Below are 53,991 nucleotides of genomic sequence, written 5' to 3'. Positions count from 1 at the left end.
TGGAGCACTGGGTGTTATGAACAAACAATGAATCATGGAACACTGCACCAAAAACTAATGATGTAATATATGGTGATTAACATAACAATAAAAAATTAAAAAATTAAAAAAAAAAAGAGTGGATCATTCTGGAGGAAAGAAACAAGTGCAGTAGGAGTGAAATTCAGGGAGACAGACATGGCCCCGACCTCGGGAAGGGGGCGCACGGGGCAGCATCATGGGCTGCGTAACAGTTCCTAGTGGGGTTTTGGATCCTAGCATGTGATTGCCATTTCTCAATATCATGTCTTATATGTGGATCCTGCTTGGGGACCTATGCTGACATTTGATTACTTATATTTTACTCTCTGTAAATAGAAGTTTCTGATTTAAAATCTTTATAAAAAGGTAAACCGACTGGGTGGCTCAGTCAGTTAAACGTCCGACTCTTGATTTCAGCTCAGGTCATGACCTCAGGGTGGTGAGATCAGGCTCCGAGCTCAGCGGGGAGTCCACTTGGGATTCTCAATCTCTCCCTCTGCCCCTCACCCCACTCATGCTCTCTAAATAAATAAATACATACATGCATACATAAAATCTTTTTTAAAAATAAAATAAAATCTTTACAGGAACAATGACTCACAGATCCCAATGTATAGGCAAGTTAAATCTTTCACCTCAGCCAATTTCTAGGTTTTTATAGTAAACATCCAGATGGACCCAAACTCTGTTCACATCAGGATTCAGGAATTTATAAGCATCTTTGGTGCACTAGGGCACTACTGAGGGCTGTTAACATGAGATCCCAGGAAAACAAATTTGCTTCAGGGTTATTCTAACTGTCCAACCTTCTGCTCTTCTCCAGTCTGTCCACAATGACTTATTTCCAAGTCCTGGGGTAAGGGAGGCTGTATCAAAATCAAAGAATGACATGGAGAGGGTGAGGCCTTAGCAACGCATCTCTCCATGACAAGGACAAAGAACCTGTGATATGAGCGAAGCCCTCAGACCCTGGGACCTGGCCTTGCTTTGAAACAAGCCAGCACCGACAGCACTGGATAGCATCATCAGACATAACAGGCATAGCTGCACTCAGGGTGCCAGTGGCACAGGCAAATCTACCACCACTCGCTGGAGTTTTGCAGACTTTACATGATAGATATTCTGAGGGGGACCTAGCAGGGGAAAAAAAGGCACACTCAAAGTAGTTATTGAAGAGTTTAGTATATGCACTGCTGGCAAATATGAGAACAGAAGGTAGAAAAATATGCAAGTTTCTAAATCCAGACAACACATTGGGTCTATAACAGTGGGGATCCATCACTCTCTTAGGCCTGAAGAAACAAAGGGACAGACACTGCTGACTGTCTATATTGCCCTCTGTGTTAGTTGTCTAGGGCAAGGTAATAAACTACTGCAGAACTTGGCATCTTAAAATCACAATTATTTTATTATTAGTTGTAAATTGTTGTTAGTACAATTGTTTTCTCACATAATTTCTGAGCGTCAGAAATTTGAGAGTAGCTTTCCTGGGTCATTCTAGCTCAAAGTCTCTCAAAAGGATCCTGTGAGATGTTGACTGAGACTACAGTATCTGAAGGTTTTTTTTTTAATTTTTTTATTCTTATGTTAATCTACAGTATCTGAAGGTTTGACTGTGGCCGGGGTATCTGCTTCCAAGATAGCACATTCACATGGCCATAGGCTGGAGACTTAGCTCCTCACTGTCTGTTGGACAGAAAGCTCTTTTCTGTGCCATGTGAGCCTCCCTGTAGGGTTATATGAGTGTCTTCACAACATACCAGCTGCCTTTCCCCCTTCATGAGTGAGTCAAGAGACAGAAAGAGGAAGGTGGGAACAAAGATTTTCATGACCTACCCTTGAAAGTAACAGCTCCACTTATATATGCCTTATATTATTTGTTAGACATGAGTCATTAAGTCCAGCCACACCCAGGAAGAATGAAAATAAGGTCTACCTCTTGAAGAGAGGAATATTGAAGAATTTGTAGACATACTTTAAAATGATCACATTCCAAAATTTTTGAAAACTATATAGGTTGATTTGAAATTGTTCACCAATATAGATTTTTAAACACTAAGGTGAAGTTCACAATCAAAGCAAGACCTGGATATTTCCTTCTATTTGGAATTATTGAAAGCTTCTAGTTGAGTGTTGGCTGCCTTTATATTGTAATGACTGAATCTCAGGTAGGTTTTCATAAGAATCTTTGTATTGTGTAGTTTCAAGAAAAGTTCAAGTTGATGTAGATGGCAGTCAGTGCCTACCTCTGAAGGAGAAACTGAAGCTTAGCTATGAAACTTATTTGAGCTTCACAGAGAAACATGCTGGTTTTCTTGTCATGCAAATGTTAATCTCATGCTCTGATTTGGAAAGTCTGCCCCAAGTATCCAGAGTAGTTGAGATGCAGTGATGAGAGTAAGTTGCTGGATGATAAGCCAGCCATTTAAACCTAGAAAAAAAATAAGATCATTTCCCTAAATTCCTAAGCAAATTATATTGGCATTTTTTATTGGCTTTGGTAAACTGGTAGATGAATTACCATTTTCTTTTTTCATTGCTCACCACTCCCATAAATGTACATTTTTCCCTCCCTCCAGACAGTCTAGTTTTCTCTACCATGAATCTGTTTAAGATTCCATTCCTATACTTAGTTGCAGTCAACTACTTCTGATTTTGTCCCTAACTTGTAATGAACTTGTTGGCTAATGGGTCTTCTCTTCCTAGAGGCATCTACTTTGGGAAAAAAACCTCCCAGCAGGAGCATCTGACTTGTGGGAAAAATCTGGGAGTTATCTAGGAGAAAAGTCATGAATAATGGGTATATTACTTTTCCAAAGTGGTATTAGAGTTAAGAGTCATTAAGAGTTCTTTTGGAGGAAAAATCTGTAGGATTCTGTAAGTGATGGATTCCACAGGAGGGGTGAGTAAGAAATAGTCTAAAATCAACACTTAGAATTTAGTCTTAATGGTGCTAACCCTCAGACAGGATTGGAGCTTGACAAAGCAGCAATCCATATCTCAAATACAAACTAGCAATATTTCTGCTGACTTTGTTCATTCCTGATGTCTGTCCTTCAATCTGTGCAGCCTGCCTGAATGCTCATAGAGTTAGGGGGTCTGGGCAGATTGATAATAAACCAAAGTGAGTCAAGAGGAAAGCAAACAAACCAAACCCCCATCTGAAATGGCACTTCTTAGTATTTCATTCTTCACATTCTAAATGTATCTGACATTAACTAATCGAATTATACTAAGATATATCCATCTGGCATGGTCAAACCATGAAAGGAAAAATTTAAATTTTAATCAAGCAGCTCCAAATTGTATTCCTAGGAGAGAGGAAGTGACCAATTGCATACTGGTTGTTGACAAAACTTGATCTTTTTCTCGATACCAGCCACCTGTGACTCTCTCTCTCTATCTACACACACACACACACACACACTCACACACACACACACACACACACACACAAAGCCATCAGGGTCCTTCTGTTCTCTCCCTCCTTCAGCCTCCTCTCAGGAAGAAATCCAATGAATTACTTTATACTATAATGTAGATGACTGATAAGACTATATGTATGACCTTTCCCCAGAACATTTTCATTATAAAAAATGAACTAATATAAATCAAAAAAAGAAATTTCTCAATTGGAAATCAAGTCAGTAAGCAATTGGGTAAGATCATGGGGAAGGTCACCAGGGACTTAGATCCTGAGTGCTTCGCCCAAACACATTGGTCAAATCTATTAAGAGCAGATAAAGTGAGATATGTGTGTGGAGGGGGGAGGTCCATCCTCACCCATTAGATGCAGGTTGAACTATTAAGTTCATGAAAACACAGCACTTCCAACTGGAAGTCAGAGAATCTAAATGTGAGTCCTACACGTATCCTTTTCTATGATACTGACCAGATGCAAATCATGTTCTCATCCTTATTTTCCTCTCTGGAGGAAAATCAGCTTGAAAATCATACTCAGCTTGGAAATCAAAGGACATGAGGCTGAGGTGATATATCACCATTCTCATTATTATTATTATTCCTTAAGTCCTCAAAGTTCAGGACATTTAAAAAAATAAATAAAATATAGAAATTATCCTTAACTTCATCACCCAAAAGCCACCAAAGTTTTTCCAAATATACACTATCTGAAAAAAAGAAAACCCACTAAATAACTATCAGATGCCATTTACGGTTGTTGTTTGTGCTTATGGATATTCAGAAAACCTGATGCACTGTGGATATTAGTGATGTAGGGGAAGTTTCAAAGAGCATTTTTTTTTCTTTTAACTCCCACTATTATTCAGGGAGAGAAAATTATGATAAGTCCATTAGCTAATCATCACCAGATAGGAGGCATTGAACAATTTATAAAAGGGAAAAAAACAATAACAAACAAATCTAAGACATGCAGAAGAATGAAACTGGACCACTTTCTTACACCATACTCAAAAGTAAATTCAAAATGGATGAAAGACCTAAATGTGAGAGAGAAACCACCAAAATCCTCGAGGAGAACACGGACAGCAACCTCTTCGACCTCAGCCATAGCAACTTCCTATGAGACATGTTGCCAGAGGCAAGGGAAACAAAAACAAAATGAACAATTGGGATTTCATCAAGATGAAAAGCTTCTGCATCGTGAAGGAAACAATCAACAAAACTAAAAAGCAGCCTACAAAATAGGAGAAGATATTTGCATATGACGTATCTGATAAAGAGTTAGTATCCAAAATCTATAAAGAACTTATCAAGCTCAACACCTTCCAAAAAAATAATCCAGTCAAGAAATGGGCAGAAGACATAAATAGACATTTTTCCAAAGAAGACATATCCAGATGGCCAACAGACACAAGAAAAGCTGCTCAACATCACTCATCATCAGGGAAATACAAATCAAAACCATGATGAAATACCACCTCACACGTGTCAGAATGACTAAAATTAACAACACAAGAAACAACAGGTGTTGATGAGGATGTGGAGAAAGGGGAACCCTCTTGCACTATTGGTTGGAATGCAAACTGGTGTAGCCACTCTGGAGAACAGTATGGAGGTTCCTCAAAAATTTAAAAATAGAAGGGTCCAGCTATTGCATTACTAGGTATTTACCTAAAGGATATAAAAATACAGATTCAAAGGGGTACATGCCCCCTGATGTTTATAGCAGCATTATCAATAATAGCCAAACTATGGAAAGAGCCCAAATGTCCATTGACTGATGAATAGACAGAGAAGATGTGAGATACATATATATATATAAAATATACATATATATATACATATGTATGATTGAATATTACTCAGCCATCAAAAATAATGAAATCTTGCCATTTACAATGACATGGTTGGAGCTAGAGTGTATTATGCTAAGGGAAATAAATCATTCAGAGAAAGACAAATACCATATGACATCACCCATATGTGGAATTTAAGAAACAAAACAGGTGAGCATATGGGAGGGGAAAAAAGAGAGAGAGAGGGAAACAAACCATAGGAGACTCTTAATAGAGAACAAACTGGGGATTGATGGAGGGAGGTGGATGGGGGATGCGCTAGATGAGTGATGGATATTAAAGAGGGCACTTGTTGTGATGAGCACTGGGTATTGTATGTAAATGATGAATCACTGAGTCTTATTCCTGAAACCAATATTGCACTGTATGTTAACTAATGAGAATTTAAACAAAAATTTGAGGAAAAAATCATGAGAAGAACAAAACAAAACAAATCCAGGGTAACTGATCCTGATTATGGTTGTCTCCAGAAGCTTTCCTTTTACAGAGTTCCCATTGCAGATGGCCAGTGATGCCATGACAACCTATCCATTTTAGCGAACACTCCACCACTGGCATCATTGCAGGTTGTCTGGCACCTATGAGATTTAAATGGGGCTTTTAGCATTCATGTTCTTGAAACTTTGATAAAAGTTTCATTTCTATTCCATGTGAAGTTCAATGTAATGCACAGAATGAGTAACCTATGGCATCCAGCCTGTAAATGAATTCCTGCCTCAAATAAGAGAAAAACAAAGAGAAAGCCATACTTATCACATGCTTATATCTGTCCAGAAACTCAGATGCCTTTCTAGGGAGTAGAAGGTGATAAACCTGAAGCTGAGAAGTGTTTAGAATGCTAAAGTAATTGTAGCTGTGCTTCCCATGTTCACACAATCTGAGAATTGTGAGCATCTCTTCAGTCTGCTTACTTGGCATGCTGAAAAATCAGTTACTGAATAAAATAACAAGTTGTCATTTGTTTTGTTTAGAGGTGTGCTGAAAAACTAACTTTTTTCTGTGAATAAATGGGTCTATATCCAAGATACAATTGATTTCTAAAGTGTAGAAATCACCTGAACTCTTGACCATCTGCCAGTGATAACATCCTGCTATGTGTATATAACGCCTACACCTTCCTTGAGCACCAAAACCCACATCTCTCTGCTTGAATCTGGACTTGTCACTGCATTTTAGAGGTTATGGCATTAATATTCTTCTTACTTGGGGAATAGTGTTGGTGCAAAAAATGAAGGGTTCTAGACTCTCTCCTTATTCTGTGACTCCACTGTGCATTCATTTATTCATTCAGAAATATTTATTGAGGGTTCACTGTGTGCCAGACAGTATTCTTGGCCAAAGATACAAAAGTGAACAAGACAGACAATGAAATGAAAATGGAAAAAATGTGCATACGTGTGGTGCATGCATGCATGTGTGTATGAGAGAGAGAGAGAATGAATGAATGAATGAATGAATGAATAAAAAAAATCCAGAAATTTTAAATAGAGTCAAGTGGCTATGTTTGGGTAATGACTTTAAACAGCCTGTCTGATGACTTTATATTTATGCTAAGATCTGAATCATGTGAAGGAGACTGCTCTGCAAAAGTTGGGGGCAAGGACAGCCCTTAGCAAAGAAATAACTAGTATCAGGCTTAAAAGTATGCATGGCTTCGTGTTGGAAGCCGCTTAGGCTGAAACATGGTGAAAGGGCAACAGGAGGGTGGGCAAGGGCTAGATCAGGAGGATGGGCAAGAGTTAGATCAAGTAGAGTGAGTGAGCCTTGATAAGGTACTTGGATGCTTGGACTATATCCTAAGAAGTATGGGATGTTGCTGGAAAATCTAAAGTAGGAAAAAGTATCATAGTCTATGCTTTTAAAAAACAACCTTAGCTCTATGTGGAGAATGAAATGTCCAGGTCAAGACACCAAAAGCAGGAGACCAGTTAGGAGGCTGTAGCCTTGCCCAGGGCAGGACATTCTAAAAGCTTGAACAAGAGTACTGAGAATTCACAGAATTGACATATTTAGGATATCTGTAGCTGTAGACTAAGGAAGACTTACTGGTATGACCAAAGCAGAGAATTCGTTGCTAGAAATTTTGTCTTGAGCCAAGTGAATAAAGCTGAGACATTGTTGGCAGAGATGAACAAGACTAGGTAGGTTTGGGGAACATTTCTGGATTTTTGTTTGGGGCACTGTAGACATTTTCTCCATACACATACATGGTGAGTCAAGTATATGATCTAGGTCAGAGGGCAGATAAAGGTTTTGAAGACTGTGCATGTAGATGATTTGAAGCATAGGTCAGAATGTTGTCACTTAGAGCAGTTTTAGGTTCACAATAAAATTGATAGGGAAGTACAGAGAGTTCCCACATATCATCTGCAACTACACATGCACAACCTTCCCTTCTATCAACAATTGATAAACCTACATTAGCTTGATAACTTATTTCTTTTTAGTTCTAATTATTATTCCATTGTGTGGATATACCACCATTTATCCTTTCACCTACCAAAAGATATCTTGGTTTCTTTCAAGTTTTGGCAATTATGACTAAAGCTGCCATAAACATACATGTGTGGGTTTATGTGTTGACATAAGCTTTCAGTTCATTTATGTATATACCAAGAAGTGCAATTGGTATATCATATGATAATACTAGGTTTAGTTTTTATAAGAACTGACAAATGTTTTTTCAAGTTGGCTTGAAATTCTGAATTCCCATCAACAATGGATAAGTTTCTGTTTCTCCATAACCCCACCAGCATTTGGTATTGTCAGTATTTTGGGTCTTGGCCATTCTAATAGGTGTGTAGTGGCACCTGTTTATTTCCCTAATGCCATGTGACATTGAACTCTTCTCATATGCTTGTTCGTCATCTGCCATATCTTCTTTGATGAGGTGCTGTTCAGATCTCTTGCCCAATTTTTAAGCAGGTTGTTCAATTTCTTTATTGTGGATTTTTAAGAGTTCTTTGTATATTTTATATAACAGTCCTTTATCAGATGTGTTTTGCAAAATATTTTCTCCCAGTCTGTGTCTTGTCTTTCCATTTTATTAACAGTGTCTTTCAAAGAGAAGAAGTCTTTGATTTTAATGAAGTCCAGCTTATCAATGATTTCTTTGACGTTGCCTTTAGTGTTGTATCTAAAAAGTCATCACCATTCCCAAGATCACCTAGATTTTCTCCTGTTATTTCTAGGAATTTTATAGTTTTGTATTTTACATTTAGATCTATGATTTTGGAGTAATTTTTTTGAAGGATGTAAGGTCTGTGTCTCGATTAGATTTTTTTGTATGTGGATGTCCAATTGTTTCAGAATCATTTGTGGAAAAGACTATCTTTGCTCCATTGTGTTGCTTTTCCTCCTTTATCAAAGATTGGTTGACTTTATTTATGCAGGTCTATTTCTGGTCTCTCTTCTGGTCTATGGATCTATTTGTCTGTTCTTTCACCCAAACCACACTGTTTTGATTACTGTAGCTTTATAGTAAGTCTTGATTGAAGTCAGGTATTGTCAGTCCTCCAACTTTGTTTATCTTCAATATTGAGTTGGATATTCTGAGTCTTTTGCCTCTCTATATAAACTTTAGAATCAACAACCACAAAATAATTAACTTGGATTTTGATTGGGGTTGCATTGAATCTATAGATCAAGTTGGGAGGAACTGACATTTCAATAATATTGACTCTTCCTATTCATGAATATGGAATATCTCTCCAGTTGTTTAGTTCTTCTTTGATTCTTTTCATCAGCTTTATAGTTTTCTTCATATAGATCTAGTATATATTTTACTAGATTTATACCTAAGTATTTCATTTTTTGAATGCTAATGTAAATGGTAATGTGTTCCTTTTTTTTAAGTAAAGTTAGTTTATTTTACCTGCAGCTCTTCCAATATAAACTGAATGTAAATGCTGATACTGAGAAATATTAGGAAGAATTAAGGATAGACGTCAAGATGTCAAAACATCATGCCTTCCAATCCATCCTTCATGAACTTCTTATGAAGTGCCATAAATTTGGCCACAAATGCTTCCAAGTGATAAAAGGCTTTGCTACCGAGCTGTAGATGATGTTCATAGTAAGTGGCCATCTGGGTCACCTCCCCTTTCAGTTGTCCATCACAATTATGTAAAAGTTCTGAGAGAAGGCCCTTCATTATTATTTCAGGAGGAATACAATGAGTTAGAAGCTCATAAAGTCTTCCACGAACTTCAAGGAGGCTTTGTGGAGTCTGCTGACTGACAATAGCATTGGCGGTCTCCCAGAGATACACCTCCCAATCTGTTTCAGGGATTTCTGGATCTGTAGTAAAAGGATATTGTTGCACTCTGCAGGCTTCACACATTAAGTAGGGCTTTTCGGAGATTCCTGCACGACCTCTCTGCAAGTCGATGAGCCAGTTGTGAAGGAAGATTCAGACCTTCCTTCTTGCACACAGTAGATAACACATGACAAATATCTTCAAGGCTGGGAGCAGGCACACAAACTGCCAGGCACCTACTACGAATAGGTGGTATCATTTTAGATGTAGAATTGCAACACAAGATCAGTCTGCAAGTAGACATATACTTTTCCATGGTTCTATGCAAGGCATGTTGAGCGTGTTTGGTGAGTTTGTCAACCTCTGTCAATAATACCACTTTAAAATCTCTTTGAGAGTCTGTTTCAAGTTGCTGTGATTGTGCCACTGTTTTCAACATCTCCTGGATTACTACCTGGTCACTATTCCCAGCATCACTGGGATTAACTTCAAGGTGATAATTGCTTGCAATAGTGCTAGTTTCAACTTTATTTTTAGATGGAGTTGTGATGGTCTGATGTCCAATTCTTAATTTTTCCACTCCAACACCATAAAGTTCAAGTAAAAAACACATAATTCTTGTCTTTTTTCCAGCACCTGATGGTCCATACACTAAGAGATGAGGAAAATCACCACACTGCACCAGGTTGCGCAGCTGCGCCACTTGCTCCTTGTGATAGTCCAGCCGTCCCAAGGAGCAGGGCTGGTATTTGTCTACCCAGAGGCTCATGCCAGCTCGAATTCCCAGGGTCAGATGCTTGAAAGTCACGCGCGTGGGCACTCTCCCCATCCAGATGCTGGTAATGTGTTCTTCGTTTCAAGTTCTATTTGCTCATTGCTGATATATAGGAAAATTACTGACTTTGTATATTGACTTTGTATGCTGCAAACTCGTTGTAATTACTTATTAATTCCAGGAAATGTTGTTGTGGTGGTAGTGGTGGTGGGTCTTTGGATTTGCTGCATTGATATTTCATTTGCAATAAAAATAGTTTTATTACTTCCTTCCCAATCTCTACACCTTTTATTTCCTTACCACTAATTTTTAAGATTCATTTCAATATCAGCATGTTATGAATACATATAAGTAGGAGAATATTTGATATTTTAGGAATAAAATTAAAAATTCTGAAATTTTACATCAGCCAAAAGTAATTGGCAAGGACAAATGCCATATGATTTCACTTATATGAGATACTTAGAGTAACCAAATCCACAGAGACAGAAAATGGAATGGTGGTTGCCAGGGACTGAAGGTAGTAGGATATGGGGAGGTATTTTTTAATGGGTACAGAGTTTCAGTTCTGGAATATGCTAAAAGTTCTGGAGTTGGGTGGTGGTGATGTTTACACAGTAATGTGAATGTACTTAATGCCACAGAACTGTACACTTAAAAATGGTTAAGGTGGTAAGTTTTATGTTATGCATATTTTGTCATAATAAAAAAGGTGATTAGTAAGTTATTTTGTTGCTAATGGATTTAGAGCCCTCACACAAAAACACTGATAAAACAAGATTTTGTGTGTGTGTGTGTGTGTGTGTGTGTGTGTGAGGGGGTTGTTTCGTTTTGTTTTTGCTTTTGCTTTTTACATATAGAATCCACCTGTTACCAAAATAATTAACAGAAACTCTAAAAACCAAACAGTTTCTAAACAAAGTTCAATAACTAAAAGGCATAAGCTTTAAGAGCACCACAAAACAGTGGCAAAGTAGTAATTAACTCAGGTCCTTTCCACACTGTCATTCCAAACACCTGTTCTCTTTTCTCTTCTTTTTCCCTCTTTGGTAGCTGCTATTGAGAAATTATCATTTATACATAATGCTTCCACTCATTCAGAGGCATCCATAATGTGTCCATAAACAATCATGGATAATATCATCAAGAAGCATATAGCCTTTTTTTATTTTTGGGGGGGGGATTGTTTTTTGTTTTTGTTTTTACTATTCATCCAATTCCCAGAGCACTGGACATTCATTTTCTGGATACCCTAGTCTCTGAAAGGGAGTAGCTATCAACCTCTTCCTAGTGTGGCTACCATCTTCTGCCATGATCCTGCCCTCATTATTTTCCTCTTGTTCATCATTCTCCTCTTCAACTTCCCTTGGCCCTTTCCTGCTATGAGAATCTACAGTTCCCTCCACTAGAGTTCTGAGGCATAAAATTTGACAAATACTTAACAAACCATATTCTCATGTGAAGACCAATACACTAGGGCCATGGATTCCTGCCAATGCACCATGCATTACCAACACTTACTCAGTAGCATGAGTTGCATTATAGAATAGGATGGAGCTCTCAGGACTCCAGGACTAGCTAGGTGATGTTGGATAATTTACTTCCTGTCTCAGGTTGATTTACCACCCTGGAACAAGAATTAAGTATAATAGTTTCTTTGAGAGGAGATCCCAAGAGTCCTCAGTGGGGGAGAGGGGGAGTGATACAGGGTAGGGTAGAAAGATAACAGGATGTATCATTTAGCAGGTTACCACTGTGAACAGTCAGTCCCACAGAGGCACACTGACAGAGGATGTAGAACATGCTTCAGAGTGATCCTCTTCCCAGTGGCAGGAAGCTCGGGTATTTGTCTACCAGCTCCCACCTGGCATTTGTTGAGGCTGCTTCCTGGGGCATTGAGTTCCCAGCACTCCTGGCCTGCCCTGTACCCCAAGTCCTGATCGTCCTGCAAGCAGAGGTGTTCTCAGAAGCAGCTTTTGGCACATAAGCCTGAGAATAGAAGAAAGACTGGCAGGTTGCTGATAGTGCCTACACTAACTCTCTTCAGAGCCTCTATGTCTTCCCATTTTCTTTGGTATATTATGTGTTTGTGTGTAGGGAGTTATCACTTCATGGGTTTCTTGCATGAGTTGCATTGGATAATGTATGTAAACATGTAAACACAATGTATCCATCAGGATTCTTAGCGGCAGACAACAGAAATTCACTCTGGCCAGTGGTAACAGATGGAGATTTATGAAAGGGTAAGGTAGGGCTTAAAGAACCCCTGGAAGGGACAAAGAAACAGAAGTGAAAATTGTGCAACCAGAAACAATTTTCCAGGTGCTCTGCCCTCTGGAACAATTGACTCTATTCCCCCATGGAAGGTTGCAGCCCCACCAGGAGGTCCCTTTCCCAGCACAAGTGTCCCCTTCGGGGTCTGGGTACCTCCTGCCTCCCCTGCCCATTCCCATTTGGCATGATAGCAGCATCCCCCTGACCCCTGGGGTCTTGCAGGTCCATGGTAGACTTCCCTGCACCATGCCCACAATTCTTTAATATGTTTTAATTAGCCTTGCCTCAATTACATCTGCTTCTAGTCCAGAACTTTGCTAACACAGTGTCACACCAGGCCATGCTCTTCTATTCTGACTGACTCTGAGGCTGCATCTCTCACAAAGAAAAGATGGAATGGCTGACAGGACAGGTTAAATTTGGGTGTGTGGGGATGGCAGGGAGAACAGTCTGGAACACCATTCTGGTCAGAGGCATGCTTGGAGCCAAGGAGGCCCCTACCTGACTCAGAGTTAAGGTGAGAGGCATCAAAAGGCAGAAACATCCCTGGGAGAAGCAGTGGCTGAGCTGCTGAAGGTCCCCACTGGCCGCACACTGGACTTCAAGATTTCCTGTCCAAGGTTGCTGGGGCTTTGGAAGCAGGAGATGGCAGACCTGAAAAGACAGACTGCATGCATCTCTGCTTTTGTAAAAATGACGTTGTGAGAATCACATTCTATAAGCCTAGTACACATGGCATGCACTCAAAGAGCAAATACATAAGGCCATAGTTAGGCAAGAGAATTCTGTCCAATGCTAGTTCTGCTAAAAACTAGTTGCATGACTGTGGAGCCACTTGTCATGCTGCAACTTCTGTGTGAGGGGACCAACGCCCCTCGAGGCAACTCATGACCTATGAGGACAGGCAACCCATGGGGACCGGCAACCCATGACTCTATAGGGACAGGAGCCTGTGAATGAATATTCTCATTCTCTGTGTCTCTGGTGGAAGGGTTGACTTGGTTCTTGGTGTGTCCCTGGGGTCTGAGCCCAGTTGCCTACAGTGTAATGGGTTTCATAGGATGGCATTCCCTCCCTCTCTTTTTTGCAGTCCTCCCCCCAGACCCTGGATCACTCAGGGTCTACTATAAAGGGGCCTGAGCCTAATTAGATGGTACCCAATGGAAATTTGCTGAGTTTAACTGAGAGCTTCCAAAGGTGTCTGGGGGAAGTAGCACATCACTGCTATAGGGACACACATGTTGTCATTCTGTGGACATCCATCAGCTTCTGCATCTGCTGAGCACCATCAAGATCAAACAGGGAGACTGCCACCCAGAAAGCCTAAGTTGTCTAAGGACAGCCAGTCCTTCCTTGTCTTTTCAGAGCATGGATAAAGAAGAGCAAATCTGCAGTGAGTACATTTCACTCTGGGCTGGGAGATGTGGACACCCATGGCACAGGAGTATCTCAGCAGCTTTATGGCAGGAATGTCAGGAAACTGTTCTGAAGACTAGAACTCCAGGCTAGCCCTGCAGGCTACTAAAATGTAGCCTTCCTAGTTTTTGCATCTTGAAGTCCAATACACTCAGTTAAAAGAAAAGATGCCACGTCTTGACTTTCAACCATAAGTCAGCCACATCCCACATTAACTAGCAGGTCAGAAGTGACGTTCTGGTGCAAGTGTTCATGTTTCCCTGGGAGCAACTTGGGGAATGCATTTATCTCTAGGATTTGGGGATGGACAAGGGGGCCAGGAAATGAAGGTCTGCTTGCCACAAAGGTGGGAATCAGAAAGTTGACTCATCAAAAGAACCAACCCTTCTGCCTTCAAAGGTGTGGCTAGGATTTATCCCAGTGGCTGTAGTCTTGGCTTTGTGCTGATGCAGGTCTGAAATGTTCCAGGTTTTCACATTAGCTCAACTTAATGGCCCATCCAAAGCCTCCCTGAAGTGGTTGCATGCTGGGTGAATAGAAAGCTTGAGGTCCTCTTAGATAAACACATTAGATGTCTCCACACAATGACCGACATGCCTTCAACCTCTTGCAACAGGAATGCACAGTCCTGTGTGGGCTTACTCACTTTCAAATGATGGTGTCCCAGTGCTCCAGGGCTGAGCACTGGAAGCACTTGAAGCCCCAGTCTTTCAAATGATGGTGTCCTCAGCCTATGCACAGATGGGCCTGGAAGTGTGTAAACCTCAGCATCTCAAGGCAACACCTTGACCACTGGGGCCAGAAGTTGGTGGACAGATGCTTCTGCCTACTGTCCGGCCAGCCAACAATTCATGACACTCTGTACTCCTCTTGGGAGGTCCCAGCAGAATCAAGTCCATGGCTCACAATGATGCCCCCTCCTGCTCCCTGGAATCATGCACCACATAAACCCCTGCATGTAGCTCCTTGCTCTACTGGCTTTTGGGAAACTTCAATCTAAGATCCTCAGTTAGACCTATCAGCTGCTCTATTCAGTGGTTTTCAGTGGGCAAAGTATTTCTCTCTGGAGGGTGTTTTGGAAATTTCTGGAAGTGTGTTTGGCAGTGGGGGCATCCTTGGCTTTGGTGAGAGGAACCCATGATTGTCAAATGCTTTTCACTACATGAGAAATCCCATGCCAATAAGCATCTGTGTCAGGTCCAACACAACTTGGATATGTCCCCCCAGAATATTTCTGAAGGTAAGAAAGTGGTTTTTAATAATTTTATCCAAAAACCTAAATATGACTTACAAAGAAAAATAAGATATTTGTCACAGTTTTCATATGCTTTGAGTTTTCCAGGACATCCAGTTTTGTGTGAAAGGAGAGATGACTTTGTTTTCTTTCAGAGCTTGACCAAGAGTTTTTCAATGTTTTGGAAAAAGCACACAAAAACAAAACATAACTTGCCTTGTCCAGGAAGCTGACACAACACACTGGTGGTGCTGGTGTCGGATGGGTTCCTAAGCTTAGTGCACAGACTGACTTGTTTCTCATCTTCTTGTGTATTAATGTTGTAGCACAAACACATGGAACTCATCTTTTATTACACACCAGTCTTTACTTCCCCTAATATTACACTGGGAGCAGTTATGAATGTCAGCAAGTTATATATTATCAATTAATTTCGTTTCTTGATAGTATAAGAAGTGCCATAAAATATTTGTTATAAACAGAAAGTATAGCAACTTATGGGGTTGAGAGCCACCATCCTAAATGAGCCATCCATTTAATATTATTAATGAGCCTTGAAAACCATGAAGATATTGCTCACTTTCTATCCAGTAAAGGTTGATTATCAGGGTCCTTTAAATAAACTCTTCACTGAATTCAGTATACAGTAAAAAGGTTACTCTTCAAATGAAACTTTGTGTGATATCAGAAAAGAAGGTTGTCTTTCAACTACCAGGACGCTTAAACTCAGGACTGAGTCAGTGCCTTCTGCCACATAGACACCTGCCATATATTTATGGCAGATAGATATCTCACACATACATGCACACACACATACATGCATAAAATAGTCTTAGTTTTATTTTGATGTTGAATTGTAAGGGCTGTATACAGAAAAATTTGTAAGCAACTTCAAAAATTTGCAGAAGTAAGTGAAGTTGGTAATCTGAATGAGTGAATGAATGGGAAGTTACACACCAAACAAGAAATCACAGAAAATCTTCAAAATCTGTGAAATTCTCTTATTCAATTTGCACCATAGGCTTCTTAAAATAGACCATCTTTTTAATCCTGTATCTTTCCCAAAATGGAAATATATAAATAAAATTGGTTTTTAGTTACGCAAATAATACAACAATATGTTCACCCTATAAACATTTAAATATTTGACAACACCAAATTCCCCTTTGACACAAACCTAATCTCAATCCTCCTTTCTTAAACCAGTGAATATTCCCTTCCAGGTTTTCCTGTTTACCTGTAACTATATGTACCTACACTAGCACCTGTATCTATGTCTACATAGGAATTAGACAAGCTGAAACAGTTGTTTCAGAATAACATATACACTATAAAAAAAGGTATCTTTACAAGATGCCTATACACATACTTTATATATATATGTATGTATTACACTCTATGTATTTATGTATTATACTATATGTATGTATTACACCATGTATGTATTACACTATATGTCTCAGGGGTATGTATGTATGTGTTACACCATGTGTCTCAGAGGTCTTCTTCTGTGACTATACCTAAGTCTCCAACACTCATTTTATTTTCTTTTATTTTAAAGATTTTATTTATTTATTTGACAGAGAGAGAGAGAGAGAGAGAGCACAAGCAGAGGGAACAGCAGAGGGAGAGGGAGAAGCAGGTTCCCTGCTGAACAGAGAGCCCGATGTGGGGCTCGATCCCAGGACCCCAAGATCATTACCCAAGCTGAAGGCAGACGCTTAACCAACAGAGCCACCCAGGTGCCCCCACAACATTCATTTTAACTGCTTCCTAGTAGTGCATGGTAAGACTATCCCACAATTGATTCAGCTCTTCTACTTCTGAGCATTGCATGTTTCCAGTTTTTCAGGAACCCCTCAATTACATCCCATTCTCATGTGATGACTTTGGCAATATTCTCCCTCACAAGACCACAGGCTCCTTACCTTCAGACCTGCATGTCCTAAGTCCACTGTGACAAGCCCAATACCTGGTCCATGGGGCTCCTCAGTGAGGGTTTGTGATGTAAAACAATGGTAAAGGATGAATGGTTGTTGCACATATTCAGACAAGCAATGGAAGTTTCTGAACATTGTTTTCTTCTTTTTTCTTTTCTTTTCTTTCCTTTTTTTCTCTTCTTTTCTTTTTCTTTCTTTTCTTTTCTCCTCCTTTCTTTTTTCTCTTTTGAAGGCAAACTTCTATTTCTTTATTATATAAAGGCTCCCCACAACCACCCCTCTATATGGGAGTACTTTATTTTCCTATGAAAAAATTCCATAGTTAACTAATAAATAGCATTTGTAGATTAGTCGTTCAGTAGATAACTAAGTCACTTTTCTATCCACCGACTGCTGTGAAAGAAAGGACAAAATGGTGGTGGGGAGCAGCTGAAGCACAGGACCGGTTCAATGGAACTGGATTTACCTAAAGTTTGATCTAGTGGATGATTGGTCATTTCAGCCTCTCAGACACGTGTCCAAGTGCTTGTTATTTTCTAGGCTCTGTGCTAGAAACCAGAGATTTGGACATGATGATGATGATGGCTTGTCCTCAGAAAACTTAGCAATGTAAAAAAGCCATTGCAATGTACTATGGCGTACGTGATACCATAAGTGTATTCGGAAGTTGAAGTAGGAGAGCAGAATTCTCTCTAAGGATAGTGAAGGGTGATCAGGGAAAACGTCCCAGGGCAAATGATGCCTATACAGGATTTTCAAAGATGAACAGTGAACATTGTTTTCTTACATATTCCTTAGAGAAGGAAAATAATCAAGTGAAAGTAAACCCTTGAGTATAGCTCTAAAGAAACATTTTTAAAAAATTACCCAAAAAATTAAAAACCAAAAATTAATGTTTAAATTACCAAATCAACCATGACAATTGGATTGCCTAATGAATTAAGTGATTGGGTATTTAAAAAGCAATTTGTAAAAAAGATAGTGACTCATTGGTTTCAACCAAAATTGTTTATCCACTTGCTTTTTTTTTTCCTTTGAGTCAAAGACTCTTCTTTTTTTAAATTTTTTAAATTTTTTAAATTAACATATAATGTATTATTTGTTTCAGGGGTACAGGTCTGTGATTCAACAGTCTTACACAATTCACAGTGCTCACCATAGCACATACCCTCCCCAATGTCTATCACCCAGCCACCCCATCCCTCCCACCCCCCACCACTCCAGCAACCCTCAGTTTGTTTTTGTTGATATGAAGCCCCAGTCTTCATTTCATGCCAGTGCTTTCAATGGGCCCGCTGGAGCTCCAGATCTCACCTGCCTGCACCCTGGTGCATCTGGCCAAATGACTTTGGGTGTGGGCAAGTGTGCTCTTGAAGCTGGACCTGAAGGAGTCCAGGGGGTGTCAGGTCAGTGAGGGAGGTTCCCCTAAAAATAAAAACTGCCATCAGGAGGCACTACAGTCATTTCTTACAGCTGCCTGATCCATTGAGTGATAAACAGTGTCTCCTGCTTACCCAGCACCTTCTCCAAGCCAGACATTTGTGTATGTGTTGCTGAGATTCACCCAGTAGTGATGCAGCTTATGAATCATATCACCCATGGAAGCGGAGCTGCAGAGAAGTTCAATATCTTGCTGAGAGTCAGGGGGCCCAGGAAGGGGCCATTTGATCCCAGAGTCCACGTGCTGCCTGGCCCCTTTGTGTTCTGTTCTGGCAACTCTCTGCAAGGCAGCCCTGGACCCAGCACCCCACCTGTCACCTCACAGGCAAGACTGTTGCCCCTATGTCCAAGGACTGTTGCTTGTGACTCACCCCTGTATACTCTCTCCTGTTCTGGTTACTTCCTTTTCACATTCTGAGACTTTCTCCTCTCTGAACCCACTTTTTTTCCCTCCACACCCTCCAAGCCACTCCCCAGCACCAACCCCAGGCAATGAGTGGGGCTGGAGCAAGCACACCAGGCAGGTGTCCTCCAGGCTCCAGAGCCAAGCTCCTTGGCAGCCGGAGCTGCCAGTGGACACCCTACTCAGCCAGGCCTGAGTGTGCTGCCAGAGGGACTGAGCTGAGGCTGTCACTGCCCTGGGATGGCTGTGTCGGCAATGCCACAGTGGACGGACCCATCAGGCACCTTCCAGGAAGCCTCCTTAGCCAGGTTCCCCCTGCATAGGTGTCCTTAGCAGTGGGCAATTCCACTAGCTGCAAGAGCCTCTTGCTTCCCCTCCTGAGGGCTCACTTCTCCTTCAGGAAAGGCAAGGTTCCCAGGGCAGGAAGTTCCACACCCTTGGGGACCAGCCCTCTGCTAGGCTACAAAGTCAGCTACAGAGGAGGTGGGGCAGATTAAGGGATATTCAGGAGCAGGCCGAGTCAGGAGGATAAGACAGCAAACTTAAGGAAACGATCACTTACAATTCATACACAAAAAGGTCATTGTGAAGAGATTCATGAGGACTTCTCTAAATATTTTTAAAAGCCTGGGTAAGATAGGACTATTTTATATCCTCTATTGCTGTGAGCCCTATTATAGCACAGAAAGAGTAGAACATGTTTCTTTTTTCTATTTTTCAAAGAACAGTTCTACATAGCCATGATAGCCCTCTCTAAATTTTAACTTTAAAAAAAAAATTTAATGTCCATTATTTATTTTTATTTATTTTTATTTTTATTTTATTTATTTAAGTAATCTCTACACCCAACATGGGGCTCAAATTCATGACCTTGAGACCAGGAGTTGCCCACTCTTCCGACTGAGACAGTCAGGCACCCCTTTAATGTCCATTATCACCCATTGGTATAGTATCTTTCCAATAATCATCAGACTTTCCATTACTCTTATAAGTCACTGAGTCATTTTGTTTTATTATTTTTATGTTCATCTTGTTCCCAAAATGGGTTTCCTTTGGATAACAACAGACCCATTGCTTAACCATCTTTTCTAAGTGTGATAAAGGGAATTAGAGACTGTTAGCATTGTTAGCAGTTTCACTGTGTTTAATGTCTATTCTTCCTCTCTTCAACTGTCCACTCCTCTCCCATTCATTCCATTCTAGTCTACTGTGGGTGAATTGTTCTCACAATATTTTGGGAGAAAAACTGCATACAAATTCCTCAGAAACAGATAACTCAATTTTTAAAAAAATGGGCAAAAGTACCTGAATAAGTATTTCATAAAATAATATATTCAAATAGCTAATAATGATGCTGAACATCATTAGTCTTCAGGAAAATGTAAAGATGCTCAAAATCATTAGTCACCAGAAAAATATAAATTAAAGCCCAAGTGATATGCTCCTACACATCCAAATGGGTTAAAAATTAATAATTACCAAGTGTTTGTATGGACATGGGCCACCTGAAATTCACACACTTTGGAAAATTCTTTGGAAGTATTTCCAAAAACTAAACCACACCCACCCTACTATCCAGATATCACACAGAGGTGTGCTTATGTCACAAAAAAAAAACATGGACAAAGATATTCACAGCAGCATTATTAAAGTAGCCAAGGTGTAGAAATAACCCAAAACAATATAAATGCAAATTGAGCCCTCACCCATGGAAGAGTACAGGCACACAAAACAAAACCAAACAAAAAACAACATAATCATGACATTGAGCGAAAGTAGCCAGACACAAAAGAGCACATACTGTGTGTATGATTCTGTTTATATGAACTTGAAGACCCTGAAAACAAACCTATATTAAGAGAACCTAGACTATAGGTTCCTTCTGGGCTGACAGGAAGGAGAGGGAGGGACTGGGGAGCTGGGAATGCCCTTCAACTTCATCTGAGCAGTGGCCCTGTGGCTCTAGACATGCATATAAGATATTCATTAAACCATGGAATTAAAATCAGTGTACTTGACTGCATGTATTTTAAGCCTCAGTTTAAAAAGGAGGAGATACATCAGTTGAATATAATATGCAGAATTTGTTTGGATACTGTTTTGAACAAAATTGCTATAAAAAGGCATTCATGAAACAATCAGGAAATGACAACACTGACTTAATACTATGTAATGTTAATTAATTATTATGTTTGATATATGTAAATGGCATCTCAGGATGTGTTCTTTATGCCTTCATCTGTTGGAATTCATCTTGAAATGATATGATATTTTGGGCTTTGCTTCAAAATAACCCAGTGGAGTCTGGGAGTAGGGGCATGGCTGGTATAGAGGACACAGGTTGAGACCACACTGACAATGGATACAAGCGTTCACTGCACTGTTCCTTTCAATTCAGTGTTTGTTGGGAAATTTTTCTTTCATTAAAAAAAAGGTTTTTTTTTTTTTGTTTTTAGTCTGGTTTTAGGAAAGATCCAAATGAGTTAAAGCAACAAACAAAAAATTAAATTAAATTTGATTTTAAAACAAAATATAGTTTTGCCTCATCGAGCTGTGAGGTGCGCAGTAGGTATGTGAAATGATGTGACTAGGTATGTGAAATCATGTAAGCACACTGCCTCCCCAGCCTGCCCAACCCTCCCAGCACATCTGATCACCTACAGGGCCAGAAGCAAGCAGAGACTGCCTCCCCTCTCTGTAGCATGCTCTCCAAGGCTGGCAGGAAACAACTCTCCCTGGGGCCCCAGAAGCAAAGTCTTCCTCCAAGTGACCGCCCTGGGATTGTTACATATTCACCTTGGCTTATCATAGTCTCCACCTGGCTTCCCTTATCCTTGAACAGGACATGGCAGGATATTATTAGTTCACCATCCCTATACCTTCCCACTCCCCTGGGCATCTCTGCTCTAGACTTTTTCCAGATGAAGACATTTGCATGGCTTCTACTATAAGCCAGGAAGCTGTGGGTTCTCATGGGAGGTGTGGCATAGACCACACTTCCCTGAGTAGAGGAAAGATGTGTGGGAAATAAAAAAAAAAAAAAACAAGATTCTACACGAATTTAACATATGGAAGGCTCTGAGAAGATCTAGAGTAAAATGTAGTAAAACAAATAGCTTTACCTGTGGACACAGATGAGCACAGAGCAATTAATGATGGAATGCCTTGGAGCATCTCTCAAATCCTCTTCAGGGTTCCCATTTTGGGAACACTGCCCAGAAGCATGCCCCTTGGAACAGATATTCTGAAGTAGGATCCACACCCGGGTTTGGTGGATTGGCAAGCAATCTGAAGTCACATTTTGTATGTTTGGTTGTGCCTTCTTATGAAGCAAGGGTCCCTGCCGTCATTAGTTCACAAAGGGGTCCAGAGCCCTGAAAAGGAGGAAATCCACTGCACTCAGTGAAATTTCCCAAGTGACAGTGTTAAATTTGAATTTTAACATCATACCTCAATACAAGATGATCTATCACTTGAAGATCTTTTTTTACAAAAATGAGACAGACTAGGCTCCCATTTTAAAACCAGGAACAAAGGATTCTTGAAACGCAAGTGGCCAAATCAAGAATACCAGAGGGAGTGGAGAGGGTGTTCTTTCCTTTGTACACATATTGCTAAGCTGGAGGAGCTTGAGTCTTTTGTGAATCACATTGGGTAAACATTCCACTTGGTTCTTTTATCTATTCAGGATTCTCATTTTTAAACAAACATGCTGTGTTCCACCATGTATCTCCATTGAAGGTCTGCTAAAAACTCCAAATTTTACTGATGTGGTATCAACTGTATAATCCAAGTAAGGATGTGATCATTGGAAAAACAGAGCTAAGTCTTAAAACTCCCTGCTTGTACTCAAGAGTACAGACAGGGTTCTATTCTGGGTCTGATCCGAGGCCAAAGGGAAGTGCTTAGTATCTTATAAAAAGAAGGTTAGGCTTTCATATTTTGCTTTTCATTGGTTTTCAGCTTGGTCTTAATTTTTTATTATTTAATTTATTTTATTATCAACAACTCATTTTATTGGCATTTTTCTTTACTGTTTACCACTTTCTAGTTTACCAAACTGTAGCATGCATAGTAATAAAATATGTATTTTTCTTATTAAATAATGAATAATACATGCTGCTGTGAGGAATTAGAAACCAGGAATCACCCATCATGCAAACATGTCAGAGGGAACTTTGGTTTACATAAATGGAGGTCAGCAAATGTAGCCTTTTCGCCCTCTCTGAAGTCTTGTTGTATGTCTCTTCCTTCCCATGTTAGAGAGAAACATACACTCTCTCTCTATAGGTCCACATTCTGGACGCTCCTATGAGTTTAATGTACAGCTGGAAAGCACAAAGTGGTAGTTCCTCAGGTCTTGGTAGAATTTTCTGGGAAATGGTCCTTGACAATATATTACCAGGAAGTATCCCTGTAATAACTGCGGAAGGGTGGATAGCCATGGCTATTTTGCGCTGCTGTTCTGCACCCACCCAGCTTCTGAGTCATTTGAACTCCCTCCTTATCAGCCTCCCCATCTTCCATAGATCCTGCCTCTGACTTTGCGTGCACCCATACCTCCTCTAACTCTGACTTCAGCTGGTCCTGTGAATTTACCAGCTCCTAACCAACTTACATTTCAAGAGAAGCAAAAGGACAGAAATGGTCTGAATTAAACATGAACTTAAATTGCTATAGGATGAGTCCATAGCTGGACTGATCAAGAAAAAAGGAGACAACTCTAATTCCTAACATCAGGAATAAAAGAGAAAACCGCAGACATATAGATCTTGCAGACACCAAAAGAATCAGCAGGCAATATGATGGTTAATGTTGTGTTGATAAATTTCACAACTTAGTGGATATAGACAAATTCCATGAAAATATAACTTAAAGAATGTATGAAAAAGGAAAAATTACTTAGGATATGAATCATCCCAGACAAGGTTACAGAGCTTAGAAATAAGTCCAACAGCTTCAGGGGAAAATATGAAAAGAACAAAGAGTGACCCTAGATAGAGAAGAAAGAAATATTTCATGTCTTAACACTGTGTTTGGTGTAGTTTCCAGAATCAACAGAACCTAGGCTGTAGAGTAGGTCAAATACTTTAGATTTGAGGAGGGCATGTGTTTGATTATATCAAATGGGGAAATGTTGCATCTGACCTTCATGCTTCTTACTCATGAAGACTAAAAATGGTCTATTTGGATATGTGGAAGTCAGTGGGAAGGGAGAGTGCCAGATGCAGTAAGACAAGCAGAGAGCCAGAAATCCTGGCCACATAGAGGAGTGGAAGTATGACACCCCACCACCCTCTCTGAAGTCCTGAAGTGCTTTGTGGCCTTAAACCCAAGAGATTCTAGTGGTCATAAACTTCACTTCCCCACACCCCCAAAATTTTTATCTTCTTTATAATTATTTTCCCAAACTAGTCAATTTATGTAAGTATTGGATAGTTTTTATAGTAGTTTCACAGAAATGCAAATTTTTATTCATTTCTTCATATTCCTTCCATTCTTTGGTCCATTTCCATATATCTGGGTTTCAGTATTTCTGTTGTTCTAGGGAATCCTTATTTCAAGGTCCATGATTGTTTAGATCGCCTTCCTGTTTTCCCCTTGAATCTTCACTGACTATAACATCTACTTTTGTCCCTATAATCTTCTAAGAACCTATATCAATAAAAGGTTTTGGTGATGATAGTTGGCAGGTTATTTGGTAGTATGTACAAAAGCTTTTTGTTTCCATTTCATAGTCTAAATATGGAAGTACATGAGGGCAATTTATTTATTTATTTATTTATTTTTAAAGATTTTATACATTTGTCAGAGAGAGAGAGACAGCACAAGCAGGGGGAGCTGCAGATAGAGGGAGAAACAGGCTCCCAGCTGAGCAGGGAGCCTGACGTGGGACTGATCCAAGGACCCTGGGATCATGACCCGAGCCGAAGGCAAATGCTCAACCGAATGAGCTGCCCAGACATCCCCATGAGGGCAATTTAATTTGTAAAGTCTCACAAAGGATCAGGATTTCTATTTTTACTTTATTTATTTAATTTTTTGTTTGTTTGTTTTTAAGTAATCTCTATGCCCAACATGGGGCTCAAACTCAGGACCCTGAGATCAAGAGTCACACATTCTACCAACTGATCCAGCCAGATGTCCCAGGATTTCTACTTTTAAACTGAACCAAAATCTTAAGGATTTGGTGGGCAAAGCAATCTTTTCCACCTTCTCCTTGATATACATTCAGTTTTCAAATGTGAGATTTATTTTTGCTCCCCTAATTCCTGTGCTTAAAATAATTTAATTAGATTTGACATTTCCAAGCTCAGTCCTGGGGCTGTGTCCTCAGTATTGCTTTGGAGAAGGTTTATCTCCAGAGGAAAATACATGACCAAAAGGATGAATTAAGTGTTTATGGGAATAAAGGTATGGGGAAGGAGTTTTTAGAGGAACTCCTATATCCATAAGTGGGGTAGTCATGTAATTTTCCATCCTAATTGGGGCATTCAAACATTACATTTTAAAGAAATTTCAAACTTACAGAAAGGTTACAAGTACTGTACAAAGGACTCTTTTTTTGGAAGAGTTTAAGAGTAAGTTGCTGATGTGATGCCCCATCACTCCTGAATATGGTAATGCGGCTCTCCTATAAACAAAGACGTTCTCCTAACTACCCACAGTAGAACCATCAACATCAGGCTATTAACATTGGTACTTTGCCCTATCTAGTTATTAACCTCCATTCAGGCTTCACCCATTGTCCCCATAATGGTTTTTATAGAAACAGGATCCAGACCAGAATCATATGTTGCATTTAGTCATTATGTCTTTTTTTAGTTGCCTGCAATCTGAAGAAGTTCCTTGGTCCTTCTTTGACTTTTATGACTCTTACATTTTGAAGAGCACAGACTATAGAATATTTACCAATTTGTATATGTCTAATGTTCTCTCATAATTAAATGCAGGGTACCCATCTTTGGCAGGAACATCACATAAGTGATGCTGTGTTCTCATTGCATCCTATCAAGTGGAATGTGATTTTAACTTGTCCTATTCCTGGCACTGTTAACTTTATTCAACTAATTGAGGTGCTGTCTGCCAGACTTCTCCACTTTAAAATTACTTTTTTCCCCTTTGTAATATGTATGTATAATGAGGGGAGCATGTTTGACCATGTAAATAGCATGTATCTCATCAACTTTTTATCAGACTTATTTGGCCCCAACAGATGGCTTTTGGATTGCATTGTACAAACACTAGAGGGAATGGAAGGAAGAAAGGCAAAAGAGGAAAGGGAGGAGCCAAACCAGGACAGATACATAAAGATATAGACTGAGAGTGTCTGTGCAAGTAGACACATGGTCTTTGTGGGTGGCAACCTCTAAAATGGCTTTCTTTGACATTCTCATCCTTGTGCAATACCTCCTTATGAGTATACCTGGACTTGGTGACTTACTTCCTTTTTTTTTTTTTCAAGTTTCAGATATTTATTATTCAGGGTAAACCCCAACACAATACACCAACATGATTTCATGCATTTAGAGGGGAAATATTTCCTGGATAAGTGGAAAATTGTGTGGATGGCTTCTGGAAGACCTTCACTGTAAGCAGCTTTATAGTGAAACATTTCATTTAGAAGTCTGGACCTTCTTTCTTCAGTTTGCTGTAATCTACATTCACTGAGTAGAACTTGTATTGATCATTGGGACCCAGTTTGTTCCAGGGTTCTGAATTATTCTTCCTATCCCAACTGACATCTGGATTGAACAATGCCAGGCACAAGACATACAGCACTGCTCCAGTACCTTCTGCCTCAATAAATATGAAGAGGGGGATCAAGCTCAGATGCTTCTTGGCCTGACTGATGATCTGGCATAACATGGTTGTGGCAGAGGCCTCTTGTCCAGGAGAAGAAAAAACCAGTGACTTACTTCTAATGAATAGAAAACAGCAAGAGTGGTGGGATATCACTTTCAAAGGTAAGACGTAAAAAGACTGTGACTTCTTTCTTGGGTTCTCTCACACCCTCTCTCTTGGATTGTTCACCTGGGTGAGCCAGCTATGTATATTAAGGCAGCCCTGTTGGGGAGACTCATGTAGCAAAGTGCCAAGACTGCCAACAACCCACACCCACTTCATTGCACCTTCAGATGAGACACAGCCCTGGCCCACAATTTGATTGCAGCTTCTTTATGACAGACTCTGAGTCAGAGGCACCCAGATGAGCCATACCTGAATACCTGGCCCACAGTGATAATAAATATTTGTTGTTTTAATCAGCTGAACTTTGGAGTAATTGGTTATGTAACAATAGATACCTAATAGAGTTACCATATTTAGAAGTTATTTCTTAGTATCATATAAAGAAGCTGTGGTTAGAGTCAATGGGCTTCATTTCTTACCAACTACATTTATCCCCTACTATATTACTCCAAATACCATGCACAAGGCCTTAAACTAGAAATCATTAACAGACAGATAACTGGAAAATTCCAAAATACATGGAGGTTAAACAACACACTTGTAAATCACACATGGGTCAAAGAAGACATCTCAACACAAAGTTAGAAATATTTTGACCTAAATGAAAATTAAATACAACTTATCGATATCTGTGGGATGTAGCAAAAACAGTGCTAGAAGGGGAATTTACAACATTGAGAACTATATTACAAAAAAAAATAGGGGTGTGTGGGTGGCTCAGTTGGTTAAGTGTTCAACTCTTGATTTCAGCTCAGATCATGATCTCAGGATTTTGAGATTAGGCCCCATATTGGGCTCTGTGCTGGGTGTGAGACCTGCTTAAGATTCTCTCTCTCCCTCTCCCTCTGCTCTCCCCAACCCCTTCGGCCTGTGTTCCCCTCCCTCTCAAAAAAAGAAGAAAATGGATATGAAGATCAGTAATAGTAGGGCCACCTGGGTGGCTCAGTTGGTTGAGCACCCAACTTGATTTCAACTCAGGTCACCTTGGGGTGGTGAGATTGAGCCTTGCATCTGGCTCCATGCTAGGCCTGGAGCCTGCTTAAGATTCTTTCTCTCCCTCTGTCCCTCCTCCCTTCTCCCTCTCCCACCCATCCCCACAAAAAAAAAATAGTTAAAAAAAAAAGAATAATAAGGGAATACTATAAATAGCTCTATGCTCACATTTATAACCTAGAACCAGTTCCTTTAACAACACAATCTGCCAAACTCACACAAGAAGAAATGGAAAATCTTAATAGATCTCTATCTATTAAAGACATTGAATGAAATCATGTAGTATTTGTCTTTGTCTGACTTATTTCACTTAGCATAATGCCTTCTAGGTCCATCTGTGTTGTTGCAAATGGTCAGGTTTCATTCTTTTCTATGGCTGGGTAATTACCATTTTACCACATCTTTTTTACCAATGCATCTATTGATGGAAGCTTGGGTTTGCCTCCATTTCTTGGCTATTATAAATAATGCTGCAATAAACATAGGGGTGTATGTATCTTTTCAAATTAGTGTTTTCATTTTCTTTGGGTAAATACCCCATAATGGAATTACTGGATCATATGGTATTTCTATTTTTAATTTTTTGAGTAAACTTCCTGCTACTTTTCATATATGATTTCGCTTATATGTAGAATCTAAACAAAACAAAACAGAACAAAACAAACAAAAAACAGGCTCTTAAATATAGGGAACAAACTCACAGTTGCCAAAGGGGAAGGGGGTTGGGGGAATGGGTGAAATACATGAAGGGGATTAAGAGGTACTAACTTCAGTTATAAAATAAATAAGTCACAGAAATGAAAAGTATAGCATAAGGAATATACTCAATAATATTATAATAATATCACCATTGTATGGTGATAGATGGTGACTACATGTATCACGATGAGCACTGAGTAATATATAGAATTGTCAAACCACTATGTTAGTCAGTCAGCTAGGTGTCTGACTCTTGATTTCAGCTCAGGTAATGATCTCAGGGTTGTGAGATTGAGCCCCACATTGTGCTCATGCACTAGGCATGGAGCCTGCTTAAGATTCTCTCTCTCTCTCTCTCTCCCTCTCTCTCTCCCTCTCTCTCTCTTTCCCTCTATAAATAAAACTTAAAAAATGAAAACTTTATTCATAATTGTCAGTCTTTAAGCAATCAAGATGTCTTTTGGTAGGTGAATGAATTCCAGACAAGGGAATAGTACTCAATGCTAGAAAAAAAATGAACCACCAAGCCATGGCAAGACATGGGAGAGCCTAAATTTACATTATTAAGTGAAAGAAGCCAATCTGAAAATGCTACATACTATACAACTCCAACTATATGACATTCTGGAAGACAAAACTATGAAGGAGGTAAAAATTTTAGTGGTTTCCAGGAGTTAAAGGGGAGGGAGGGAGAAATAGGCAGAGTGCAGAGGATTTTTAGGGCAGAGAACCATTCTATATGATACTATAATGGTGGATAAATGTAACTATATATTTGTCATAACTTGTAGAATGTAATGTAATGTCAGTTATGTAATGTAAACTATGGATTTTGGGTGACAATGATGTATCAATGCAAGTTCATTCTAACAAATGGACCACCCTTAATGGGGGATTGATAGTGGGTGTCTTAGTCCATTTAGGTTTCCATAACAAAGAAATATCATAAACTTGTAGCTTATAAACAACAGAAATTTATTTCTTACAGTTCTGGAGGCTAGAAGTCCAAGATCAAGGTGTCAGTATGGCTGATTTCTGAAGAAGATTCTCTTCCGGGTTGTAGAATACTGACTTCTTATTATATCCTCACTTGGCATAGAGCAGAGAGACTAAGCATGCTCTCTAGTGACTGCTTATAAAAGTACTCCCATTTGTGAGAGTCCACCTTCATGACCTCATGAAATGCTAATTACTTTCAAAGGTACCACCTCCTAATACTATCAAATTAGAAGATAGGGTTTCAACATAAGAATTCTGGGGCGACACAACCATTCAATCCATAACAGTGCGGGAGGCTGTACATGTGTGAAGGCAGAGGGTATGTGGGAACTCTCTGTACTTTCAGTTCAATTTTGCTGTGAACCTAAAACTGCTCTAAAAAAAAAAGGCTACTTTTTTAAGTTGTTTTTTTAAAAATAAACAGGGCTTAGTGGACAAGGTCACCTTTAGGGTCCTGCCATCCCTGAGGGCTCCTGATGGTCTGTAGGGAACACCTCCTAACTAACATTCTGAGATGTAATTCTTGGAAAAGATGGGGAGGAGCAGGTAGGTCTCAAGCCCATGTGGGGAGACTCTGTTGTGATGAGTGGCCACTCTGAAGCAGGTTCTGGACTGGGAGATGGATTAAGAAGGAATTCCACTCGGAGCAGGGGGTGGGCGGACATCTTGGGATCTGGAGAGTGGCCGGGCGGGCCGAGGAGGGGGCCGCAGAGGCCAGGTCTGTTCTCAGAGCGATGGGCCTTGGAGACTGAGCTGCCACCGTGATTGGAGGCTTATTCATCTATAATCACAAGGGGGAGGTGCTCATCTCCCGGGTCTACCGAGATGACATCGGGAGGAATGCAGTGGATGCCTTTCGGGTCAATGTTATCTACGCCCGGCAGCAGGTTCGCAGCCCCGTCACCAACATCGCTCGCACCAGTTTCTTCCATGTCAAGCGGTCCAACATCTGGTTGGCAGCTGTCACCAAGCAGAATGTCAATGCTGCCATGGTCTTCGAATTCCTCTATAAGATGTGTGACGTAATGGTTGCCTACTTCGGCAAGATCAGCGAGGAGAACATCAAGAACAATTTTGTGCTCATAAATGAGCTGCTGGATGAGATCCTGGACTTTGGCTATCCACAGCTTTCAGAGACAGGAGCACTGAAAACCTTCATTACTCAGCAGGGTATCAAGAGCCAGCATCAGACAAAAGAAGAGCAATCCCAGATCACCAGCCAGGTGACCGGGCAGATTGGCTGGAGGCGGGAGGGCATCAGGTATCGCCGGAATGAGCTCTTCTTGGATGTGCTGGAGAGTGTGAACCTCCTCATGTCCCCCCAGGGGCAGGTGCTGAGCGCCCATGTGTCAGGCCGGGTGGTGATGAAGAACTACCTGAGTGGCATGCCTGAGTGCAAGTTTGGGATGAATGACAAGATTGTCATTGAGAAGCAAGGCAAAGGCACAGCTGATGAAACAAGCAAGAGTGGGAAGCAATCGATTGCCATCGATGACTGCACCTTCCACCAGTGTGTGCGACTCAGCAAGTTTGACTCTGAACACAGCATCAGATTCATCCCACCAGATGGAGAGTTTGAGCTAATGAGGTATTGTACCACCAAGGACATCATCCTTCCTTTCCAGGTGATCCCACTAGTGCGAGAAGTGGGACGCACCAAGCTGGAGGTTAAGGTGGTTATCAAGTCCAATTTCAAGCCCTCATTACTGGCTCAGAAGATTGAGGTGAGGATCCCAACCCCACTGAACACAAGCGGGGTACAGGTGATCGGCATGAAGGGGAAGGCCAAGTACAAGGCCAGCGAGAACGCCATCGTGTGGAAGATCAAGCGCATGGCAGGTATGAAGTAATCGCAAATCAGCGCAGAGATTGAACTTCTGCCCACCAATGACAAGAAGAAATGGGCTCGACCCCCCATTTCCATGAACTTTGAGGTGCCATTCGCACCCTCTGGACTCAAAGTGCGCTACTTGAAGGTGTTTGAACCGAAGCTGAACTACAGCGACCACGATGTCATCAAATGGGTGCGCTATTTTGGCCGCAGCGGCATTTATGAGACCCGCTGCTAGCTGCCTAGTAGCAGCTAGCCTGTCTCCCCACCCGCCCTTTTCCACAGGTCTGGGTGCCCTGGGCCACCACACTTCAGTGTCTCCTCCCTCCTGCTTTGCTGCCTTCCCTTTGCACCAGCCACTGAATCTAGGTCTGGACCAACCACATTGCGAGCGGGACTGGTGGAGCAGTCCCTGGACTCCCTGGGCAGGGTGGTTTCTGGGACTCCTACTCCACCATCCATCTGTCTGCCCTGGCCCAAGGCCAGGCTCTGTATTCTGTGACCAAAGCCAGCTGGGCTCCCTCTCCTCCCCTCCCCTGTGGCCACATCTCTCTGGAGTGGGAGGGTTGGCTGGCCCTCACCTCGGAGCTCCCCCAAAGGCCAGTAACGGATCCCTACTCTGCTTTGGGATAATGTGAGCTTCATTTTGTACACGTGTGACTTTGTCCAGTTATAAACCCAATAAACTCTGTAGAGTGGAAAAAAAAAAAAGAAGGAATTCAACTCAGTCAACCATGTCTACCCATGGAGTGAGTGAAAGAAACAGTTTCTGTTAGAGGTGTGGGGTTTGAGGTAATAAGCAATGGGTCCAAATAGAAATGAGAAATAAGCAGTTTTTAAGAAGGAACTGATGGTAAGCTGAGAGCCAGGAACCCAAGGAGGCCAGATTCTTGAAGCATCATTAATATGTGGGGATGTTCAAGGGCATCAGCTGTGGTACATGAAATAAGAAAGATAAGGGAAGTGAGAATAAGCCTGTGGATTTGGCAACAAGGAAGCCATCAAGAATTGCAACAATCCTATAGGCAGAAAGTTAGCCTAATGCTGCTTGTGCCAGAACACCCAGCCCTCCCTGCATCAACCATTTGTTTACCTGAAAAGAATTTATTAAGGAATATATTATGCACCACACACAGGAGATACAATAAAGAACAAGAAAGTCCTGCCTCTAGGACATGAACAGTGTAGTAGAGGAGGAGACAAAAAGCGTGCTTATCCAAGTAAATATGATATCATTGCTCAGCATGATAAATGCAATAATAAGGGAAATTTAGGACAATGTGGAGAGTCCCCTGTGAAACTAGCACATGGTCTACGTAGAAATGACTTCCTGGAGAAAGTTCTTCTCAGGTGAGACCAATACCAGACTTGTATTAGTCAAAGAAACTAATGCCAGCTGCTATAAAAAAAACAAGCTCCAAATTTTAGATACTACAGTGGGTTGAATTGAGTCCCCTAGAAAGATATGTTCAAGTCTTAACTCCTGGTGCCTGTGACTATGACCTTATTTGGGAATAGTTCCTTGCAGATACAAATCAAGTTAAGATGAAGTCATACTGGACTAAGGTGGGTTCTAATCCATGACTGGTGTCTGTAAGATGGAAATTTGGACTCCTAGAAAGACCCACAAGGAGAGCCTCATGTGATGGACAGACAGAGGTTGCAGTGGCCAGCTACAAACCAAGGAATGCCAAGGATGCCACAACCATCAGAAGCCAGGAAGGGGCAAAGAAGCATCCTCCTCTAGAGCCTTCACAGACAATAACATGACCCAGATCCGTTTCCAGAAATGTGAAACAATATATTTCTGTTTTTTAAGCAAACCCAGTTTGTGGTACCTTGTTATGGCTGCCCTAGGCTTCACGCACTAGGAAACGGTCTTGTCTGCCACCCAGTCTGGGTCAGTGGGGTTCTTGGCAGGGAAGGGGTAGGTCTGCTCCACAAAGTCATTTAAAGACCCAGAGTCCTTCCACCTTGCATCTCTACCCTACTGAAGCAGCTCAACAAGATTGTCTGCAGTGATAGGAGAGAGAACACAGAGCCCTCACAGGAAGTTTGGGGATCAAGTTACATTGCTTGCACCCACATCCCACTCCCACTCATCATATAACCTCAACCACAGGAGAGGTGGAAATAACATATCTCCGTATACCTAGGAGAAAAAAAGAAGCTTTTTTTTTTTTTTTGGTGAAAACATTGCTTTGAATTGCCTCTGCCCCAAAATTCAAAACCTATTGTTGGAACTGAAAGAGAAGAGTTCTTTTGAAACTTCCTGGGGTAATCCTGGTTCTATTGTTCTGGGGTGCAATAAGAAGAGCTATTTCCTTTATCTATATTATGTACAATTTAGTGCAATTCAACACTCATCTATGCAGACCAAAGCATCCAAACCACTTCAGTGTGCCCCACCCCCAGGGCCCCATCCATTCTCTGGGCTGTGGTCAATCTCTTCCCTGAGCCAACTTGGTCACCTACCTTCTGTCTAGAGCAAATCCAAATCTGTCCCAGGTTCCACTTGTTTTTGTTTTAAGGTGGAAAACTGCTTTGGTCTCTGGTGCCCTTCTTGATGGAGCTCACAGAGTTTGCCAACTTTTCTGTAAACTGCTGATGCCTTTGGGAGTTTTGCCTGGGAACAAGCCGGGCTCCAACCCCCTTGGGAACTGAATGCCAGCAGAGCACAGCTGGATATACAAGGGGCAAGACAGATCTGTGTGTGTGTCTCCTTCATTATTGTTCTATTGTATCTGGAGCCCAAGAGAGATGAGAGCATTAGTAATTAATCTGAGTCTGGATGGCTCAACCAATCCCACTCCCAGCAATGGGGGGCATTTCCATTTCCCTTTTATTTTGACAAGCATATTAATTAATCAGCAGAGGTGAGCGGCATTATTAAAAGCAGCTGCTGGTGCTAGCTTTCCCCACCCCTACCCCTACATACTTGGTCTCAAATGATAGTCTCTCCCCAAAAGCAAGGGGGCCCTACCTAGTTCCTCAAATGTAATTACACTTTTGCTCTTTTCAAATATCTGAACACAAACACATATATGCATGTGCACATGCATGCAGCATGTATATGCCCATGCATACACATGCATACTCTAATGTGCCTATCAAAGACACAGTCTGCATGGACCAGAGATCCTACTTTTCCCACTGTAACCTCACAGAGACAGATCCCATCCTCCTCCAGTTGCTCCTTCTCTGTCCTTGTCTGGACACCTTGGGGTCCAATCTTCACCACAGAAAGAAAATATTTAGATTATTGACCTTAAAGCTCTGGAAGACAAAATATACAAATAAATAATACAACTGAACACTCCCAAACCAAATAATCCAATTTAAAAATGGGCAGAAGACATGAACCAACATTTCTCCAAAGAAGACATCCATGTGAAAAGATGCTCAACATCACTCATCTTTAAGGAAATGCAAATCAAAACTACAATGTAATGTCACCTCACACCTGTCAGAATGGCTAAAGTCAACAATATAGAAACAACAGGTATTGGGGAGGATGCGGAGAAAAAGGAAACCTTATGCACTGTTGCTGAATGCAAACTGGTGCAGCCAGTGTGGAAAACAGGATGGAGGTTCCTCAAAAATTAAAAATACCCTCTAATCCAGGAATCCCACTTTGGGTATTTACCCAAAAAATACAAGAACTCTAAATCAAAGGTATACATACACTCCTATAAACACCCTTATGTTTATTGTAGCATTATTTACAATAGCGAAATTATGGAAGCAGCCCAAGTGTCTATCAACTGATGAATGGATAAAGATGTGGTATATGTTTACAATGGAATATTATTCAGCCCTAAAAAAGAATGAAATCTTGTCATTTGCAATGACATGCATTGCATGGAGCTAGTGAGTATAATGCTAAGTGATACAAATCAACCAGAGAAAGACAATACCATATGAGCAAAGAAAAAAGAGAGAGAGAAACAAAGAAAGAGACAAACTGGTGGTTACCAGAGAGGAGGTGTGTGAGGAGTGGGTGAAATAGGCGGTGGGGATCAAGGAGTGCACTTGCTGTGATAAGCAACAGGTGATGTATGGAAGTATTGAATTGCTATATTGTGCACCTGAAACTAATATAACATTACATGTTAACTATATTGGAATTAAAACTTAAAACACTCTGGAAGAACAGCCCATGGGTAAATTACATGGCTATTTAAGTTTAGAAGGGCTCTGAATTCCTCCTGGCAAGGGGAGAACAAACTGAATTCTCTAATTCATATGATGGAAAGAGGGAATCTAGCAAGGAGAATAAGCAGAGAAATCATGGCAAAGATGTTTAATGCAATCATGGGGAGTTGTTTTCCTAAAATGTATAGTTTATATTAAAGCATTGACCCTAGCATTGCTGCTAAATTGTCCAGTTCATTATGTGATAGTTTCTCACTTGTGCTGGACCAGGTATGTGGTCTCAAAGAATCTTGTCCCAAGGTTGCTCACGGCCTTGTGGGGCAGGTACATGTGCACACACATAGCTGCATATCTGGACTCTGAGGTAAAGCAGAAGAGGTAATGCCTTTGGATGCACAGGTCTCATGTGTGAAACACAGAGTTGAACCATTTAATGTTCCACCTTTGTTAAGCAAATAAAGGGGGAAACACTCAAAACATAATGTATAGTCCAGACCAGGAAACGCAACTCATTTCCATTAACTGTCAAGTGGAAGCTGAGCAGAGAGATAGGAGACTGAGCTTATAAATCAAAAGTTGAGAGGTAATCAGACTGGTTCAAATGATGTGACTGTGCAGTGGTCATATTGGGAAAGGCACTGACCATTCCATGGTCCAAAGGGCAGAGAGGGGATAGATAATCAGTGCTCACCGATCACCTTTATGGGAAGAGCACTACACTCTTGCCACCCTTTAAAAAAGAAAATATTATTTATTTATTTATTGATTGATTGATTGATTTAAGAGAGCGAAGGAAAGTATGAGAGTGCAAGCAAGGGGAGGGGGAGGGGAGGGAGAGGAAGAGAAAGAATCCTAAGCAGACTGCACTGAATGCAGAGCCCTGCTGGATCTCACAACGAACTATTGCCAACCTAATGCAAGGTGGCATTAGTGATATTTGGGTTCAGGGAAGGTAGGATATTGTCATCACTGGTCTTAAACCCAGACTCTTTGGCATGATGATTTTCAAGATGAAAATCTTTCAGGTTCATGGTCCAAAATCATTGAAATGGCTTTTCTCTTTCTTTTCACCTCAATACTTTTGTCCAGGTGGTCAAATCAGATTAAAATTAACATCAGGGAGTGAAATAAGTCAATCAGAGAAAGACATGTATCATATGACCTCACTGATATGAGGAATTCTTAATCTCAGGAAACAAATTGAGGGTTGCTGGAGTGGTGGGGAGTGGGAGGGATTGGGTGGCTGGATGATAGACATTGGGGAGGGTATGTGCTATGGTGAGCGCTGTGAATTGTACAAGACTGATGAATCATGGATCTGTACTTCTGAAGCAAACAATGCAATATATATGTTAAGAAAAAAAAAAGAAGAAGAAGATAGCAGGAGGGGAAGAATGAAGTGGAGTAAGTCGGAGGGGGAGATGAACCATTAGAGACGATGGACTCTGAAAAACAAACTGAGGGTTCTAGAGGGGAGGTGGGTGGGGGGTTGGGTTAGCCTGGTGATGGGTATTAAAGAGGGCACATTCTGCGTGGAGCACTGGGTGTGATGCACAAACAATGAATCATGGAACACATCAAAAAAAAATTAACAGCAGGAAATTATAAGCAATGGAAACACACACACACACTCAGACAAAAGGAATTAGGAATTTCAACCAATATTTATTTAACACAAATATATATCAAGTATTTGCGTGTGCTGACAGTGTTCTATGCACATGGAGACATCAGTGAATGAAACCAGGTTCTGGAGCCTCATTGAGCTTATATCTTAGCCATCAGAGACATAATGAGCAAGTGAATTATCTGAAAATGGCAAGGAGCACTTACAGAAAAAAAAAAGAAAGGAAGGAAAGAGAAAGGAAGGAAGGGAGGGAGGGAGGGAGGAGGAAAATGGCAAGGACTCCATAACTACTTATGGAGTTAAGTGGAACCATCATATCACCTCATTGAGAAGGTAGCATTTGAGCAAAGACTTGAAGGAGGTGAAGGAGTGAGCCAGGCTGATAAATAAGGGGAAATGTTCTGGGCAGAGACTAGCTCATGCAAAGGCCTTAGGCAGGGAGCACAGCTGCATGTTTCAGAGAGCACAGAGGCCAGTGCAACCCACAACAAAATGAGCAAAAGAAAGGCATAGGGGACACAGTCAAGACCCAGATAAGCAGGCTGCAGGCCGTGGCAAGGACTTTGTCTTTTAATCTGAATAAAATGGAGGCACCGAAGTTGTTGGCAAAGGAGGGATGCCAGTGACTTACTTTTAAAAAGGATTGCTTATTCCAGCTGCCATGTTGAGAATAGATTATGGGGGAAAGGGATAGAGGCAAGCAAGCCAATTAGGAAGACACTGGATGAGTGGGAAAGAGTTCTAGTTCATCCATGATGAGCTGGAGATGTCCCTTAGGCACCCAAGTGGAGTTGTTGGGTAAGCAGTTAGGTGGTATGAGTCTTGAGTCTAGAAGAACAGTCTGGGTTAAAGATGTAATCGGGGGAGTGGTGTCACAGCATATGGATGGTGCATAAGGCCACCAGACAGGATGAGATCATCAAAAGGGAGGGTACTGATAAAGAAGAGGATAATGGATTGAATCTGAGGCATTCCACATGACAAGATAATGGGCAAGAGGAGAAACCAGCAGGTGACTGAGAAAAAAGGCAGATACATATGGTGTCTTAGAGGCCAAAGCAGAAAATGTCTCAAAGAGAAGAGGGTATTTATTAAGTCAATGCTGCTGATGGGTCACAAACATGAGAACTGAGAATTGACCTCTGGCTTTAGCAACATGGAGGTCACCTTGATGAGAGCACTTTTAGGTACGTATTGGCAGCTAAAGCCTGATAAGAATGGAATCAAGAGAAAGTGGGTAGAGATGGATTTATGACAGTGAGTGAGGTTTTTCACCGAGTATTGCTTCAAATGGGTAGCAAAGAAGTGATACAGAAATGAGGAGGAAGCAGGGTCATGAGTTCCTTTAAGATGAGAGGAACACTGAGTAATGGGAATGATCCAGTGTAATTCAAATGCCTGATGATGTGGGAGAGAGAAGGGAGAATCTCTGCAGCAAAGTCTTTTTTAAATGAGAAGGCTGAGGCCTCACACAAAGAGGAAGAGATAGGTTAATGAAGGGAGTGTGGTCATCTCTGGAATAGGCCAAAAGGCGGTTGAGTGCAGGGAAGGGTGGGTCAGTGAAACTGGCAAGGACTGTCTTTGAAAGTCTCTGGTGGCTTAAATTTTCCAATAAATTTGGAAGCTGAGAGAGAGAGGATGGTGGTGGAAAAATTTGGGGTTTGAAGAGAAGGTTTGGCATGGCCATTTAGAGATTGGACTGGAGACAGATAATGTGTTTGTCAGGCAGCATGAATGGTCCATGGCCATAAATGTAAAGACAAAGCTGCTGCCATGTGGGTGTTTCTATGTAGGCAAGCTCATCTGCAGAGGCAGACAAGGGATTGGCAGAGATCTGGATTTAACCAGGGCTGTGGTTAGTTGAGCTAGAAGTAAAGAGCAAGATGATGTCTACAGTGACTGAGCATGAGGTCTGAGCTGAGTAAGGAAGGGTGTGAAGAAGAGGGAAAATGAGGATTTCTACCTGATGGTCAAGATTCACCCTCCCATGTTAAATAACTAAAACACTGGACTTCCTCCCTTCTAGTATGTGTGTGTGTGTGTGTGTGTGTGTACATATATATATATGTATATATATATATATATATATATATATATATATATATATACACATATATATATGGTGTTTAGACACTGGAAAACTGGCAGGAATCCCTGAGACATGAGAAACAAACAGATTGAGTTTATAATTGCTCAGCATACTTCCTGGAGAGGGTCCAGGTTGCAGTGCAAGAAGGGAGGCACTAGACAGAACCTGGCAACTTCCCGGAGACGAGGAAATGGCACGGGGGGTCTGGGGAGGCCACAGCAGCTAAACTCTGTAGAGGAGAGTCCCAGAGAGGATAGCCGCTGAGAGAGAGAACTCTAGAGAGCTGCAGAGGGTCCCCTTAAGTCTTCAGCTGAGTGTACTTGAGTGTGAAGAGAATACCCCAGAGTAGAAAGCCTCATAATACACAAGGCACTGCTCAAGGGCTCAGAAGGGTGTTGCCTCAATAATGGGATAAAATTAGGCTGCTCTGGCCTCCGCACTTGAAAGCAAGACCCTAAAGGATCAAGCTGTCTCTTAAACTTACCTATATCCCAGAAAAAAGCTCAAGAAGAGTACAGTAATTGGAAGAATATTCAACACAAACAAGGTAAAACAAGGTACCAGCAAGATGGTATGATCAATGGAAATAACGTCCCTGTGGTCCTGAAAGTTTGTTGGGCTTGGAATTCTAGAGACAGTAAGCTAGGAATATAGCATGTGGTCATCAGAAGTGGGGTGTTTGAAAATAAGATGATGGCAGAGCTGTAGTTATTGCTAATGAAAAATGTCTTGAGCCAACCTATGAAAGTAAGTGGAGGACAAGGCCAATGCAGGAGAGGGGTTCAAGAACTGAAAGGCCAAGGTCATCAAAAAGACATAAGGAAACAAGTGCTGGCAAGGGTGCAGAGAAAAGGGAACTCTTGTGCACTGTTGGTAGGAATGTAAATGGTGCAGCCACTGTGGAAAACAGTGGAAGTTCCTCAAAAAATTAAAAATAGAACTACCATATGATCCAGCAATTCCAGTCTCTATATTTTTCTGAAGAAAATTAAATCAGGCTCTCAAAGAGATATGTGCACCCCCATGTTCATTGCAGCATTATTCACAATAGCCAAGACATGGAGAAAACATAAGTACCCACTGAGGGAGGACTGGATAAAGAAGATGTGATATATATATCATATATATAACCCATATGTCATATATATATATACACATATGAATATATATGAATGGAATGGAATATTGTGGGATATTATATATTAATTGTATTATATAATATATTATATATACTATATTATTAATTAATAATTAATATATACTATATAATAATTATATAATTGATTAATGGAATATATATATTGGAATGAAATATTATTCAGCCATGAGAAATGATGACATCCTGCCATTTGTGACAACTTGGGTGGATCTTGATGGGGTAAGTGAGGTACGTCAGACACAGAAAGACAAGTATTTTATGATGTCACTTATATGTGGAATCTAAAAGAGTCAAACTCAAAGAAACAGAGAGTATGGAGGTGGTTACCAGGGACTGGGGGGGAGCAAAAATGGGGACATATGGGCCAAAGCTTCCATTTATGAGATTAATAGGTTCTGGGGATCTAAGGTACAGCATTCTGATTACAGTATAATGATTATAACATTCAAGTGTCATATACCTGAATGTGGCTAAAAGAGTAGATCTTTGTCGCCCCGAGACAGCGAATGAAAAGGTCACTCCAGACAACTTAGTAGGAGAAAGGAGAGGCCTGGGGGCCAGACCCTCTAGTGCCAAAAGGCCTCAAGCCAAGCTTTGTCTCCACTTTTATTGGGGTCTTATCAATACACCAAGCACAAGCACAAAACAAGGAAGAAAGTGTAACTTTAATGGTCAGGACAATAATATATGGGGCCGGGTGTGATAAGGGCAAGGAGGCAAGGAATTCATGAAGTATGTGACCACCACAGTTGCCTGTTTTTCTTCAAAATTTAAACATTTACTCCCTAGATGAGAACCTTGAGCCGCAGTAAGAATCTGGCCGCTTTCAGCCAAGAAACTCCAAAGGAGGCCCAGCGTTCGGGGCACTCCTCCTTTGCTTTTCAATTAGTCCCATCCACGGAGGCATATACGAGTCAAATTTTGTCTATCCAGGCACTGTGAATTCCCACAGATCTTAAATGTTCTTAACACAGGAAAGAAATTATGTCATAGGATGGAGGTGTCAGCTAATGCTACTGTGGTAATCATGTTGCAAGGTATAAATGAATCAAATCAACACTTTGTATACCGTGAACTTACACAGTGTTACATGTCAGTTATATCTTAATAAAGCTGGGGAGGGGGAAGAACTGAAAGCCCAGCTTGTGGAAAGGATCACATATGAGCACATTGAAATCATCAAGGATTAAAGCAGATGTAATATTGGAGATAATGACAGTGAGTCAGGATCTTTAATGATCTAGAACAGAGCCCTCCATTATGACAGTCATTAGCCATGCATGGCCATTTCCATTTTCATTTTTAAGTTTAAATAAATTACCATTAAATAAAGTTCAAAAATCACTTCCTTAGTTGCAGTAACCACATTTCAAGTGCTAAATAGCCACATGTAGCAGATGGCTACCATACTGCACAATGCAGACCAGGATTGTTTCTACCATGGCAGAAAGCTCTGTTACACAGCACTGGCCTAGAATGAAGAGAAGTGACCTGGAGGAAGGTGGGGGTCTTGCTTTGGGAACAATGTGGGCAAAGGACTTGTGCTTAAATGCCATCAGATCCCCCACTTTCCTCCCTCTGCCTAGCTGGTCCCTGCAGTAGCAAGAAGCAAAGCTGGAGGTCAGGTGTGGTTGATCTGGATATAGCTCTCTTCTCGAATATCTTGGTGGGATTATCCCAGCCTGAACTTCTCATTTATTTTGAGCTTGAGCCGCCTTAGAGTGTGCCATTTTTAATGGAATATTTCCTGGCTTTCATATCTCTAAGCATCTCAGTTGCTCTGCATTTCCAGTGCACTCTTGAACCAGCATTGCTATCCCCCACTGTTTAGGAGGGAGTGAGCTTCTGAGACAATCCTCAAGCTGCCCCGTGGGCATTATGATGACATAGAACCTACAGAGTAATGTCTCAGGATTGCTTCTGTCCAAAAGGTGACATAAGGGGATCAAAGATAGAAAACTAACCTGAACAATTTAACTCAAGACTATCTTTGCTTGAAGACTGAAGATAGGGTGGCCTAGAGATGATTTTGGAATTACTTTGCAAAGAAAGTATAAACCATTGTTGCTGCCAAACAGAGGTGTTCAGTGTGGAGTGTCAGAATCCCCACCTACCACTCAGGCCTCCACTGGCATCCTTCTCCCTGGATCTGGGGCCCACCCTGGATCGGCCTCTGCTGCAGGGACCTTGGCTCAAGACATTCTGTGAGTTCCCAGGAAGTAGAAGTCACAAAAGGAAAATTAAAGCTGTCCCTCCTCCTCAGCCAGCACCTACATTAGTTCTGTAAATGGAGCACCTTGGGAAGTAGAAACACATCCTAGGCCCAGGCATCAAGGAGCATTAACTATAACCTGGGCAGAATGGAACTAGTTAGAGTGGGTACCCCAGAAAAAAATAGGGTGATGAAGGAATTGGGGTGTGGGACAGGACATCCAACACCTGGAAATGGTTGTGCAAGCCTCTTCCAGGACACCAAGACCAACATCAAGACCCATCTTACTCTAAGCCAATGAGCTTGTGATTCACCATTTCGCAGCCCTGGTGCAGGGTGGGCGCAGGGCCTGGAGAGGGCTGGGAAGAACAGGAAAGCATCAGGATGGCAGTTCAGCCGCCAAAAGAGTGTCATGGAAGTGAGGACCTGGCAGACCCTCCTTTCAGGCAGATAGGAAGGCTGGGCAAGCATGGAAAAATATTAAGTGTGGAAGAGAAAAGAAAACAGCTTGGGTGAGTCATGGGTTTCCCTAAGGAACCAGGATCCCACTGATACTTGTGCCTTGTAGGTCATTAGGAACATTGATACCCAAAGCCAAGGACAACAGCATCTTCAGAAAAAAAAAATGGGGTCTCCTGGCTGGCTCAGTTGGAAGAGTAAGGGACTCTTGATCTCTGGGTCATGAATTTAAACCCCATGTTGGGTGTAGAGATAAACAAACAAACAGACAGACAAACAGACAAATAGACATTACAAACAAACAAACATTGAAAAAAAAAGAAAGTAAAAAACAATGAAGCTTTTACTCACAGGAGCTGAGATAAGGAAACAGCCTAAGTGTCCATCAACAGATGAATGGATAAAGAAGATATATATATATATAATGGAATATTATTCAGCCATAAAGTAAGAAGGAAATTTTGACATTTATGACAACATGGATGACTGGAGGCATTATGCTAAGTGAAATAAGCCAGGCAGAGAATGACACATACAGTATGATCTCACTCATATGTAAAATCGATTTTTAAAGAGCCAATCCCACAGAAACATGGCATAGAATGGTTGCTACCAAGAACTGGGAGTTGGGGGGGATTGGAGAAATGTCAGTCAAAGGGTACAGACTTTCAGTTTTAAGATGAGTAAGTTCTGGTGATTTTAGTTAACAATACTGGGTTGTGTACTTGAAAGTTGCTAAGAGAGTAGAAATTTGCTAAGAAAATAGATCTCAAGCATTACAAAAAAAGAAAAAGATAACTCTGTGAGGTGATGGATGTGCTAATTAACTTGGTTAAGATAATCATTTCATAAAATGTATGTGTATATCATTTTATCACATTGTACATGTTAAATATTTATTAAAAATAAAAAATTTTATTTGTCAATTATAACTCAATAAAGCTGGGGAAAAACCCAAGGAAGGCTGTTCAAAACATGGCTCACGTTCTCCCTAGGCTGCTGTGTACCCCTCTTCTTTCCAAGGGCTTGCACCTCTGCTCCATATTTTTGCTCTTCTCCATGTTGGGGGCATCTTCACAGTGCTTATCTCAGTGCTGATGACAGGGGTGAGGGAGCAAGTAGGTCAATCTGATCGTACCCAGCCATCCAGAATCACAGAGGGCACCTGAAGAGCAGGTGCGTGTAGGACCCTGAGTATCTAGGTGAGCAATTTGAAGATTCAGGGAATTCTAAGATGAGATTCTTCATCTTCAAAAAACAAGCAGCTACCTGAGCTCTCAGCAGTTGTAGGAGGGACAGGGAAGCCTGTCCACCAAGATAACCCCAGCTGGGGTCCCCAGGCAGCTCCACATCCTGGACATGTGGGTGGGCTGAGGGAACACCTGCAAGTTGTCTCCCCTTAGTCCCTTAGAGTTAGAGGCCTGACCTGTGGTTCACCAATCAAATGTCCCGTGGACCTGCTGGAGAGGTAAGGCTTGCATCTTGGCGGAACTGGCCCAAGCCAGTTCCGTGTGCTTTCTGTCCTGGTGGGGTGGGAAGCCTGGGTCAGGGCCTAGCTGCGCCACACAACTGCATCCTCTGCTGCCCTCTGCTGCTCACATGGCTTAAATGCAGCTGGTGCAGGCCGCCGGTTCAGCAGGGAGCTCACAAAAGCATTTGGCCTTAAACAAGATTTATCTTCAACCTGCTTCTGTACATCTGGCATTGTTTTATTGGCATAGATCACCTACAGGACAATACCTTGCATTAAGCAAACTTGTGACAATCCCTAGAAACCGGGGTTTCCGGACCAATGAGGAACAAAAGACAGGCTTACTTTTGACTTGGGCCATGACCTCCTGTCTGATCAATGTCAGGTAGAGGGATGGCAGAGCCGTTTTGACTAACCATGTTCTATGAAGTTCTTGCTGACATGTTAGTAAGTGTGGGACAGGAGGTCTGGTCTGTGCAATAGGAGGTCGCTTGGTAGAGTAAGAAAACAGGTTAGTACTGGTCTGAACAAAGGTCTTCTCTGGGGCCTTCCAGCTCTCTGTGCGGGGTCTCTGGGCTGATCATGTGAGACTCCAGGAAATCAAAGTTGGGAGCTTGTAATCCTCTCTGCCAGTTGCATAACAAGCACTTAAGTCTGGGAGCTTTTTTCAGCTCTATCACTCCATCTGCACTGAGCCATCAGGAGGCCTACAGTGACCCAGCACCTGGCTGCAAATTCTGTGCCTACATGAGAGGATGAGCCAATTATCTGGCTGCTTGGGCCAGACACCAAGGTTCATCCCATCCCCAAGATCAAATTGCCATCCTACTATGTGCGGAGCTTCACTCCCAATACTGAGGTTAAGACAGTATTCAAACCAGACAAAATGGGAGGGGCTTTCATTTACATTTCACCAGCTCTTCAGGTGGTTGGTGGAAACACAGAGCTGCCTGACAGCCTGAAAGGTATGTGGTTTAACCATAGCCTCAAAGAGAAAACAATGCCTACATCCAAAGAACTCACTAGGGACAGTCTAGGAGAGGTGTCCTCGCCCTCCTCACCTGTGATCTGTGCTGGGTTACAAAATCCAGTACACCCCCTTCCTCCCAGATGGTAACACATTACAGTCAAAAGAAGGGGCAGCACAAAGTTGGCAGGCTAGGGACAGCAACGGGACTCACATGGTGCTCGGCCCTGCCGCCACTGTTGCCAAAGGGCAGACAGTGGAATGTACTATTTCCCGGACATGCAGAGATTAATTAGACTTAGCTATTTACCACCTTAGTGCTGAAAGAGTCTGTGGTAATTAAAAGAGCTCATCATGTGTTCAAAGGGCATGAACCCCATGTATGCATAAGGGGATTATACTTTCCTTTTTTTTAAGATTTTATTTATTTATTTGTCAGAGAGAGGGAGCGAACTGTCAGCAGGGAGAGCGGTAGGCAGAGGGAGAAGCAGGCTTCCCGCTGAGCAGGGAGCCCAATGTGGGGCTTGATCCCAGGACACTGGGATCATGACCTGAGCTGAAGGCAGATGCTTAACCGATGGGGCCACGCAAGCATCCCGGGGATTATACTTTCTGTTCTAGGTGTCATCTTAGGCTGTTAGGATGAGGTGTTCTGACTGTTTACTCTCCCAGTCAAGAAAGCACCAAACTCTCAGCTGCCCACCTGAGGAGGGATAGAGGGACCCAGAACTAATGCCTACCAATCTTTTGATAGTGAACTGTACAAGTACCATGCCCCCCCCCACATTTGCACTATGCTTTGTAAGTGTATACAACTCTCTGGGTTGGTTTTTTTTAATCATCCAAAGTGCTACTAAGTTCATATTAGGGTTTTTTTTATAGTTGTTTTTTTTTTCTATCAGTGGTTACAAAATATAGATGTTTGTTCTCAGATCCATTCCACAGTTTTTGCCTGGGAACTATATTTCTCAGTTTATCTTGCCAACAGGCTTCCATTTAGGTTTGGCCAACAGAAAGCTCTGCCAATAGATAAGCTGAGAGGAAGGGACTAGCCCCAGCATTTCTCCCCTCCTCTCAACCCCTGACCTCTAACCTCTGATAGAGACCAGGGTGGCCCCATCTTGGTCCAGTCACTGCTGGGAGATCCTGGCCCTGGTTCTGTTAACACCACTTTATGCCTTGGTTCCTCCAGCTCTAGTCTGATGAGCCATTGATTTCTGGGATGCTGACTGACCTGTTGGCCCTTCCAACATGTAACTAGTTCCCTATATCAAATTCCTTCTGTGACCTTCTGGTGTGAGCTGTTTTCCTGACTGAACTTTATTGAGGCAACATATGATTATGGCATACATTTTTGGACATCAAGAAGGGTTTCTCCTCAGTATTTGGATACCTCAGAAACCACTGGCACCCAAACCATTCCAGCACCGGACGATGCACACTTTTGGACTCAGAGAGTCAAGTTCTCATCCCTGCAGTTCAACTACCCCTTACCAGCTTTATGACCTTAGGCAAGTGGTACAGGTTGAATTATGTCTCCCTAAAAAAGGTGTGTCAAAGTTCCAATCAACAGAACCCCAGAATGTGATTTTATTTGGAAGGGAGGTGATCACAGATGTAATTAGTTAAGATAGGCTATACTCGAGTAGAGTGGGCCCTATCCAATATGACTGGTGTCTTTATTAAAAGAAGAGGGCCACGTGAGGACCGAGACACAGGAAGAACAGCATGTGAGGATGAAGGCAGAAAGAATGGAACCATGCATCTAGAAGCCAAGAGATGCCGAAGATTGATGGCAACCACCAAAAGCTAGGAAGAGGCAAGGATGGAGTCTCCCTTACAGTTTTCAGAGGGAGCATGACCCTGCCAACACCTTGAATTTGAACTTCTGGGCTCCAGAAGGATGAGCCAGTACATTTCTGCTGTTTTAAGCCACCCTGTTTGTGGTACTTGTTGTGATAGTCCTAGGAAGCTCCTACAGCAGGACACTCACTTGCCCATCCTGGATTTCCTTCTTATTAAGTCAGGGATGGTCCTGCCCTATGCATTTCCCAGGGTTAAAAAGAGTTTGACTATGAAGCAGCACACATGCGAGGTAGTGTTGTAATTCCAAAAGAAGACAAGAAGTGATCCTTCTGCGAGCAGAAGCTGCACGAGGGAGACCTCACTGCTGGGAGGGCAGAGGGCCAGTGCATACCACCTAACACAGGCAGATGGGTCAGAGGGAGAGGGAAACATGACACAAGGAGGAGGGCAGAGATTTGTGCCTACCATATGTTGTGAAGATCTCAGTTACAGACGAGAACTGGTCCACCCTGGGCCTTTGAAAAAGTTATTGGCAGGAGGGTGAAAAAGAGAGGGGCCCACCATCAGAGTGTGAATGGCAGGCATGGCTGGCTTTGGGGAGAAGACAAGACTCAAGGATGACCTGTGAGAGCCGGTTCACAAACTGGGTAAGACCTTGGAACTGGAGTTGCCTATAATAGGGTGACACACATCAGAGAGGAAAGAAGCAGCTTTCAATACTCCATAGCTGGCTCAGCTTCAATCGTGGGGGACACTGGCATGGGGGCCACAGCTCCAGGGGAGGCTGTAGGCCAAGGGCAGCAGAGCAGAAAGATGAGATTAGCACCCAGCAGAAATAGCCTGATGCAGAGGATGCTGGTGTCCATATGGGACCGAGCTGCCCCTGGGGACTCCTGGAAAGATGCCGGTGTGGAGAGACCACAGGAAGCAGTGGCTGCTGTGAGCAGGGCAGGGCTGAGGGCCAGCAAAAAGTGTATCACTGTCAACATAACTGAGTTATACCTGCAGGGGTGAGGTGTGGAGAAAGTGCACCTGCAGCTTTCAAAGCCATGGTGTCACACAAGAAGGTTCATGAAATACAGAAAATTAGGGAAGTTTAGAACTTGGTAGATTCTTACAGAATCTTATTTGGGGGTCCCCAGGAGTGGATTTGTGTGTGGGGAGACTTGTTAGGAAATGTTCCCAGAGTTCAGAAAGGGGGACAAGGGGAGAAGAGACCAGGCGGGGAAGGAGCTGAACCAGCGGCAGTGCTGACTTGGGTGCCTGAGGGTACCGTTGGCTCAGGCCTGCAGGAAACTCTGGAGATAGGGTCATGCCTGTCCTGCCTCCAGACACCCCCTCGGCAGGACCTGGAGTATTCATGCCTGATGAGCAGTAGAGGCTTGAGCTCACCTGAAGAAAGATTTGACCCTTGCTGAGCAACTAAAAAGTAAGCTTTCAGTCCTGGAATGTCCTGCCTGGTAAGAGTGCCTTTGTTTGCCTGGGGCCTTGGGCCACACCTGACAGTCTGAGCTAACAATGTGATTTACGGTGGGGGCCTTGGGCCACACAGTATCATCTTGACCTCTGGGAGGCTGGAGATTAAGGTCAGCCATGTGGGCAACCACCTATGTCTGTGTGACCCACCCCCACTAAAAACCCTAGACCTCAAGGCTCAGGTGAGTCTCCCTAGTCAGCAAATACTGCACACATCATCGCTGGGAGAATAACCACTGTTCGTGCAGTGCCAGTGAGACAGTCACCTGGAGCTCTCCTGCACCCCTGCACTCACCTGGGTGCTGATTTTAATCTGTATCATTGCACTGTAACAAAATGTAACTATGAATATGATGGCTTTTCTGAGTCCTGTGAGTCCTTCTAGAGACTCATTAATCCTCGCACTGATCTGTCACTGTGTAAGGGGCCCAGCTCCCGATGCAAGCAAGACAAGCAAAGGAGATACAGGTCCTGGCATTGGGAGGGGAAGCACCTGGGCACAGGGTGCACAGAATAGTGAAGTATCCTAAGGATACACAGAGCATTGATGGCCTGCCCCTCACTCCATCAGGGCTGGGTGTCACACAGGTGTTTCTGGCTCCCAAGCCCCTGTTCTTCCTAACATCTGCCTTGAGACATCGAGAATCACTTCGGCTATCTAATATGAAGAAATCAGTGTGCGCAAGGGCATCTGTTATAACTGATAAGAATCATCATCTACACATACTAATCAGTGACCCAAGCCCTCCCCCGGTAGCTAAAAGCAGAATGAGCTGCCTGTGCACTGTACATCCAGCTCTGATTAGTGGGCTTTAGAGCACTGCTTTCCAGCCTGCAATGAGCCATGGGAGCCCCCAGGGGCCCGTCAGTACCCCGTGCTAGCACGCCCTCCGAGTTTCTGATGCTCAGCTCCGGTGGGGCTCGAGCGCTGCATCTCTCAGAGGCTCCTGGGTATCACAGCTGTTGCTGCAGGTCCCACACACATTTGCAGAACCATGATGTTAGAGTCCAGACACGGACCGACTCTCCCGGTGCTGATTCTTCCTCCTGGTCAGGAAGGTGGTTAGCAGGGGGGAGCCAGGAAAGCTAAACACTCACTGTCCACCCAGCTTTTCCACAGAAGCAAACCCTTACAGGGAATAAAGAGGAAGAACCTCTAAGAAAATGGGAATTGGATTCTCTGCTCACTTTGGAGGCAAGGAATTGGGTGCAGGGAGGTGATCTGAGATGTGGTCCAGGAAGTACAAATGAGGGAGAAGGGAAGTGAGATGGGACAGGAGGGGAAGAGCATGACCGGGCATTAGTGAGCAGGTGACCACTCTGGAGGCTGCGGCCCTAATCATGTTTGAAGAAAGCATGGCGACCGCACCTGCGAATCATCCCACTGGAGAGTTTGGAGCCACGTCATTTTGTCACCCAGTCCTACCCCACCCCACCTCACAGCCCCCATGCAAACCCTTGGCAATGATGCAAGCTCCTGTGGCAAAGGAAGTCCCCCGACAGAGAAGAAGAGGGGAGCAGGGGCTGGAGGTGGGAAGATGGGCCGGAGGTGTATTTCCTGGATGAAGGTGAACTCAGGCAGGCTGATAGGATACAGATTTGATCAACCCACCGAGCGACAAGAAGCATATCCTTGCTTTGCCGTGAGATGCTTTTAACCCCTGAAGCCTGGACAGGAGGAGGGCTACTGCCATCTAGACAGTGGCTATCCTGGATTCTAGCCCAGAGAAAACCCTGCTCTAAAAGGCAGGAAGACATTGCCCTCCCCGTTTAAACATGGGCCTGGCCCAATTCAAAAGAAAGAGCGTTGGTGAGGATCCTTCCCACTCCACGCAGATGAATTCACAAACTCTAACACTTATGCCCCTTTGCCCTGGACTTGTTTCCAAAAATGATAGAGAAATATATCACTTTTGAAATGTGTTCACTTTTGATTTTGTCCTGGGTTCAAACTGTCTCAAAACAGTCATTTAGCCGTTCATTTATTCACCTTTTATTTTTCAACGTCTACTCTGTGTCAGGCACAGGGCTAAATGTTGGAAACAGGAAGCTTATGTTCCAGTACAGAGGACAGATAATAAATAACTGTACAAGCGGGTAAATAAAATCATTACAGATGGTGATACATGATTTGAAAGAAGGGAAGGCAAGATCTCTAAGAAAACAGAGACCACACCGGCCGTTTCAAGCAGAGAGAATTTAATATGGGAAATTTGTTATACAGGGATGGGAGAGCTGAGGAGTCAAGCAATAAACAGAGACAAATAAAAAAAATCCATATATTAACAACACCAAGAAGCTGATACCATCCCTTGCAGGAGCGGCAAAGGGAGAATGTAGGGCTATCAGAGTCCATGTTCTTGGCTGGGCACAGCAGGGAGCACAGAGAGAGGGACTGCCTTTCATAGGAGCAGAAGCCATGGCTGAGAGGGTCACTGCTGGAGATGCCACATGATACAGGAAAAGACAGGGAGACTTGCCTTCTCCATCAGCCAGTCTCTGCCAGTGCCTCCCTTGGCTGAACCTACCATGAAGGCAAGGGATCCCAGAAAATGCACTTTCCTGTGATGCAGAGGAGAGGAGATGTGGGCAAGGGTGGTGTAGCCCATGTGCTAGATGTCCGTCCCTCCTGCTGAAGTCAAGACGTTCAGCCCTGGAGGCATGGCCGCAGTAGGCACTTAATTATTGCTTATTGGGTTGTCCACTTTTCACAAAATGGGGAAAACCTGAGCAAATGGTGTCAGGGACATTAGTCATCCCACCTGACATCAGTATGTTTTCTACACCCTCAGCCAGCCTACCTCGTCATTTACTCTGTTTACCTAATTAATCGGAAGTGTATTTGTGTCACTGAAAATAGAGAGCTGTAAGCCTCTCGCCTTGTCTCAGTCGCTTACATACAGACGGTATTCACAGTTAGCCCTCTGTAGCTAAAAGTTGGAAGGTGTCCCCCATAGCAACAGGACGAGGGTAGACTCAAGTCTCCTAGAATCCAGCTTGTTAAGTCAGAACTAATTCCATGCACAACAGAATCTGCCCACACTGAGATGGTGAGCTGGCCCATTTTATAACTAGCTGGTTATCCAGTATTTGCAATCAGTACTGAGAGCTTTTATATTCTATGTTCCATTTCTTTACCCAGTTTCCCCCTCCACCTCTCTGCTGTAACTAGCTCGGACAGGCTATGGCTTCATTTTCCTACTGTGATCCCCTTTGTGATTTCCAAAAAAGGTTAATTCATTACTTGGTAGAAAATGTGAAATTCAACAAAAATATTGCTTTTCTTACTAAGCAAACTAAGGCCAGTCTAGCTGGCAATGTGATGTAACAATTTTAGATTTCCAGAGCCCTGACAATGTGGCCACAGAGAGTAAGGAGGTAGAATTGCCTTCATGGGGATGTCACAGCTCCCAAACCCTGATGTGTGCTCAAATGTGCCAGGTCACAGGTTGCTGGTCTCTAGAGCTTCAGCTGAGAGAAGTGAACCATCAGTTTTTGAGGACCAGGGTGATAATGTGCAAGCTTGACTGCCTATAGACCAGGCAAGGCCTAGTCTACATCTGTCACTCCTTGTCAGCACACAGATAGGGGGCTACAGTGTGGTGCAGAGCACAGAATCAGCCCTTCCCCCATGAGAGATGGAAGCTGGAGGACCAATACCCCAGCTTCCTCCTCCTGGAGGGGACAGTTCTGAGGCTCACTTGATAGGAGCCTGCACTCTCCTCCCCGGAGATAAAGCCTCAGCTGCTCAGATAATAACTGCTCCTTAACTTGCCCTTCACTGTCCCCCACCCCACCACTTCTGTCTCTTCCTTATACCCTCCAGGTGTGTCCCAGGATCACCTCTTCAATAAACATCTTCCCCTAAAGTCTTGTCTGGGGTCTGCTTGTGGGGAGACCAGAAAGAAACAAAGAGGCAGAGGTGACCAGGTGAACCTCCTGGTGCATGTGCCCTTGAGCTTAGATTTGAAGGGAGAATATGAGATAAGAGAGTAGGGAAGATGGAAGAGAATCTGGACAGAAGGAAGAGCATATGTAAAGACTCTGAGCATGCACGGCCTCACTCAATCCTTCTGCCTACACACGTGCCAGTCCCATTTATGAGGAGGGCTTAGTTGGGTTTCGGTTTTTTTTTTTAATTTTTTCGTGTTATGTTAATCACCATACATTCATCATTAGTTTTTGATGTAGTGTTCCATGATTCATTGTGTGTGTATAACACCCAGTGCTCCATGCAGAGCATGCCCTCTTTAATACCCATCATTAGGCTAACCCATCCTCTGACCCCCCTCCCCTCTAGAACCCTCAGTTTGTTTTTCAGAATCCATCGTCTCTCATGGTTCATCTCCCCCTCCGATTTTCCCTGCTTCATTCTTCCCCTCCTGCTATCTTCTTCTTCTCTTTTTTCTTTTTTTTTTTAATTTTTTTATTGTTATGTTAATCATCTTTTTTTCTTAACATATGTTGCATTATTTGCTTCAGATGTACAGATCCGTGATTCAACAGTCTTGCAAAATTCACACTGCTCACCATAGCACATACCCTCCCCAAAGTCTATCACCCAGCCACCCCATCCCTCCCACCCACCCCCACTACAGCAACCCTCAGTTTGGTTCCTGATATTAAGAATTCCGTATATCAGTGAGGTCATATGATACATATTTCTCTGATTGACTTATTTCACTCAGCATAACACCCTCTAGTTCCATCCACGTCGTTGCAAAAGGCAAGATCTCATTCCTTTTGATGGCTGCATATTATTCCATTGTATATATACATACTACTTCTTCTTTAGCCATTCATCTGTCAATGGACATCTTGGCTCTTTCCACAGTTTGGCTATTGTGGATATTGCTGCTATAAACATCAGGGTGCACATACCCCTTCAGATCCCTACATTTGTATCTTTGGGGTAAATACCCAGTATTGCAGTTGCTGGATCATATGGTAGCTCTATTTTCAACTTTTTGAGGAAGCTCCATACTGTTTTCCAGAGTGGTTGCACCAGCTTGCATTCCCACCAACAGTGTAGGAGGG

The 53,991-nt window shown here is 42.3% G+C and overlaps 3 pseudogenes; 1 reads left to right on the top strand and 2 right to left on the bottom strand.

The window, feature by feature from the left end:
* Nucleotides 1-9,255: 9,255 nt before the first annotated feature.
* On the bottom strand, nucleotides 9,256-10,327 carry LOC112828144 (replication factor C subunit 3 pseudogene; annotated as a pseudogene).
* A 16,206-nt stretch (nucleotides 10,328-26,533) lies between these two features.
* LOC112828107 (cytochrome c oxidase subunit NDUFA4 pseudogene) lies at nucleotides 26,534-26,909 on the bottom strand (annotated as a pseudogene).
* A 3,443-nt stretch (nucleotides 26,910-30,352) lies between these two features.
* Nucleotides 30,353-32,247, top strand: LOC112828134 (AP-2 complex subunit mu pseudogene; annotated as a pseudogene).
* Nucleotides 32,248-53,991: the final 21,744 nt, after the last annotated feature.

Source organism: Callorhinus ursinus, unplaced genomic scaffold (assembly GCF_003265705.2).
Source record: "Callorhinus ursinus isolate GAN/ISIS: 27379988/994484 unplaced genomic scaffold, GSC_fseal_2.0 scaffold29, whole genome shotgun sequence".
In the NCBI taxonomy this organism is placed as follows: domain Eukaryota; kingdom Metazoa; phylum Chordata; class Mammalia; order Carnivora; family Otariidae; genus Callorhinus; species Callorhinus ursinus.
The sequence above is the reverse complement of the archived record's forward strand: the minus strand, read 5'-3'. Positions and strand labels throughout refer to the sequence as shown.